Source organism: Notolepis coatsorum (genome assembly GCF_963971535.1).
Source record: "Notolepis coatsorum genome assembly, chromosome: 19".
Taxonomy (NCBI): Eukaryota; Metazoa; Chordata; class Actinopteri; order Aulopiformes; family Paralepididae; genus Notolepis; species Notolepis coatsorum.
In genome coordinates, this window is record NC_140183.1 from 60,013,121 (window position 1) to 60,085,209 (window position 72,089).

Genomic DNA, 72,089 nt, shown 5'->3' on the forward strand with positions numbered 1-72,089 from the left:
GGGGGGGGGGGGTTCAGAGGGGACATCCCGGTAAAGGTTATACGACAGAGGACTGCGTATGAAAGCCATTATGTCTTCCAGGAGGGTGTGAAATGATAATCAATGCGTTGTGATGCATGGGTGTGCATGAGCCCGACTGAGGTAAAAATCCAATCGATGGGTGAGATTCGATAATCAGTGTTCCGTCTAAACAAAATGTGTTTTAGCTAATTAATTTACAAACATAACGCTCCAGACTGAAACCTCAAGGTTTTAAAATGCATACTGTCGTTTGGGTATTGCCGATTTGGTATTGTGCGCACGTATAAATTAATCGAATCTCATCTATGAAAATGGAACTGCGGTCGAAATGTAAGATATGTTACCATGTAAATCGTGACTGGAAATGGACTGCATTTATAGAACAGCTTTTATTCAAAGCGCTTTACAACTTATGCCTGACATTCACACATTCACTCACACACCTGACGGCAGAGGCGAACATGAAGGGTGCCGACCTGCTCATTCGGAGCAGTTATGGGGGGGTTAAGCGTCTGGCTCAAGGAGGAGCTGGAATCGAACCGGGAACCTTCCGACTACCAGACGACGCTCCACCTCCTGAGCCGCTGTGTGTGACGCATCAGGTCTGGAGTCTAAGTCATGGCCGTTATTGAATGGTTACACCCCGTACGTCCTCCCGCCCACCACGGCCAGTGTCAGCTTGTAACTCTCAAAAGAGTGTGTTAGAATAACCTCAGCCAGACCCAGACAGGTGTGTTAAACAATGACACAAGTCAAGTTGCCCTCAACACACACACAGTGTGTTGCCTTTTCAATCACGCCGCTAACACATCTGTATTGTATCGTTTCATTTTATTTTAAACTAGAAAGGCAACTGAGGTTTCCCTCGTTTACAGTCACGTCGGGTGTACTATACAGAGACGAGATAGAAGAAAAAAGCGTATCAAATCACGCGGCATATAAAATCATATCAATAAGACAACAAGACAAGGCAAAGAGCAAGGATAACAAATCGATTAAGAGACGCACAGCTTGATTGGCGATGGTTGGTGATCGAGGTTTTAAACTCAACAGAGGGGAGAATCTCAAGCTGTTGGAGTTCATTCCATGAGCTAGAGCCTAGAGCATCATAGTAAAATGCAGATTGACCCTGTTCAGAGCAAACTCTGGGACCTTAAGCACCAGTCAGTCACTAGAACGGGTTCCATAGGTTCCAAAATTCCATTCCAGTAGTGATCAAGAGTCAAGAGTCACAGATGCAATATAAGGAGGTAGCTTATCAATAATGTTGTAGTATAAAGCGGTAGCTTACCAATAATGATGTGGTATAAAGAGGTAGCTTACCAATAATGATGTAGTATAAAGAGGTAGCTTACCAATAATGATGTAGTATAAAGAGGTAGCTTATCAATAATGATGTAGTATAAAGAGGTAGCTTATCAATAATGATGTACGGTATAAAGAGGTAGCTTACCAATAAGGGCCTTAGAAATGAACAAATGCCAGTGTTTGTTGCGCCTCTCCATCCGCGAGGACCAACCAACCTTGTCATAAAGGACACAGTGATGAGTGTCATATCTGTCATTAGTGATGAATCTGAGTGTATGAATTGTGTGCATTGCATCTGCATTGTGTTATTATCAACACGCCACTTTGTCTTCCTGTCTCGTTCATTCCGTCCTCTCATCGAATCACCGAAAAACGCCACCATGACCCGAGATACGATGGCATCTCTGCCACACAGCCAGTTATCTCTCACTCGTGAATAACAGCACCATGTCGACGCGCCTTGCGGTCCGCCTTCTCAAAGGATCCAGGGCGCTTAAGAGAGACCCATTGTTAAAGTAAAGCCTCGTCGTTCGCACAGGAACGCTGCTTTAGATACCGATCTATGCTTCATATCGAGTGCCGGTGAAAAGGAGGGAGGTGGAAATCAATGTTACTTAAACACGAAAGAGCAACCTAGCAGAATCTCCAAGTCAACGCATTAGACATAACATCCTCACACCTATCGACTGCCACCTCGGTTACCAGCCCAGGAGGACAACAACCATGCACACACACACACACACACACACACACACACACACACACACACACACACACACACACACACACACACACACACACACACACACACACACACACACACACACACACACACACACACACACACACACACACACACACACACACACACACACACACACACACACACACACACACACACACACACACACACACACACACACACACACACACACACACACACACACACACACACACACACACACACACACACACACACACACACACACAGTAAGTGGAGTAAGTTACCAGCCAGCGACTCATTTGGGAGCCAATTGACAGCGGCTGACCCCATAGGGACCTTGTGAGATGGGAACGGGGGGGGGACCATGAGACCCCCCCCCCCCCCCCCGACATGAATACATCATGGGTACGGAGGGTGGGTTCACACCCCGAAAAACTCCTCTTTTGCGATGCAGACCATCCCGTGGAAGACAAAAAGACGATTTAATGAATAGTTTTACACAGAAACACAATATGGGGACAGCGTGGTGGAATAATAGCCCCGGCATTGTGTGTCTGGGGGGGAAATAGGCCAGCGATTCCGCAGGCTCTCAGAGAGAGAGAGAGAGACTTCACTTGTTTTTCAACTTACCTCATCAAAGCCACTGTCCTCCTTCTTGAAAGCTGCGGGAGACAAGAGAGAGAGAGAGAGAGAGAGAGAGAGAGAGAGAGAGAGAGAGAGAGAGAGAGAGAGAGAGAGAGAGAGAGAGAGAGGGGAAAATGAGGCTCTTGACGTCTTTTGAACTACTAACCAAATGCAAAGCAGAAGCACGCGCGCCGGGAGAGAGGGAGAGACGGGGAGCGCGCGGGGAACAACCTTGTCATTGTGTCATAATTTATCAGGAATTCATTCCGCTTTCCTTCATTAAAACCGGCGGACGCGGGCCCTCGGTGGTCAATCACTATTGTCTGAGATTGGCAGCGAGACGGGGAGGGGAGGCCGCGGCGCTGATGGCCACTGACCTTTCATACCCGGGGAGCATCATTAGCCCCGCATTGCAGAGAGGACACAAACACTAGCCGTCCATTGTTCGGAGGACAGTACTTCTCTCCCTCCCAGTTGTAATTGTGAGGAGATGCGGTGATTATCATCTTCGACTGCGGTGTCCTTCTTTACTTGTGGATAGGAATGGTTAACAACGAGGTACTGTAAAGTGTGTCCGTCTCGGCCCTTATTTACACACCAAACACCACGTGATCTAGACGCTGGCTTTGATGTCAGAGACAAACTCGTTTCTTTTGAGCCTAAGAAGGTTCGAGAGACATATATATGATCTTTCAAACCTTCTTAGACTATACATTATCATTAGGCTACATATATATATATATATATATATATATATATATAAACCCTTAATTTCCTGCATTCTGGTGTACTTTTTATGCACCAATTTGTGCCTTTTCTGCAGTAGTAGGGCATTCTGTTTTGCTTTCAAATATTAATTCTCCTGTATTGTTTCTGCACATTCAACACATATGTATATATTGGTAATGATAATGATAATTAATTTAGCTACTTATTTCTCATAATCATTCAAGATGGTCATGACGAATATTGTTGAACAAAAAAATGTATCCCCAGATGGTTAAAAAGATGGAGTGCTTGGGGGGGGGGGGGCTTATTACTGGTGAAATGACTTATTCATGTAAAAGTGATTGTTCTGAAGCACAGTCATCCTATTCAGTGAGCCATTAAATTGCTGTTTTCTCATTCTGAGAGAGGAGAGAGTGCAAGTGAAACGCTCTGAACAATACCATCGTCAACATGTGGACTGAACAAACATTATTGTGTTTCCAGGCAGTTTGTATAGATACGTAACAAACAGTTGATTCAATTGCAATTGCATGGGGAAAACAAAACATAGACGGGTTTGGGCTGAAAATATTTGTATTTTTCAACTGTAATTAGATATTTCAAATGTATATTATGACAACATGGGAAATATTTATCAGTCATTTATTTCGATGGAACATCCGCCTGCATTTTCTTTTCTATGAATAATACCAATGTGCTTTGAGAATCAAATGTCAAGGGCCTCAAATATTTGGGAAATATCATAAGCATTTTGTAATTCCTATTGATAATAGTGGAGAAAACCATCGGATAGGCTATACAGTATGTTGAAACTAAGGCATTCAGCTACTTCAAAAACTCAACATTTGAGTCAAAATATTTTATCATGCGGTTGCTACATAAGAAAAACAATAATAGGAATTCTTGGAAGTCATCAAATTTTTGTAAAGTATACATTCCTAAAATGAAAAGTTTAAGCTATAAAATTAAGCAATTTGTTTTATGGATGTCTGAACTTGTAAAATACTATTCCCTTGATTTGCACTACCTCTCTAACTCGTTTTAGCAATTTTGTTCGTATATTTTGTATATAGTGTTTTTATTTTTGTATTCCTTTACTCTTTACTGTATGAAGCACAATCTCAGGAGGGTCATACAGAACCAAGCATTTCACTATATAGCCTAATGCACCTTATATGTGACAAATAAAACAAAACTTGAACTTGAATTCCAACAAAGTGTATAGTGAAAACGACACTTTGTAACATCCATCCCAGGTGGAAACCAACGCTTGTATCCTCGAGGAAAACGTCAAGTGGATGACATTGAAACACATGAGGACAAAGGGAACTGTCAATTTGAAAAAGTATCTCTCATACTTCTAAACCCATCCTATAGCTCGGAGCTACCTCCGTCATTCATTCATCACCCCCCCCCCCCCCCCCTCCCCGACCCGCACACCTCTCACTTGGGCTGAATTAGCATCCAGGTGACACTGCGGCGGTGGGCTCCTCGTAGAGGGGTAGGTTAGGAACACACACCCCCCTCTCCCACAAAGAAAAACAAGATGTTATCCATGTGGATGGTTTCCTAAATAATTTAACAGTTAACCAGCGAGTTCATTTTAACAAAGGACCACCTCTGCCTAGGCCTGTCCCGACCTATTAAAGTCAACGGAGGTGTAGTCCTTGCACCTTCACCTCCTCTACCACCACCACCACCATCATCATTGATGAAGTTGTGGCATTATATGTATCAAAAGTGTCTCCTACTGCTTGGTTGACGGGTCACAGTGTAGTGCTCTTTTGAGGGGGGGGGGGGGTTTGCAGGGGACAAATACCATGTTTGTTGCGCCTCTCCGTCAGAGAGGACCAAGCAACCTTCTCATAAAGGACACAGTGATGAGTGTTGTATCATGTCATTAGTGATGAATCTGAGTGTATTGTATCTGTATTGTGTTATTATTAACACGTCACTTTGTCACGTCCCCCTCAGTATTGAGAAGAGGTAAATGTGTCCCCCTCAAGAAATATAGCTAATATGAAAGACAACCCCCTCCCCAAAAGAGGTCATTTATATATCCTTCTTACCTGTAACTATACATATTAACCAACTATTTGATATGTACATGATTCTGAAAAAAAACAAAAAACAAAACTTGTGTCATGTGTTTTTAATGTGCAGAAACAATACAGGAGAATACTTTGAAAGCAATACAGAACGAGCCTGACTGCATTATATTCCACTATATTTGTGTCAGCAGGTACCTGAATGTTGTCTCTTCCTTTACATAAATAAAGACACATCCACCATAACTCATGGAGAAACGGCACAAATTGGTGCATAAAAGTACAACACAATGCACAAAACTAATGTTTGATGCTCAATTTCCTGGGGGACAACCACCAGACCCCCCACTTAACCCCCCCCCCCCCCCCTCCCCCCATTTGAAACCACAACTACGCCCTTGTTAGTATATGCCTGCATAGTGATGGCACCCCAATAAAATGTATCCATCATGATCAGCCCCTCTCACATGACTTGTGCTCACCGGTCCCACATGGCCCTTTAGAACAGGTTAATAAGAGAACATTTGAATGGCAAACTAAAAGTGCATCTCGTGCCCTATTCGTCTCCTAACGCGATGTGCTTTTGATATATCGCTCGCGGTGGACACAGACAGTGGTCGATCGATGCCCCCAGATACAGCGCCGTGCTGATCTAGAGATAGCTCTGCAGAGATGGACCAATATAGGCAAGGGCAATCAGCGCAGCAGAAAAGTCAATGCCAACCGTTTACTCTGCAGAATCGACCCGATGTTTCACTTAATTCCTCTCTTCTGTTCTTAAGTCGCATCGCGCACTAGTTATTATGTGTGGAATGCATGTGCTTGGTCCAAAGGCCACAACACAAGGCTTTGATGACCAATCACAAGCATCACCCCTTAGGAAAACAAGTACTTTTACGCGTGTTTTGTGTATCAGAGGGAGGGAGAGGGAGAGAGCATGCATCATGTATACAGTACATGCGCAATGTATATGACATGACTGCTAGTAGAATAGCGTTCACATTTCAAATGTTCTTTAGAAATTGCACTGACGGACCTTAAGAAGAAAGTACGCATTTGTCAGTCCATGTGTTGGATACTTCGCAGACTAGTCACAAAGCATGCAACATGCGACGCCCGGCCCACTTCAAATGCAGCTAATAACAGAGCGCAACACACAGCATTCCGCAATTCCTTTTTTTCATGTTTATTGTTGAGCTGCAAACGATGCCATTCCAAACAGAAGATGTGACGACGAGGCGCCTCAAGTGAATGTTTTTTTTTGTATGCATGTAAGTTCTTACCTATGCTTCTGAAACTCTCAGACAAAGTTCTTCTCAACTTTTTCATTTTGCCGATTTTTTCGGCAGGTTGCGAGACGGGCATCAGGTCACACATGTCGATGTAATTGCAAAAGGAGTAATTGCAGAAAGACCAGGGGTCCTCAGGGGAGCTTCAGACCAGGGGTCCTCAGGAGAGCTTCAGTCCAGGGGTCCTCAGGAGAGCTTCAGTCCAGGGGTCCTCAGGAGAGCTTCAGTCCAGGGGTCCTCAGGAGAGCTTCAGTCCAGGGGTCCTCAGGGGAGCTTCAGTCCAGGGGTCCTCAGGGGAGCTTCAGACCAGGGGTCCTCAGGAGAGCTTCAGTCCAGGGGTCCTCAGGAGAGCTTCAGTCCAGGGGTCCTCAGGGGAGCTTCAGACCAGGGGTCCTCAGGAGAGCTTCAGTCCAGGGGTCCTCAGGAGAGCTTCAGTCCAGGGGTCCTCAGGGGAGCTTCAGTCCAGGGGTCCTCAGGGGAGCTTCACTCCAGGGGTCCTCAGGAGAGCTTCAGTCCAGGGGTCCTCAGGAGAGCTTCAGTCCAGGGGTCCTCAGGAGAGCTTCAGTCCAGGGGTCCTCAGGAGAGCTTCAGTCCAGGGGTCCTCAGGGGAGCTTCAGTCCAGGGGTCCTCAGGAGAGCTTCAGACCAGGGGTCCTCAGGGGAGCTTCAGTCCAGGGGTCCTCAGGGGGGAGCTTCAGTCCAGGGGTCCTCAGGGGAGCTTCAGTCCAGGGGTCCTCAGGGGAGCTTCAGTCCAGGGGTCCTCAGGGGAGCTTCAGTCCAGGGGTCCTCAGGGGAGCTTCAGTCCAGGGGTCCTCAGAGCTTCAGTCCAGGGGTCCTCAGAGCTTCAGTCCAGGGGTCCTCAGGGGAGCTTCAGTCCAGGGGTCCTCAGAGCTTCAGTCCAGGGGTCCTCAGAGCTTCAGTCCAGGGGTCCTCAGGGGAGCTGGAGGGGTTCTTCTGACCAGGGGCTCTGCGCTACACTACACAGTCCGACACAAGAAACGAGCTCACTGTTCGCCTCGACTTTTTTTTAAATGTTCTTTTAAGAATGCAACTACATGTCTACGAAGGGAATAAAGTCCACGGTGTACCGAAGCGGGATAAAGGCATCCGAATAAAAACAACTATTTATTAAAAACACGCGTCTTTGGTCCGTCTTTTGTGTAGTTATCACAAACGGGATGGATGTTGAGTTCTTTCTTTGCCCCTCTCGCTTTACTCACTCCCCGTTCCACCGCAATCTGGATGTCATTTTTGGGATTCTCTCTCTCTCTCTCTCTCTCCCCCCCCCCCCCTCTGGTTTGCTTGAAGAGAGAGAAAAAATCAGCAACAAACCCCGCCCCCGAGACGCAGCGATTGGTCGAACGGGGCAGCGGAACGTTCCATTCGTTACCGAGAATGACAATCAAATCATAGCGCCGCCCTGATGTGTAAAGGAAAATTATTTTCCCGAGCGCAGCCTGAGAACCGGTGCGTCTACTCTCTGCCCGTGAATCGCGCACAGTTGTACAGGTCTATTTTTAATTATATTCTATTATATTGTGCTTCTATTTTATTCCACCTATTTATTTTATTCTACCGTAATTGTTTGTCGGTTAATGTCGCACCAAAAATGACCAAATCAAATTCCTTGTATGTGAAAACTACTTGGCAATAAAGACCTTTGTGATTGTGATGCTGAGTGCGGCACTCTCTCTCCCAGGACGTTCCCCTGTAGGGACGGTGATGCTCGTGTGTCCACCAGTCAATCACCGCCGCTCCGCTTCACCGTGGTCCGGCGTCCGGTCCTTGATCCAAACCATCAAAGCTGCATGTATTCATGGTATAATGGTTGTGTGTTGCATTATGCATTTCACTACCCGAGTCAGTCATATAAATCGGAGGAACGGGGCAGTTAAAACGTCTTTCTCTGGTCTGCATCCCCTTAACAATTGTGTGTATTGAGCCGTACTGTTTGTACCCATTCTGGAATCTTGTTAAATAAAGTTTTCATTCATTCAGTCATTCATTCATTCACGTTGACCTTAATGCGTCTTTACGCATTGGCAGCTCATGGACGGATATAAAACCCATCTACATTCATTGCACACATCCACATGAACACACTCACTTTTTAAACACTCACCTTAACATTCACTTTAGACACTACACCATATTTGTATTTATTACAAAACGATTTGCATGACATCCCTACCTCATTCTTGCATTTAAAAAAGCTTGCATTTGTACTTTATTGTTTGCACTTTGTAGGCTACTTTATAGTTTGTATATTTTGTATAGTGTTTGGCCGGCCTTCATTCTTTTATGAAGCACAATCTCAGGAGGCTCATACAGAACCATGCAAGCATTCCACTGTAATGTACATTATATGTGACAGACTAAACAAAACTTGAAACATGACTGCGCATAACAATGTTGACAAGGCATGGGGGGACACAGTGCAGAACATCAGTCATCATAGCAGCGGCATGACGAATGTTAAGCCCTTCAAGAACAACGTTGCCCAACAGTGTCCATCAACGCCCGTTTCAATATATCTCTATGTTCTCGACGCGGTGGTCAGAGACTATAGTCCTTCCCGAGTTGATCATCAGTCAAGGTTTAAAGCTGACCCAGACAACTGCTCTAAAGTCAACTCTCTCCGGAAACTATCCCAGGAATGCAGAGGGGGTTGATAAGGCCAAGCTGTGTCAGTCCTCCAGGAAAAGGATGTTCTCTAGCTCGCAGTGTGTAATTTCAGTGAGATTCTCGACTTTGATAAAAGCAAAGACACACAACCTCCCCCGTGAGCTGCAGCTGGTCCTTGAACAGAATGGGGGAGTGAGGGGCTCCTTTGCAGGTCATTACTCTGGAGCCTGTACAGTATAGCACGTGGAGTGGTGGCAGAAATACAGTTCCTTTACTTAATGTACAAGTAGAAATACCCAGATACAATACACTACTCTGGTAAAAGTAAAAATTCTACTAAGTAAAAGTTGAGAAGTATTTGATATTGTGTTTTACATGACGTTGTGTATTCCAGTGCTTGGGAGCATTCAAACCTTGATCCAGTGACCTCTAAAGGTCATGTTAAAGTGGTATGTGGTCCAGTTCTGCTGCTCCGATTAAAGGTTATGTTAAAGAGGTGTGGTCCAGTTCTGCTGCTCTGATTAAAGGTTATGTTAAAGTGGTGTGGTCCAGTTATGCAGCTCTGATTAAAGGTTATGTTAAAGTGGTATGTGGTCCAGTTCTGCTGCTCTGATTAAAGGTTATGTTAAAGTGGTGTGGTCCAGTTATGCTGCTCTGATTAAAGGTTATGTTAAAGTGGTATGTGGTCCAGTTCTGCTGCTCTGATTAAAGGTTGTGTTAAAGTGGTATGTGGTCCAGTTCTGCTGCTCTGATTAAAGGGTTATGTTAAAATGGTATGTGGTTCAGTTATGCTGCTCTGATTAAAGGTTATGTTAAAGTGGTGTGGTCCAGTTCTGCTGCTCTGATTAAAGGGTTATGTTAAAATGGTATGTGGTCCAGTTCTGCTGCTCTGATTAAAGGGTTATGTTAAAGTGGTATGTGGTCCAGTTCTGCTGCTCTGATTAAAGGGTTATGTTAAAATGGTATGTGGTTCAGTTATGCTGCTCTGATTAAAGGTTATGTTAAAGTGGTGTGGTCCAGTTCTGCTGCTCTGATTAAAGGGTTATGTTAAAATGGTATGTGGTTCAGTTCTGCTGCTCTGATTAAAGGTTATGTTAAAGTGGTGTGGTCCAGTTCTGTTGCTCTGATTAAAGGTTATGTTAAAGTGGTATGTGGTCCAGTTATGCAACTTTGATTACATCTTCTTGAAGTTGACAGGCTTCAAATGTGAAAGTACATAATATTCATACATTCTTGCCATATTTTCTATTATGCAAAATATTTTTCTTCAAAGTAACTAGTAACTGATGGGTTCAGATAAAAGTAGTGGAGTGAAAAGTACAATATTTCCTTTGCAATGTAGTGGAGTAAAAGTACAAAAACCCTAAAAATAGAAATACTCAAGTAAAGTAGAAATACCTCATACATGTACGTAAGTAAAAAAAAAAAAAAAAAAACGTAGTTACTTTCCACCACCGGGCACACGTCTTTAGCCTATTACGATACACGCATAGGGTCATATAACGAATGATACTGTGTACCTAACAAGGAGAAGCCATACTAAGCTTGCTGACTGTACTATCGGATAGTTCTTCCATCCTGCGGTCAACAAGTATCAGTTCCTTTCTTCCGAGACATCTTGGCCTCCTCTAAAAAGGCTGAGCTTGTCTCTGTGTGATCTGCATTGCAAATACCTCCAGATAAGCTGTCCGAGGGCATATTTGTGCATTTGCATGCCGGACATGCTGAGCTTGTAGCTTTGATGCCGTTCTACTGAGAGGCTTCAACGGGGGAAGTTTAAACAGGCGTTAGAATTCGGTTATCCCCCGCAGCTAAGCCCTCTTCATAACGGTCCTTCATAAACCTTTGACATATTTTACCAGAGGAACGTATCGGTTGCACTTCACTGCAATACCAAAAAGGCCTTCTTAATTTTTTTTTTTTTAGATTTTTTTTTTTAGATTAGATTAAAATGTATCGTCATTATGCAGCAGAAGTAGAGTACACCGAAAAGACGTTTGGCATCCAACCAGAGTGCAAATGTAACAGTAAAGTGCAATAGAAATATACAATGTACAGGTGATTAAACTGGGTATAAAATATACAAATTAGTACTACCGAGTAATAGTGCTAATCAGATGTACGTACAGAGTTGTAGTATTAATATGTACAGTAATACAGGTATAAAGACAATATGGTAATAAGTCATACTGGCCAGCAGCGTGCGTAACTATAAGATATGTACAGATATATAGTATATACAGATATATAAAAAGCGGTTAAGGCTCTGAACAGCCGAACATATCTGGACATGGGCTAACCGTGTCCTGGTCGTTAAGAAGACAGGTGAGTCCTCAGGGGGGGAACAGTAGGACCGAGGGGACACATTGATGAACTGTGTCCAGTCTCCTATGATGCCTCCTCTGGGCACAGATGTCATTAGGATCAAGATAAGATATTCCTTTATTGATCCCCTTGGGGGAAATTTGGGCGTCATAGCAGTATGGGGGGGGGGGGGGGGGGGGGGTACAGGTATGGGCAGGGTAATAGTAGAAAAACATAAATATAGGCAATAAAACGTGATCTGAATATAGAAATATGAGAAGAAAATAAACAGTGTAAACAATGTAATTAACTCTGAATATAAAATATGAGAAAAATAAACTGTACACAAAGGTGCAGATGAGGGTCTGAATTCCCTACCGGTTATATTATATGTTACAATAAATATATGAAATAAAGAATATTTGAATCGGAATATATACTAAGAGTAAAAATAAACAGTCCCCTTCGAAGGGACCAGTAGGACAGAGAGAGAACCAGTAGGACAGAGAGAGGACCAGTAGGACAGAGACCAGTAGGACAGAGAGAGAGGACCAGTAGGACAGAGAGAGGACCAGTAGGACAGAGAGAGGACCAGTAGGACAGAGAGAGAGGACCAGTAGGACAGAGAGAGAGGACCAGTAGGACAGAGAGAGAGGACCAGTAGGACAGATAGAGGACCAGTAGGACAGAGAGAGGACCAGTAGGACAGAGAGAGAGGACCAGTAGGACAGAGAGGACCAGTAGGACAGAGAGGACCAGTAGGACAGAGGACCAGTAGGACAGATAGAGGACCAGTAGGACAGAGAGAGGACCAGTAGGACAGAGAGAGAGGACCAGTAGGACAGAGAGAGGACCAGTAGGACAGAGATAGGACCAGTAGGACACAGAGAGGACCAGTAGGACAGAGAGGACCAGTAGGACAGAGAGAGAGGACCAGTAGGACAGAGAGAGGACAGAGGACCAGTAGGACAGAGAAAGGACCAGTAGGACAGAGAGAGGACCAGTAGGACAGAGAGAGGACCAGTAGGACAGAGAGAGGACCAGTAGGACAGAGAGAGGACCAGTAGGACAGAGAGAGAGGACCAGTAGGACAGAGAGAGGACCAGTAGGACAGAGAGAGAGGACCAGTAGGACAGAGAGAGGACCAGTAGGACAGAGAGAGGACCAGTAGGACAGAGAGAGAGGACCAGTAGGACAGAGAGAGGACCAGTAGGACAGAGAGAGGACCAGTAGGACAGAGAGAGAGGACCAGTAGGACACAGAGAGAGAGGACCAGTAGGACAGAGAGAGGACCAGTGGGACAGAGAGAGGACCAGTAGGACAGAGAGAGGACCAGTAGGACAGAGAGAGAGGACCAGTAGGACAGAGAGAGGACCAGTAGGACAGAGAGAGGACCAGTAGGACAGAGAGAGAGGACCAGTAGGACAGAGAGAGAGGACCAGTAGGACAGAGAGAGGACCAGTAGGACAGAGAGAGGACCAGTAGGACACAGAGAGGACCAGTAGGACAGAGAGGACCAGTAGGACACAGAGAGGACCAGTAGGACAGAGAGAGGACCAGTAGGACAGAGAGAGGACCAGTAGGACAGAGAGAGAGGACCAGTAGGACAGAGAGAGAGGACCAGTAGGACAGAGAGAGAGGACCAGTAGGACAGAGAAAGAGGACCAGTAGGACAGAGAGAGGACCAGTAGGACAGAGAGAGGACCAGTAGGACAGAGAGAGGACCAGTAGGACAGAGAGGACCAGTAGGACAGAGAGAGAGGACCAGTAGGACAGAGAGAGGACCAGTAGGACAGAGAGAGAGGACCAGTAGGACAGAGAGAGGACCAGTAGGACACAGAGGACCAGTAGGACACAGAGAGGACCAGTAAGACACAGAGAGAGAGGACCAGTAGGACAGAGAGGACCAGTAGGACAGAGAGGACCAGTAGGACAGAGAGAGGACCAGTAAGACACACAGAGAGAGGACCAGTAGGACACAGAGGACCAGTAGGACAGAGAGAGGACCAGTAAGACACAGAGAGAGAGGACCAGTAGGACAGAGAGAGGACCAGTAGGACACAGAGAGAGAGGACCAGTAGGACAGAGAGAGAGGACCAGTAGGACAGAGAGAGGACCAGTAGGACAGAGAGAGAGGACCAGTAGGACAGAGAGAGGACCAGTAGGACAGAGAGAGAGAGGACCAGTAGGACAGAGAGAGGACCAGTAGGACAGAGAGAGGACCAGTAGGACACAGAGGACCAGTAGGACAGAGAGAGAGAGGACCAGTAGGACAGAGAGAGGACCAGTAGGACAGAGAGAGAGGACCAGTAGGACAGAGAGAGAGAGGACCAGTAGGACAGAGAGAGGACCAGTGGGACAGAGAGAGGACCAGTAGGACAGAGAGAGGACCAGTAGGACAGAGAGGACCAGTAGGACAGAGAGAGGACCAGTAGGACACAGAGAGGACCAGTAGGACAGAGAGAGAGGACCAGTAGGACACAGAGAGGACCAGTAGGAAACAGAGAGGACCAGTAGGACAGAGAGAGAGGACCAGTAGGACAGAGAGAGGACCAGTAGGACACAGAGAGGACCAGTAGGACAGAGAGAGGACCAGTAGGACAGAGAGAGAGGACCAGTAGGACAGAGAGAGAGGACCAGTAGGACAGAGAGAGAGGACCAGTAGGACACAGAGAGAGAGGACCAGTAGGACAGAGAGAGGACCAGTAGGACAGAGAGAGGACCAGTAGGACAGAGAGAGAGGACCAGTAGGACAGAGAGAGGACCAGTAGGACAGAGAGAGGACCAGTAGGACAGAGAGAGGACCAGTAGGACAGAGAGAGGACCAGTAGGACAGAGAGAGGACCAGTAGGACAGAGAGAGGACCAGTAGGACACAGAGGACCAGTAGGACACAGAGGACCAGTAGGACACAGAGGACCAGTGGACCAGTAGGACACAGAGGACCAGTAGGACACAGAGAGAGAGGACCAGTAGGACACAGAGAGAGGACCAGTAGGACACAGAGAGAGAGGACCAGTAGGACAGAGAGAGGACCAGTAGGACAGAGACCAGTAGGACAGAGAGAGAGGACCAGTAGGACAGAGAGAGAGGACCAGTAGGACAGAGAGAGAGGACCAGTAGGACAGAGAGAGAGGACCAGTAGGACAGAGAGAGGACCAGTAGGACAGAGAGAGGACCAGTAGGACAGAGAGAGAGGACCAGTAGGACAGAGAGAGGACCAGTAGGACAGAGAGAGGACCAGTAGGACAGAGAGAGAGGACCAGTAGGACAGAGAGAGGACCAGTAGGACAGAGAGGGGACCAGTAGGACAGAGAGGACCAGTAGGACAGAGAGAGGACCAGTAGGACAGAGGACCAGTAGGACAGAGAGGACCAGTAGGACAGAGAGAGAGGACCAGTAGCACAGAGAGAGAGGACCAGTAGGACAGAGAGAGGACCAGTAGGACAGAGAGAGGACCAGTAGGACAGAGAGAGAGGACCAGTAGGACAGAGAGAGGACCAGTAGGACACAGAGAGAGAGGACCAGTAGGACAGAGAGAGAGGACCAGTAGGACACAGAGAGGACCAGTAGCACAGAGAGAGAGGACCAGTAGGACAGAGAGAGAGGACCAGTAGGACACAGAGAGAGAGGACCAGTAGGACAGAGAGAGAGGACCAGTAGGACACAGAGAGGACCAGTAGCACAGAGAGAGGACACAGTGATGAATCGAGTCCAGCCTCCTCGGGCCCCAGGTGTCATCAGGGGACATGGAGATGGCGCTGCACCAACTAATGCCTCTCTGGTTGCAATTTCCACTTAATGATTCCTCCCCTCGCTGATCATTCAAGGATCGAGCAGGTTCCAAGAACACTTTCATCCACGGCGCTCTTCAGACGCCCCTCTTCTACATGACGGGGCAGGAGTACATGTTTAATATGCAACAAACGAGTGTCAATTTGTACACAATCGTGCATTAAAAAATATACGAATGGAGCGCCGGTCTTAAAAGATGGAACATATTTATTAGGAAAAAGTGTCAGGACACACACACACACGGGTAACGATGGTGATCTTGGCTTAAGAAAAAGCCTACAATATGTACATTGTGCAAATATAGTTATGGAAGGCTAGTCATAAAAAAATCTTCAAATCAAGATTTCACAACACACGAAGAAATGTGCAGATAAGGCTAAAAAGCATGGATCAGTGTCAAACCTCAGACAAAAAACATAAACAAACTAAGAAACCACACCCAGGCTCCCTCAAAGTCAAATCATGAGGAAACATCCTCTTCAAAGATGTCTTAACACTTTGGCTGCCTAAGGTTAAATTCATGATATACCATAGATTGCCAGCGCTATTTGTCTATGGAGAAAGTCCCCTTCTTTGCAGGGCTATAACTTTTTAAATTCTATTGCTACATTGCCATTATTAGGGCCCATTCAAAGTCCTATATGTATTGTTCATTGTGTAGCAACGTTAAACTTTTTCATTCACATATTCATAGTAAAGTATGGTCTAATGTATAAGTATGTTTTCATCTCTTTCTGCAGCTTTCTCCAGAACGTGATATATAGCCCCAAATGCATTATATTGATGATGAAATACAGTTTGATGGCAATCAGCGCGATATAAAAAATTCCAACTAGACGTACTTCTAGAAGTTACTACACGTCATCTGATGTTGACCGGATGGGCGAGGGGGCGTTTATAATTCCGTGGGCAGCGTTATACCAATCATCTAATGTGGGTCAAATGTTGATAATAGCAGTTAGTATCGAAGACGGTAACGTTACACGCTGAAACTCACCCCAGTCTCCGCGCGCCGTTGGGCGATCATCGTCGAGTAGAAATCTTATCATTATGGGATATATTTTTACCCGGTCCATCTCCAGCTTGTATAATGGTATATACGTCCAAATCATGTTGTTTATCGAGTTATTGCCAATCGATCACCGTGTAGCGTGACGAGCCAGAGTCCCATGACCTATAGCGAGCGCCCGGAAGTACTACGGTCGTCTAGGTCTAGGACAACCTCTATTCAACATCCTGTTTGGCGATTGCGCCGATCGGCCACCAGATGGCGCTCCTGAACCGCCAGAGAGCTCAGTGGGTCCTGCTGGTGGATCTCAGGCCAGCGGAGGGGACATATGAATCCGATCGCAGATTTTTGAAATATTGATATAAGGACGACGTAACGCGTCCTCCGGCAACTTTAGCATGGCCAGCAAAGACGTCTAAAGACGGGTCCCGGCAGTCAAAGTGTTAAAGATGCTGTAAGTGGTTTTTCTTCATTCAAATAAGTGTTGAATAGCTCTACATTCTGACAGCCATCACTGATTTATAGAGTATTTGGTCAGTAACGTGGGCGTGTCTCTCTCCTGATTGAATAAAAGTGGGAAACAGGATACCAGAAAATGTATTTAGTGTTTACCGCAGAAAAATGTCAAGTTATCATTTTAACCCATAGACCCGCTCACTTTCACCCCCTAAAAAATACCACGTACAGCACCTTTAAATCGGTTAACAGTCTGCAGTGTGGTAGTGAAAGGGTTACCTTTCCGCAGTGTGGTAGTGAAAGGGTTAACCCTTTGTAGTACGGTAGTGAAAGGGTTAAAGAGAATCAAAACAAAAATCTTGTGAATTTGATAGTTCCGGAACAAAAATACGCCGCATTCTCTTGATTCCACGTCCTGGTGATTACCAGATGTGGTGGTGGTGGCGGTGGTCCGGTGAGAGGTGAGAGGTCACGGCAGGAAACGTACAGCCCAGCAATGGAGCGCGGCGCCCGGGGACCTCCTCCTCCTCCTCCTCCTCCTCGCTTATGCTCTACTCGTTCTCAAACTTGCTGTACGGGTGGTCAGAGTCTGTGACCAGCCCTATAGAGAGAGAGAGAGAGAGAGAGAGAGAAAGAGAGAGAGAGCATGAGATAGAGAGAGAGAGAGATAGAGAGAGAGAGAGAGAGAGAGAGAGAGAGGGGGGAACAGGGGGGGGGGGCGAATCAGAGAATGTGTAGAGAGGAGACAGAGAGAGAGAGATGAAAGAAGCCCCAGTTAAAAACCGACGTGTAATAAGATGAGATAAGATGAGATATTCCTTTATTGATCCCCCTTGGGGAAATTCAGGCATCATAGCAGCATATGGGGGAGGGTAGCTACAGGTATGGGCATGGTAATGGTGGAAAGACGTAAACGTAAATCTGAATATAAAAATATGAGAAGAATAAACAGTGTGAACAATGTAATTAACTCTGAATATAAAGATATGAGAAGAATAAACAGTGTAAACAATGTAATTAACTCTGAAAATAAAATTATGAGAAAGATAAACAGTGTAAACAAAGGTGCAAATGAGGGTCTGTATGCCCTATCGGTTATATTATACGTTACAATTAGGGGTGCACAATATTGATTTTTTGACCCCGATACCGATAACTTTATGCTCCTCAAGGCCGATACCGATACCCGATATTTATTGTATTATACAATTTTTTTTTAAATGTATATTCCTGTAGTTTTGACCTAACCAGATTTATCATGACATGAGCGTTACTACTATGAACAAAACAAAGCCAAGTTTTGCTTGTACAGTTGTACAGTGTCCCCCACCCACCCCTCCTACCCAACCTCTCCCCCCCCCACCCACCCAACCACCTCCAATGTACAGTCGCCCCCACCCCCCCCCACCTACCCAACCTCCTCCAATGTACAGTTTCTACATCAAATGTATATACTCTCTTTTCTGGACTCTTTTCGTATCACAAACAGTACTGTATTTGCAAATCTAGTATGTCATAAATGTATAGATGTAGCAGTACTGTCTATCTGTATGTCATGTATGTCATATATGTCATGATGAATTGAAAATTGGGGACCCTGATGTAAACAAGACGAAAGTCTTTCTCTGGTCTGCATCCCCTTAACAATTGTATGTATTGAGCTGTACTGTACTGTACCCATTCTGCAATCTGTTAATACACTTTTCAATCAATCAATCAATCAATCAATCAACCATATTTATTTTTTCAAATAAATATAATTTGAATCAGAAAATTCACAATCCACCTATTGACGAGGCGTTTGCTAAATTAAAGAAGTTTGACAGAAATGACCCAAGGGCTCAAGCCGCTAGCTTTTAAGCAGTGCAAATTAACCTGACTACTACGGAGCAATAAGTGACTGCGTATTAAACCAAGGGTTGCATCACAGTCATGAAAGGGGCTAGATTTGCAGCAGCTTTAGCTGCTCGCGCGTCGTCGTAGGCTTTTAACACAATAACACACCATCGTAGCGGTGGTGATGTTGCAGGTGACTTGTTAGGTTGGATGTATTATAAGTTGTTGCCCTTTTCCCTCCTCGTGGAACCTCTGCATTGCATTTGTTACAAATAGCAAGCAAACTTTTTTCCTCTGAAACTATTCCCAGACTACTGATGCCAACTTTGTTTACATCCGCGCTGCTTCGAAACTTACATGGCTACGTCACAGCCAAGAAAGGGAGCGCTGGATTTGTGTAAAATGCCCTCTTCCTAAACCACACGCTATCAGTCGTACCACAGTACTGGCAAAACGGGAGGAGCCTACAGTAAAAACAAACGCCCTTCATCCCAATTCACCCACACCGCATTTTTTTTTACCAAAAAATATATTATATTATCGGAGCTATCAATAACGTTATCGGGTTTATCGGGATGACGTCATAATTGGTGATATCGGCCCAATAATTATCGTGCATCCCTAGTTACAATAAATATAGGCAATAAAGAATTTTAATATACTACGAGTAAGAGCAAAAGTAAACAGTATACACAAGGTGCAGTAAACACAAGGTAAACTAACTATACGTCATACACTGTGGTCCGTGCATGTTTCGGTAGTCAAGAGTCAGACACACTTAGTGGTCAGACGTTCCTAATAGTGAATATTAATCTCGACGAAACTGTGGACATCCAATCACACTAAAAGTCAAAACGCATCGCTTTGACGTCAGGAGCACAAAAGGCGGTACGGGCGGGAATGCAGCGTACTGTAGGTCACAGGGTTTTCGTGTGATCTCTGGTGCAATAGCCCAGATGGGGGAGGTGGGTGGAGGGAGAGAGAGAGAGAGAGAGGGAGAGAGGCAGAATGCGGGCCCAGCCTGAATAGCCCGTCTATCGCAGGCCGGTCCCTGAGGATGAATAGACCGCTGAGAGCGGGAGGCCATCATCCATCACTCTGTCATGTTGTCCATACTGTAAAAACCACATAACTTGACATCTTACTCTTCCAATACTACGGGGGGGACGTCATGCTACTGCTGCCCACACCCACCCCCCCCACACACACACGTGTGTGAAAGCAATGTATGGGAAATGACTCCTCCTGCACAAAATCCAGAGGGGTGTTATTGAAATGCACTCCACATCAAAACAAGTATTTTATGTCTCTTTCTTTCATCCCCTCAAGCAAAATAACGAATGTTTTTCATGAGTCTCTCCCCGCAGTCGCCTACTATAGCCATGTAAAGTTATGCAGCCCCTCTGTACACCTCAGCAGGAGCAGATTCTTCCTTCCTTCCCTCCCTCCCTCCCTCCCTCCCTCCCAGCCCCCTCTCCTGTCAGACGGCCACCCGGGGGCCCTGTGGAGGTCACAGTGTCGCTCCCCAGGGACACTCGGTCCGGCAGAGGGCTGGAGAGCATGCAGCGTTCCCATTCACCTCCAGGATAATGCTCTCTACCCTCTCACACACACACTGGTCCGATACACTCAATTAGCCATGAAACTATTTATTATTTGGAGACCCTAATGGTACTACAGGACATACTAATGGTACCACAGGAGATCCTAATGGTACCACAGGAGATCCTAATGGTACTACAGGAGATCCTAATGGTACTACAGAGCCTACTAAGAGTTGGACTTGATGACTCAATAGCCATTAGCCTTGTTATTTCCTTGGACTTAAGCCTGATGACACCAACCAACACCACCTACTAGACACCTGCTCATGTAGCCAGCTAGACACCAACACCACCTACTAGACACCTGCTCCTGTAGCCAGCTAGACACCAACACCACCTACTAGACACCTGCTCCTGTAGCCAGCTAGACACCAACACCATCTACTAGTCACCTGCTCCTGGAGCCAGCTAGACACCAACACCACCTACTAGACACCTGCTCCTGTAGCCAGCTAGACACCAACACCACCTACTAGACACCTGCTCCTGTAGCCAGCTAGACACCAACACCACCTACTAGACACCTGCTCCTGTAGCCAGCTAGACACCAACACAACCTACTAGACACTAGGGCTGGGCGATATGGCCTAAATATGATATCACGATATTTTCTGACCTTTCGGCGATACACGATACGCATCACAATGTTTTTCTTTTTTCCCCCAAACAATTCATTATGAGGCTTACCAAGACAGTATTTGAGTTTGCAAGCTAACATTAAAGACAAAATAAAATACCCATGCATTTAGCATTTTTATATTATATATTAGATTTAGATTATTGGATTATTAGATTATATATTGCATATATTTAGCAATGAGATATTATATGATTTAGATATGAAATATGATGAATTGAAAATGGGGGACCCTGATGTAAACAAGACGAAAGTCTTTCTCTGGTCTGCATCCTCCAGTCCACTGTTGACTGTTGTTGTATTGAGCTGTACTGTATTGTACCCATGCTGCAATCTGTTAATAACGTTCATTCATTCAGTCGGCAAACAGAATCATTTTGATTGACAGTCGCGTCTGCCAATTACGTCACATCGCTTGCACCCGCCCTGCTGTTCTTAGCACCAATCGGCAAGCGCGTATTCATTTTTTTACTTCCGCCATTGGAGAGCTCAATGACAACAACAATGGCAGCGGTAGCTCGCCGCGGCCGACGTTTAGCTTTTAGCTCCACAGAATGACTAAACGACTGGAGGCATAATGATTTTACTGCAACGGATGTTATAATAAAAGCCTTTCCATACATCTGTCTGATTGAAAACGTTATTAACAGACCGCAGAATGGGCACAACTGAGTCAGCACGGGCTGAGATATGAATGACTAATGCTTGCTATATCTAGGTCGACCTCGGTCGTTGCTATGTAAATACGCTGATGTTATTGAAAGTGTAGCTATATAACGTTAATGCCACAAAACGAATGCCTTTGTTATCATAAGTAGTAACTTTTGATGCAGTAGTGTGTGTGTGGGGCGGCGCTGTTCAAAAGTGTCAACATGTGGACCAGATTGACGCGACACAAGCCTCTTGGGCAAAACATCACGATATCAACGATACGTTTAAAAAGTGTATCGTTAATGAACTGTACCCGATATTTATATAATATCGTCATATCGCCCAGCCCTACTAGACACCTGCTCCCGTAGCCAGCTAGACACCAACACCACCTACTAGACACCTGCTCCTGGAGCCAGCTAGACACCAACACCACCTACTAGACACCTGCTCCTGGAGCCAGCTAGACACCAACACCACCTACTAGACACCTGCTCCTGTAGCCAGCTAGACACCAACACCACCTACTAGACACCTGCTCCTGTAGCCAGCTAGACACCAACACCACCTACTAGACACCTGCTCCTGGAGCCAGCTAGACACCAACACCACCTACTAGACACCTGCTCCTGGAGCCAGCTAGACACCAACACCACCTACTAGACATCAGCTCCTGACCTGAAAAGACTACATTGCTTGCGATTATCTGGCCTATATTCGACAAAGGCTATGATGAATCATGCTTAACACACTTAAGACCAGCGATAGCATAAGCCGTAAGTGGGCTGAATCGCCTCGCTTTAGGACGAGGCTCCCCGCCAGATAATGCATTACCGTGACCAGTAATGGAAATTATATTCAATAGAGAAACGTCGCAGAGGGAAATGTAAATTGATGCTGAAACTGGGGACAGCGTGGCTGCCGTTACACCGGGGCCTGCGTGAAGGTAGGAGAAGAGGGGGACGGAGGGAGGGTGTACATCTTGTTTCGGGTGCGTTTACATTAGACTTTCATATCAGGTGAGCTGGGAGCGGGTCCTCGCTGTCGCACCAAGAGACGTGCGCCGTGCCTCTCGGCTTGGCCGTCCTTCGGGGGGTAAAACAGAGTCTGTATGATAATAATAAAACAAAAAGGAGGTAGGATGAAGTTCAGTGACGTACCATACTTCTGGCGATAGTCCTTGTGCTTCGCCAGCCTCTCCGCCTTGCTGTAAAGGAGAGACGAAGGAGAGATGAAACGTTTCACATCTTGCCAAAAAGCTTTCAGACACAATTTCAATGAAGTCTTCAGTCGCAGTCTGTGGCAGCAATGTTGTTTCAGGTGAATATCCCAACATTTAATAGTGAAAGGAATCGGCTGGTGCTATCTATTGCAGGGGGTGACAATCTTAACACTTTAATCGCCATGGTTAAATTCATAATTTACCATCCCTCGCCATCTCTATTTGTCTATGGAGAAGTTCCCCTTCTTTGCAGGGCTATAACTTTTTAAATTGTATTGCTAAATTGACATTATTATGGCCCATTCAATGTCCTATATCTATTGTTCAGGGTGTAGCAACGTTATACTTTTTCATTCACATATTCATACTAAAATATGGTCTAAAGTATAAGTATGTTTTTATCGTTTTCTGCAGCTTTCTTCAGAACTTGATTTATAGCCCCAAATGCATTATATTGATGATCAAATACAGTTTGGTAGCGATCGGTGCCAGATAAAAAATGTCAACTGGAGGTACTTCTAGAAGTTACTACGTATCATCTGATGTTGACCGGATGGGCGGGGGGTCGTTTATAATTCCGTGGGCAACGTTATATCATTCACCTAGTGTGGGTCGTATGATCATCAGAGCAGTTTATATGGAACACGTTAGAAAATAACACTGAAACTCACCGTGGCTTCCTCGCGCCGTTGGGGGATGAGCGTGGAACAGAATTTTTTCTATTATGGGATGGAGAAATACCGGATCCATTTCCAGGTTGTATAATAGTATATGTCCAAATCATGTTGTTTATTGAGTTAGGGTGAGCGATCGATTATCCAGTGTGTCAAGATGGAGTCCCGGGAGCTATAGCGAGTGGTCGGACCGAATTTGGATGAGCACCAGTTTCCTGTTTCCGGTTTGCTGTTTGGGCGATCTGCCGATCGGCCACCAGATGGCGCTCTTGAACCGTTAGATAGTTGAGTGGAGCTCAGCAGTATATCTCAGGTCCCCGGAGGAGAAATATGATTTCGATCACAGATTTTTGAAATATTGATAAAGACGAGTTACGGCGTCTTCGGCAGAATGAGCATGGCGGGGAAAGACGAGTTCCAGCGTTTTCGGCGATTAAAGTGTTAAGATACAGTTCCAATTATGTTATGAATTAATATATTTGTATTTATTTTAACCTTTATTTAACCAGGCAGGTCAATTAAAAATTAATTCTTATTTGCAATGATGGCCTGGCGAGAGGACAGTTACTTGAAGGGTAACAGGGAAAAGGGACAGAAAATAAATATATAAATAGAAAAGAGACAGACTATACATACATTACAGAGGTAAGGGAAATAATTTAAACACACATCAAACAAACAACCAAATTAAATTACAAGGTATGTAATACATGAAGAAGAACAGACAAATTACAGTTAAAAGGCTGGGTGACAGTTGCAGGTGTGTGTAAACAACAACGATAAGAGTCCTTAACTCATTAATGGCCAAACCCAAGATATTTCGGGTTGTGTATCATTGTTGTTACTGTATTATGTTGCGTTTTGTTTAACCCTTTAACACTTTGGTCGCCAAAAACGCCTTACCACGTCATTCCCCGCCATGCTCATTCTGCCAAAGACGCTGTACCACGTCTTTGATATCAATATTTCAAAAATCTGTGATCGCAATCATATTTCTCTCCCGGAGACTTGAGATCTACTGTTGATCCCCTCTCAACTCTCCAACGGTTCAAGAGCGCCATCTGGTGGCCGATCGGCGGATCACCCAAACCGGAAACAGGAAACGGAAGCTGGTGCTCATTCCAATTCGGTCCGATCACTCGCTAATAGTCCCAGGACTCGAGCTAGACACAATGGATAGCAATCCGTTACCAATAACTCGATAAACAACATGATTTGGAGGTATATACTATTATACAACCTGGAGATGGATCGCATATTTCTACATCCCATAATAGGAATATTTCTGCTCCACGCTCATCGCCCAACGCTACGAGGGTACGTTTCAGCGTTATTTTTTAACGTGTTCGATACAAACTGCTCTAATGATCATATCACCCACACTAGATGAATCATCTAACGTTGGCCACGGAATTATAAACGACCCCCCCCCCCCATCCGGTCAACATCAGATGATAAGTAGTAACTTCTTGAAGCACGTCCATTTGACATTTTTTATCTCGTGCAGATTGCTATCAAACTGTATTTGATCATCAATATAATGCATTTAGGGCTATAAATCACGTTCTGGAGAATGCTGCAGAAAACGATAAAAACATACTTATACTTTAGACCGTATTTTAGTATGAATATGTGAATGAAAAAGTATAACGTTGCTACACCCTGAACAATAGATACTTGACGTTGAATGGGCCATAGTAATGTCAATTTAGCAATACAATTTAAAAAGTTATAGCCCTGCAAAGAAGGGGAACATCTCCATAGACTTTCAACAGTGGCAGAGAGGGGTATATGATCAGAATAATCCCTGGCAGATAAAGGGTTAATTGAAAATAGAAAATAAAAAAATTTGATAAAGAAAACAAGCTCAAACATTTAAGAACATTTCTTTTCGGCGTACACTTGGGAGTAAAAAAAAAGGTTAAAGAAATACGCCTGAAGGAAATTGCACACTATATTGTTAACAGTTGGTTTGTACCATTCAGTAACTTGCAAAATAGTGAAATTTGTGAAAATGTGTAGACATATCGCCCACACAGATTGGCAAGTAGCAACAGTCTACTGTAGATTGTTCCTTCCAAAAAGGTACAAACTTCCTATTAGTATATAGGGTATTGATTTTCTAATAGTCGTTAAATTATAGAAAATCGAATAGTTTATGGGAATATAATTTTCCCTAAAAATAATTTTTTCCTCTTGTTTTTACCGGCACACTGTGTAGTGCAGGGGTGGCCAAGGGTGGCCAACCTGCGTCTCGCAAGCTCTTTGCCCGTCAATGTGCGGCTCTTACATAAAAAAAAAAAAAAAAAAATTATTATTATTATTTTTTTTAACCTTTTTTTATTTACGTCACTCATTCCATAAGGACGTAGAATAAACATTTAAAAAAAAATGAAATGGTACATTTGCATGTTCTTGGTATCTGAATCTAGGGACATATATGGATCAGTGTCAGAAATAGTGTGTCTGTTACTAGGCTTGAGTAAATTGTAATGAACCAAAGGAGAATATCAATTATATATATATATATAAAAAAAAAAAAACTAAAATAACTGCGTTCTGTTTTATGGCAATAACATTCAGGTTTGTGGGAGATAATCCCAAAAAATAAGAGAAATAAAAAAGTTAATCCAGAAGTCAGATGATTGACAGGGGCTGGTGTGAGCTGGGTAGGGTAGTTTTTCGAAATTCGAAAGCCTACACTACACTCACTTTTGGCTGTGCCACTTCCTCCTGTCAATATGCGCCGGTTTCCGACTCAATACCCTGAGATTTCTATAATCTTATATTTCACTAATAACAGTTAAAATAATTGGTAAACAAACGTAATGCTGAAAATATACACTTGTACTGTATATCTCAGGCTTAAGAGGTTAACCCTGTGAGGCCCAAATTAAAAAGACATTAGCAACTTCAGAGGCCAGAGGGTGGGACATAAACACATTTACTATCAAATAGCATTGCGAGGCTGAACAATAGGACCAATTACATGTGCTTAAATTCTTTTAAATAAACATTATTTTTTTAAATGGCTAAAAGTGATTTTGTAATTTTGCAACCGTGGGTCTCACAGGGTACTTTTAACCCTGTGAGGCCCAAATAAAAAATACATTAGCAACTTCAGAGGCCAGAGGGTGAGACCTACAGTATAAACACATGAAGGGTGCCGTGACTGAAAAAAAAGTTGAGAAACGCTATGGTGTGGTTCTTTGTGGTACCACAGTAATTTGTGTGGCTCTTAGTCTCTGACTGGTTGGCCACCCCTGGTGTAGTGTATTGAGAGGGGACCCTATTAACTGTTACACTGCTGAATGGCATGCTGGCATACCTACAAGATACACTATACGACCGGGGTGCCCATGTACATGACAAAATACTTCCCAAAGGTCAGTGAATACCACAACCACTACACCAGAGGAAGCTCAACAAATCATGTTAAACCCAGATTCGGCTCAAACAAGGGATTCGCAATTATGCCACAACAATGTGGAACGCCCTACCCAAAGCTGTAAAGGAATGTGAATCCCTGCCCACATTCAAAACCGCTCTTAAAGAGCACCTACGGGAGGCTGCAATTCGAAACTGGCCACCGTAAATGCCCAAAACCCCCACCACCTCCTAATAGACAGTCTCCTCCCCACCGCATGTATATATTCCCTCCCCGCCGTATGTATATTTCTCTCCCACCCACCCACCCCCTCCTAATGTACAGTCCCCTCCCCATCATATGTATATACTCTGTCAGGATCTAGGGGTAACAGTACTGTATATTTGAATACCGTTTATGTCACAAATGTATCAGTACTAAATACCTATATGTCCCTATGCCATAAATGTCATGTATGTTGTGTATGTCATAAATGTCTATATGAATTGAAAATGGGGGACCCTGATGGAAACAAGACAAACGTCTTTCTCAGGTCTGCATCCCCTTAACAATTGTATGTATTGAGCCGTACTGTATTGTACCCATTCTGCAATCTGTTAAATAAAGTTTTCATTCATTCATTCATTCTGGGTACAGGTAGCTAGCTAGCCAGGTAGTATAACGGTCTGTTAACAGCTGGGAGAACAGAAAATAAAGTTGAAGAAAGAGAGCCTGGATATATTACATGGTAGCAACCTTTTGTATGTTTGCCATGTTGTTTCACTAAATCAATTCCATCAAGCATCAGTGATGTAACTTTCAGGATGAATGCTATACATTCGCCTCGTCCACTAGCGTTAGCTGTTAGCAATGACAGCAGCCAGCTAGCTCACTTGTTGTATGATCTCACATTCACTATTAAGTAAAAACTAGGGATGCTCGATATTGGCTTTTTTTACCGATACCGATATACCGATATTGTCCAACTCTTAATTTCCGATACCGATATATGCAGGGTTCCCCCCCACAAAAAACTGAATAATTTCAGGTAATTAACATTACATATCTCTTGTCGTGTAATTAACACAACATTATGCATATTTTGACAATAAATAAAATAATAATTTGTTCTTACTTGCTTGCCTGGGTAAATAAAGGTTAAATGTAAAACAAATATTTTCTTTTTCTTTTTTGAAAACAGATAGCGATATTTTCAGATATCACATTTTTATGCCAATATCGGTAGGCCGATAATATCGGACATCCCTAGTCAACGTGGAAGCTCAGACACTTCATGACCCACCAGTTGGGTGGAAGTGGCAGTGGAACCGTTCAACTTGTTAAATTGAAGACTTTTTAAGACCATTTTAGACCACTTAGAGCTACATCTAATACCAATTTCACAACCATACTAGCAAAAACAAAACAAAACACACTGAACTGGCGGCTGCACTTTTTCGTTTTAAATTCCCATGCGTTCCACACAAGCTCTCGCCAGACGCTCCAAGCTCCCGGTAGCCCCGCAAGAAACAACTTGAATACAAAAACATTTCACATATTTTATATTATATCATCTCCCGACAGCCGGGCTGCCCCTCCATACATGAAATGTAATACCTGTGCAAAATGAAATGTAAAACTTTTGAATACCTTTTAAGGCCTTGCATTGAGAATTGAATACTTTTTGAGACCTTCTTCTAATACCCCGCAGACACCCTGTATTTGGTTTCACGCACAGTGCTCGTTGCACCGCAGCTCACTCACCAGGGAACGCATCCGTTCCCTCGCCGCTAACGGCTGCTGCGTCTCAACTAACCAACAAGTGATCCGTCCTCGCCGCTTCGCCGATTCTAAAAACAACTCAAAGACAGAGCGACAGGAACGCCGCGAATACATCCCCCCTGTGACACTAAGTGCGGCGATGTAAAAGTTGACGACGCACTCTCGAGTCGTTTCCCAGGTAGTTTCCTTGAAGCTCGGCGTGGGGCTCGGGGGACATCGTGCATCGCCCGTTATTCAGGGGGCTGGCTTTTTAGTGCCATTGTTTACCTCCCCGCAGCCATTGATGGTCGCTCGTAAACGACACAGGCGGCGGCGGCCGTGTGTTCCGGCCCGGCTGGTGAAATACGAGCGGTGGGGAGCTGCAGCAATCGGGGGCCTCCATCGCGGCACAAACGCTGCACACAAAGGGCCCCGCAAGGCTGTTTTTGTTGCACCTCCCCCGAGGGACGTAAATCCACTTCATCGCGGCACAAAGAGGGCCGTGTAAATCAGCCTCGGCGCTTTATTGCCAGGTAGTGATCTGTGAGCAATCAGGGCGGCTGGAGACACGGGGAGCCGCCTGCCATCTGTCCTCCCCACACACCAGTGCCTCTCACTGGGCTGACTGACGCAGGCGCTCACCCCCCCTCGCACATAGCCATGCACGCATGCAACACGTGTGGTGGGGGGCGGGGGGGGGATGAGGACATTACAGGCGATAAAGCTAGCTTAACGTAGAGTGACAGGGCCGGGATCTAGTCGTTTACTCGCCAGTCTCGGGGAAGAAAACAGAGTGCCGTCTCTTATTAAACAAACACCTCTGAATCTCCAGCACCGTCCTGAATCAAGCCGGGGACACAAACCTGCAGTCCGGGGGCCGTTTCTCAGGGACGTTATCCCCCCCCCCCCCCCCCCCCCCCCCCCCGATGTAGGGATGTGGAGCTAGCTCGCTTTGAGAGGAGCGAGCGGGGGGCTGTGGCTGGAGAGGAGCAGGGGTGTGTGGGGTAACTGTTGATGTTTCCTACCCAGCTGGGGCTCAGATGATGATGATGATGACGGGAGGCTTCAGCAGGGCCCCAAGCGAGGCCTCTGGAGAGGCAGGCGGCCAGGGGGCCTCCAGAGGCCGGAGCGTTTTCTGTGCTGGGATCCTGGATCCTGTTCTGGCTCTCTGGATGTCCCGCTCAAGACACAACCTTACATCTATGTAGGTCACCGCACTGACACTGAGTGAGACTACGGGGTGGGGTTTTGTGACGGGAAGACTGGAAGAGGTCGGTTAAGATCAACACACACACACACACACACACACACACACACACACACACAATGAGTCTCTCACCGATACACACAAAAACCACACACACACAGTGAGCCACACACATAGTGAGTCTCACCAACACACGCACACAGTGAGTCTCTCAGAGACACACACACAGTGAGTCTCTCACACGCACACACAGAGTGAGTAATTCAGCGCAGCGCGAGAGAGATGATAAGCCACAGTTACTGACTATCTTTCTGCACGAGTGGCCGTGTTTAACAACACATCAGCAGACCTCCCTCTGAGGGGGCGAGGCCGGGAAAAACAGGCAGCGGAGAGAAGGACGAGGCTGAAACATTCATCAGGGTATCTGCAGGTTTCAACCAGTTCAATTTAAGACCTTTTAAATACCACTTGACCAATTTCACGACCATTCTAGCAAAAGAAAACAAAAAACGCATAGCAACACTGAACTAGTGGCTGCACTTGCACAATTTAAATGAGGTAGAAGAGGTAGTGCATTGTTTAAAAAGTGTTTAAAGTCAGTGTGTGCATGTGGATGTTGCGTGATTAGGCCTTAAAATTGAGAATTTAACACTTTTTAATACCCCGCGGATTCCCTGTCTATGTGCTTGGAGGCAGAGGGAAGGGGTTTTCGGGCCAGTTACAATAGCCTACACACACTGCTGTATAATTCACTCAGTGGGGGGGGGGGGGGGGGGGACTCTGGTCTGCGTTTTTTCTTTTGGACAGTAACAAGTGTTCTACAGGATGTAGCCTCCTTCTATTTACGACTGCATGACCGCGGCGCAGCTGCTCTGCTTTGGCTGGGGACTCTGGAGCGTCTGGGGAGACGAGTTGGAGAGACGCGCGCTTCCTCCTCCTGCGGGAGAGACGTCTGCTTCTGAGCTGTAGAGGCGCAGCGGAGCAACTGCTCAGAAACCTTGTTGCGGCTGAAACGTCAACAAAGGGCCCCGTTTGTCGCGTCGCTAAGAACCGCTTCCTACCGGGAGCCCTGGTCGGGCCAGGCTGGTTCCGGTACGCTGTGGCGGTTGAGTGTGTGTAGTAGTGATGTTTTAGCGACTTTTCTAGGAGTTTTTCATGACACTTCTCACAAACGGTCATAACTTACCTGTAGGCCCTAGTATCGACACATTTAACATTAGTGTAGTGGTTAACACTGTCGCCTCACAGCAAGAAGGTCCTAGGTTCGATTCCCGCTTGGGGGACCGGGTTGCCAGGTACCCAGGTGGGGGCCTTTCTGTGTGGAGTTTGCATGTTTTCCCCCCGTGCTCGCAATGGTTTCCCCTATCAAAAGATAGATAAACCCAATAGAAAAACATCGCACTTGGATGGGTCCCAGGGCGCGGCCCCCCGCCGCAGCCCATGTCTGCTCCCGGCTGCGCTTGGGGAGGACGGACGGTGGGATGGGTCAAGCGCAGAGAGGAAGTGTCATCGGCGACCCAAAGAAAAATGTGTGTCGCCCATCCTGCATGCGTGTGTCGCTGCATGACTAGTTTGCAATGTGTGCTATGAATAAAGACTTCTTCAAAGTCCAGTTTAACCTTTTAATCTTAATTCCTTGTTTTTTTAATGATGCAGGGTTCCTGATAGGGTTGGGTAGGGAACGGAAACCAGTACTTTTAAGGGTACCGACTGAATTACATCGGTAGTATAATGTTGTGTTATTACAGAGAGAGTTAAGTACTGAAAAAAGGTACCGCTGGGTACTAGGGGTGTAATGGTACACAAAAACCACGGTACGTACCTCGGTTTTGAAGTCAAGGTTCGGTACGGTTTTCGGTACAGTGGGGGAAAGTTTGGCTTTCCATGTTCCACTCAGGGGTAATGTAGTGTGCAGTAACTAATTGTACTTGTAGGGCTGTCAACGAATATTCTATATTGAAATTAATAATCGACTTGTAGAAAAAAATTCAATAATAATTATATTAGATTGTGAAAAAAACAGCCCCCGGTGGGTGGTCATTAATGGTTAACATACCGTTGTATTTGTTCGGTACACTACACAGCCGCTCTGTACGGTACGGTACGGTACACACTGAAACTTGTTCAGTTCGGTACGGAATACGGATACGTGTACCTTTACACCCCTACTGGGTACCGATACCGAATTCCACTGGAATAGTACTGGTACCGGTTCAAACGTGAACGGTACCCAACCCTAGATAACAATGAAGTGTCTCAGGTTCATTACAGGCGACTGCTGCATCCATCACTGCTAACTGTAGCAGGTCATCCAGCCTCCTCTTGTTGTTACACGTGACCAGCACTGCCATGTCTTTGCTGTCTTTTTTTTATTTACAAGCATGGGCGCCAAATTGAGCAGCGCTGCGATAATCCTACCTAACAGTCGAGTTTCAAACAAAATACACGCCTAGGTTTACATAGGGGATCTGAGTGAGGGGCGAAAATAAATTTCCAGGACATCATAAGGATGATTTTCTTCCAGGATATTAATGGTCATTTTAGTAAATTCTCCAGGTTTTCCATGACTGGAAATCTAGTCTCCAAATGTCCAGGTTTTCCAGGACGAGTGGGAACCCTAATGAGGAGGCAGCGTTTGCGTCCCCCAGTGAATTATGGGTAATGTGAAGACCTACCCTTTTCTAACCCGCTCCGAGCTGTCCTCCAGGCGCTGACTGGACGTGGAGAACCTCTCCCCATCTGGCCTGGAGAGAGACACACACACAGTCAGAATAACAAAGTATTATACCGTAATTCCTCTAATAGTAACCCCGGCTTGTATTTGTTTCAACTGTAGCGGGTACCAGGCTTGTATTAGGAGGAGGCCTGTATAAGAGGGAGGCCTATATTTCAAATTTTCAAACGGATCATAATGAATAAATCAACATTTTGTGTCAGTTTGAACCCAGTAAAATGTACTGGGTTCATTTATTGAAACCAAGTACTGTATGAAATAGTAAACAGTGCAATTACAGGTGGTCACTGGTCATTTCAACGTTTTCAAAGTGAAATCAAGTAACTAGCTCAGTATGCAGCTCAGTATATTAGTAACCCGGCTTGTATTAGGAGGCCGGCTTATAATTGCTTAGCTCAAGAGCGCACCCGGCCATTAATAGAGACCCGGCTTGTATTTGAGACCCGGTTACTATTAGAGGAATTACGGTAAGTATATATAGCGCGTATTTACATTTATGTTTACCACATATATATATATATATATATATATATATACACACACACATACACAGGGCTGTACGCTAAGCTTTTTCACTAGGGGCACACTTGCCCCTAAATGAGAAATTTAGGGGCACAATATTTTTTATGGGAACATTTTTAAATAACAATTTTACCATTATAGTGCAAAAAAAATATGTTCCTCCTGCCTCATTACTGTGGTCCTTTTATTTAACATTTAAGTGTGTTTGTTTTCAGGTTTGTATCTTTTATAATGAACCAACTGAGAAAGTGTGTAAATCACTAATAGAACAAAAACAACAAACTGTGTGTGTGTGCGCGTGCGCTTGTGTAGTGCTCCTTGAATGAGATCACCACAACACACACACACCATTGCATTAATCAGGAGGACAAGAAACTCTGCATACCTTTGTTTCACAATGAAAAGTGCTTTATAAATCAAATTAAATTATTATTGTAAATAACCCCATGAAAGGTTTATTATTTGTATGGGTAATTACACGCTTCATATTTGTGATGTTACTGGTTTCAGGGTGTGCCTAAAGTGATCAATGTGTTGGGCCGTTTATAGAGATCTATGCCAATTAATGTATATCCGGGACTTTTTTTTATAAGAATTGAGAGGCCTACTACGGTATTTGTATATGTGACCTTTATTTTGAAAACCGTGTTGCGACGCAACCTTGTTTAAGTTTGCGCTTTTGACAGTGAAATGTTCAGTTCAACTTAGTTCGAAGGAAAGACTCTAATCAAAAAGGTTTAATGGACCTGTATGAGGCCATAGCTCTTACGGTGGGACTTTATAGAAGAGGAATGTAATACTAGAACGAGAAATAAACAGTGATTTTACCAGCAGTAAGTTGCAAGCCACTTTCATACGGGGAACCATGACAATTATTAGTATTATCTTATTTGCATATTGTCTCATTATTAGATAGATAGGTTGATACTTTATTTATCCCCGGAGGGAAATTTAAGTAGACAGTATTTAAGTATTGAAAAACTTCCTAATAGTGGGTGACTCACCTAATGCATGGCTGAACGTTAGAAGTGTGTCCCCGTCAATCATCACTGCCAGATCCGACTTAATTTCACCGGCTATAGTCTCTTATCATCTCTCCACATTGGACGTGGTTGTCATAAGATGGACTGATATCCGCTCCGTTCTTCTTGCAGAGCAAAATTAGCGGCTTAAACGTATTGAAATGAAGTTCTTCTTTGGCGATGCAACATTCAGTTTCGATTCGATGGTTCGCTAGGAATTATGGGATTTGGTGTTGGCCGTATGGACTCTACGCAGACGGGGACATGGTATTTAATCGCACGATAGACTACAACTACCAAGTATATAGCGTGGCCCAGATTCACTTCACACGCAAATCTTTTTTTCCCACACAGGCTATCGCAGTAAGTTCATTCATTGCCGACAGATTTGTTCATAGCACCGCGACATTATGTCGCACTGTACAGCCCTGGTTGTAGGCTAATGTTTTACTATTTTTTTGTATCCAATTTGTATGGATTAATTTAGGAGTGAAATGCGAATGAAGGGTTGAAATCACTACTCGCAAGGTTGCCCCCAAATATTATTGTCCACTCGCACGGGCCAAATTAAAGGGCAATTTGCGATAATCTCGTCGCAGTGTACAGCCCTGATACACATATTTGTCTGTATACCGGCATTTAACCCCTCTATATACACCTGCATATAACCCATAGCTCTGTATGATAGCATGTACAATAATGCTGTATATACCGTATATATATATTTATTCTCACTGTATATCTATCCACACCTGCACATAATCCTTTTACATATCTGTAGATACTAGATCTATATCTGTACATATCCTTCTCTACTAGTTACGCTGTTGGCCAGTATGACTACTACCATAGTGTCTTTATACATGTATCGCTGTACATATTAATATACTACAACTATGTACATATATCTGATTAGCACTACACCAGTGGCGTCGTTAGGCCTGGGCTTCCGGGGCTTTAGCCCTGGATGTTTTTCTCCTAGCACCGGAGCTTAAAAAAAAGAAAAAAAAAGAAAAGTGTTTACATTTTTTTTTTGTTAAACACTTTGGTCGCCAGGCTTATATTCACAATAAACCATCCCACGCCAGCTCTATTTGTCTATGGAGAAGTTCCCCTTCTTTGCAGGGCTATAACTTTTTAAATTGTATTGCTAAATTGACATTACTATGGCCCATTCAACGTCAAGTATCTATTGTTCAGGGTGTAGCAACGTTATACTTTTTCATTCACATATTCATACTAAAATACGGTCTAAAGTATGTTTTTATCGTTTTCTGCAGCATTCTCCAGAACGTGATTTATAGTCCTAAATGCATTATATTGATGATCAAATACAGTTTGATAGCAATCTGCGTGAGATAAAAAATTTCAAATGGACGCGCTTCTAGAAGTTACTACTTATCATCCGATGTTGACCGGATGGGGGGGGGGGGTCGTTTATAATTCCGTGGCCAACGTTAGATGATTCATCTAGTGTGGGTGATATGATCATTAGAGCAGTTTGTATCGAACACGTTAAAAAATTACGCTGAAACTTAGCGTAGCTTCCTCGTAGCGTTGGGCGATGAGCGTGGATCAGAAATATTCCTATTATGGGATGTAGAAATATGCGATCCATCTCCAGGTTGTATACGGTAATAGTATACGTCCAAATCATGTTGTTTATCGAGTTATTGGTAACGGATTGCTATCCATTGTGTCTAGCTCGAGTCCTGGGACTATTAGCGAGTGATCGGACGGAATGAGCACCAGCTTCCGTTTCCTGTTTCCGGTTTGGGCAATCCGCCGATCGGCCACCAGATGGCGCTCTTGAACCGTTGGAGAGTTGAGATGGGATCAACAGTAGATCTCAAGTCTCCGGGGGAGAAATATGATTGCGAGCACATATTTTTGAAATATTGATATCAAAGACGTGCTACGGCGTCTTTGGCAGAATGAGCATGTCGGGGAATGACGTGGTAAGGCGTTTTTGGCGACCATAGTGTTAAGATGTCAGCATCCCCATTGTCTGTGCTGAATGTTTGTTAGTGTTTGGTATTTTTTGTTGGTTTAGTACTTTTAAACATCCATTTTTAGTAAGTAGTTTTCATTTGATTCTAAAAAAAACCCGATTTTGTGTCCTGAAAGGCGCCTTATAAATCAAATGCATTATTATTATTATTAGTTATTATTATTATTATTATTATTATTATTATTATTATTATTATTATTATTATTATTATTATCATCCAGGAGGGAAAAGACACTTTGGATAGTAAATCAAATCAAATCAAATTTATTTATAGGGCCCGACAACACACGTTAATGTCCCCATGGGCCGTACAGGTCTTCTTTAAACAAGTCAAGAAGACAACATAACAATAAGTCAAGAACAGAACAAGAAACTGGTCTGAGGCTGGATAACATGCCTGTATGCCTCTCATAAGTTGTGATCCAACTCATGAGAACCTGGTCTCAAGCTCTTGCAGCATTCTGTCGACGACTGGATAGAACAGTCTCTGTCTCAGCTGATCTCCTGAGCTGAGGTCTGAGCTCAAGATGACTCAACTACATACTCGTCCATCCTTTTCTGCTTCCTCCTTTGGCTGGTAGTATGTTCCTCAATCCAAAGGCCATTACATATGGCCTTTGTCCTGTCATACATGTCCACTGCCATCTCTGAGGTGCGATAACCTTCGAGTGTGTCCTGCACTGTGCTTTTAAATAGTACAGATAGGTATTGAAGATATGCACTTTAACGCAGCAGCACCTGGAGCCATCCATACCCATGTCCAGTGTCCACATGCTCATGATACTGTGATAAACTATAATAAGCTTTAATCGAACCCTGGTTCATTTCCTCTGATAGTCCGGTTGGTTTGGGGTGGTGTGAAAGCTCATTCACTCTTGCAAGTGAACCCTGCTGCGGTTCATTTGAGATGTGAATGCAAAGCGGACCAAAGGCAGAAAAAGACCCAACAATCTAATATTTTTTTATGAGAAGACTGAAACATTATGTATATAATGAAACGCACAATACAGTTTTTTTTCGATTGCTTAAGCATGATTTTTAAAACGGGGCCCGGTGTTTCAAAACACACAATTAGCACAACCACACACACAATTATCAGAACACCTCAGATCCTTTGCTAAATTAAACACTTGTGAAACCATACACTAATTTATAAAAACTACATTTTGTTACCATATGAAACACACGTTTCATATGACTTAATTCTGTTTGAACCAGTTACACACACTGCTGTGCTTAACCTAAAACACATTTAGCAATTCTACTTCTCAGTGATTAGAGTACTGTAAGTGAAGTACGCAGAGAATATGCAAATATACAATCAATTCACCAAACACTACACAAGACCAATGCTGTAGACTGATGAAAATATAATTAATTTATCTACATATACCCAAATCAATGATGCAGACTGATGAAAATTTTTATATTTTCTCTCCATATACCCAAATCAATGATGCAGACTGATGAAAATATAAATTTTCTCTCCATATAACCAAATCAGTCAACATTTCAACATAGAGAATCACAACAAAACATGTCCCAGTTTTCATGCTACTATGTGCATAACACTGTAAGCTCAGCAAATATCAGACAAACATAAAATACTGTATCCAGTACAGGTTACAATTACAGTAAAACAAAAACAAAATTAAATAGAGTACAGAAAATACTAGACATTATCTCTTTGCCTAGCTGGATCTGGCAAGAGAATTTTTTGTTGTGATTCTCCATGTTGACATGTTGACTGATTTGGGAAAATGGGAGAAAATGTATATTTTCATCAGTCTGCATCATTGGTTGTCTTGTGTAGTGTTTGGTGAATGTATTGTATATTTTCACGTTCTCTGTGTACAGTACTTCACTCTGCTTCCATTTTGGTTGAAGACAGGTGAACTCACCTGCTGCATTTTTATAGTGCTTAAACCTGATTGGTGTATCTACAATTAAGCAATGGTGTGTTTGTGCATCTGATGGCTGTGTTTAACCAATTGGCTCATATGTGTGGTAATTTGACATTCTGTGTCTAATGTAATGCAAGTGTGTTTAGTGTTTTGCAAATCACTGTGTGTATTGTTTTGCAAAAAGTGTGAGGCTGACATTGTGCTTATAGGGGTGCAAATCAGGGCCTATGTTTTGCTCCTTGAGTGTAAGGTTTTGATAATTGTGTAATATTTTTGATTTGAGTGTTTATGCAATTGAAGAAAACTGTAAAGACTAGAGATGAACTGTTTATTTCTTTTGTACATAGGCTGTGCATATGTTTGTTTGTTTGTTTATTTGCTTATGTGTATGATTCTTAACTGTGTTTTTATTTTGTTATTGGTGTATATGTGTGTATGTATGTACAGTATATGTATATATATTATATATATGTATATATATGTGTATATATGTATATTTGTACTCCTGTTGGGGCCTCTTGGACCAGATAAATGTTTTATCTGGCTAAATAAAGGTTAAATAAATAAATAAAAAACTGATGATTTGGTCCCGTTAACTTTGAATTTTCTATGGGGACTGCCCAGATCCCTCTCATGGACATGGACCTCACTTTGAGAACCTCTAATGATTCTTGTTCTTCAGTATTCATCTCTAATTACTCTAAAATTGCGTATTTCTGTGTTTTAAAAAAAAAACTAAAAATGCCCCTGCACTACACTCAGTAGTACTACTTTGTATATTGTGTACCCAGTTTAATCACCTGTACAGTGTATATTGCTGTTGCACTTTACTGTTACATGTGCACTCTGGTTGGATGCCAAACTTATTTTCATTAGGGGTGCACGATATTGATTTTTTGACCCCGATACCTTTCTGCTCCTCAAGGCCGATACCGATAACCGATATTTATTGTATTATACATTTTTTTTAATGTATATTCCTGTAGTTTTTACCTAACCAGATTTATCATGACATGAGCGTTACTACTATGAACAAAACAAAGCCAAGACAACAGTTTTGACTGATAAAGGGACCATATTTATTTTTCCAAATAAATATAATTTGAATCAGAAAATTCACAATCCGTCAATAACTTATAATACATCCAACCTAACAAGTCACCTGCAACATCACCACCGCTACGATGGTGTGTTAAAAGCCTACGATGACGCGCGAGCAGCTAAAGCTGCTGTGAATCCAAAGCCAGCTACAAAGGAACCCGCAGCGCTTATACCTATTGACGAGGCGTTTGCTAAATTAAAGACGTTTGACAGAAATGACCCAAGGGCTCAAGCCGCTAGCTTTTAAGCAGTGCTTGGTGGTGCAAATTAACCTGGATACTACGGAGCAATAAGTGACTGCGTATTCAACCAAGGGTTGCATCACAGTCATGAAAGGGGCTAGATTCACAGCAGCTTTAGCTGCTCGCGCGTTAACACACCATCGTAGCGGTGGTGATGTTGCAGGTGACTTGTTAGGTTGGCTGTATTATAAGTTGTTGCCCTTTTCCCTCCTCGTGGAACTTCTGCATTGCATTTGTTACAAATAGCAAGCGAACTTTTTTCCTCTGAAACTATTCCCACTACTGACGCCATCTTTGTTTACATCCGCGCTGCTTCAGAAACTTACGTGGCTACGTCACAGCCAAGAAAGGGAGCCCTCTTCCTAAACCACACGCTATCAGTCGTACCACAGTACTGGCAAAACGGGAGGAGCCTACAGTAAAAACAAACGCCCTTCATCCCAATTCACCCACACCGCATTTTTTTTTACCAAAAAATATATTATATTATCGGAGCTATCAATAACGTTATCGGGTTTATCGGGATGACGTCATAATTGCTGATATCGGCCCAATAAATATCGGCCCGATAATTATCGTGCATCCCTAATTTTCATTGTACTGTACTTGTGCTGCATGATGACACTACATTTTAATCTAATCTAATGTAATCTAACGTGTTGTTAGATTCTGATCAATCTGGCCAGTATCACGTCTTCTTGTGTTATCCTCTCTCCATCCACTCCTCTGCGTTGTGTACTTTTAATGGTCCTGACGTCTCATATACTGGCTGATACAATCCTTATCTCTCCCCGTTAGTGCGATCCGCAAACCATAATAATTCTCCACCTTCGTAAGAATTCGACACAGCGTAATACCTTTCTTGGAAGAGCGTTGTTTATTCAATAAACAGAACCTCATAATCAGATGTTATCAAATTGTATCGTCCTTCTGCTATTCAGTCCAATGGTGGTCAGGCCTGGTCGTTAGCCAAGACCATCCTCGTGGTAGCCGAAGCTAATAATGATGTGGCATTCCTCCCCCCCCCCCCCCCGCCTCTCCGTGATGAGAGGAGAGAGTCTCTCAGTCCTAGTCAGATTGTAGTCTGCCCTTAGCCGCTCTTGGTCTGGCTTACACCCGGAACCACTGTCCGCTTTATAGGATCTTCGTCATAGCAACGATAGCCCGCCCCTCTTCTGGTTGTCATGCGACGTGCTGTCATGACAACTGCTAATAACCTCACACATTTTAAACGTTTCATTACTGTCAAAACCTCCATCGCGCTCTGCCTCTGTGTCTCCTGTGCTGCTCCGTTATCTTTGTGTCCTGGATCGGAATTCAAAACATTCTGCTCTGCTAACGCGGCCTGTGCCTGTGAAACCGCTGGTTCACCACGTCTATATCATCCCGTGATGATAATGGTATTACCCTCTTAAAGCGTCTCTTTATATCAGTTTATAAACCAAATATACATTGAAAAAAACACCGTTTTCTCTCAGTGTGTAACGTCTGCCACAATGATCCAGCAAAAGTAAACAAGCGTCAACCACGTAACCAGTGAAACGACGTCACGTCCGAGCAACGGGTCCCGGCCGCGTAAAGATTTTCCCTAACACACTTACAGTTCCGCGTTCGGGTTCCGCGATCTGATTGGCCACTGACGTTTCTCTCAGCGCCAATCGCGTTATGCCTAGTTCTATCACTGGTTAAGCTTGGCGACTCTTTCGAAGTTGGTTAAGGTTAGAGTTTGGTTTAGAGCAGGGCGATAGACCACCAGCCCTGATTCCAAACGGCCTTGTATGAAACCCTCCATCTAGACTCAGTCTGGAGGAGGGATATACCAGACCTGGAGACAGACTTTGACTGGCAAGAGGCCTGGGTAAATGTACGACTTGCATCAAGGAACCCGGACCATCAACAAATCAATCTTAACTATATTCACAGGACATACTTAACTCCTATAAGACTGAACAAAATGGGTCTTAAACAAGACTCCAAATGCTCCCTATGTACAAATGGGGACGAAGGGACATTTATGCACATGTACTGGGACTGCCCACCAGTTAAGATATTTTGGAAAGAAGTGACCCAGCAATTATCAAATCTCTTGGATCTGGATATACCTGTACACCCCTCTGTATTACTGCTGAATGATGTCTTTGAACATGCAGTACCTCCACAGCTAAAGAGATTGGTTTTATCCGGTATCACAGTGGCTAAAAAGCTGATAGCATCACGATGGTTTCAACCGGAAAAAATGTGCCGGAAGGTCTGGACTCTTACATATCTCGATGTGATTCATCAAGAAATATCTACAGCAAGAATTTTGGGTCTCAATGAATCCAAAATGACTATGTGGTTAGAAGTGGTGGAGAGAATAAAAGCTAGCATATAATGGTAATGTCTGGTTAGGAACAAGTTATGATGGTTGGATTATCCAATGGGGGGTCCGGGAGGGGGGGGTACGAGCTAGAGCATATGTGTGTAGGTTTTTAGATAACAGGTATTAGGGGTATATCCTGTATAAGACATTTGACTAAATGGTAATTTCATTGGATATGCACTGTAATTAATGCTTGTATATCTTATCGTGTGTTGTCATGTTTGTTTATATGTTTGTTTAAAAAAAAAGAAAAAAAAAAAGTCGCCAAACTTAATGATAGAACTAGGCGCTAGCTAGCTAGCAGGCTGTTAGAGGCAGAACTAGGCGTAATGCGATTGGCGCTGAGAGAAACGTCAGTGGCCAATCAGATCGCAGAACCGGAACGCGGAACTGAAAGTGCGTTAGGGAAAATCTTTATGCGTCCCGGCCGTGTCTGTCCTTCGATTTTCTCGGAGAACCGTTCATCCGATCAACTTCACACTTGGGAGGTGCATTGCTGAGGACCCGATGGAGTGCAGGGTTGAGTGTGAAGTTGGTTGGATGAGCAGTTCTCGAGAAAGCCGCAAGCAGCGCCCCCCCAGGGGGGAGCGGGCGCTCTAAGCGGGTGTTCCAAGCGGGTACGTTTTGAACGGGCACTGCACTAGTTGATCAAATGCCACACTTGCCTAGATATTCTCATTGATGCAACAATAGATTGGTTACATAAATAAATAAATATTACAATTTAGTAATTTAGCTGACGCTTTTATCCAAAGCGACTTACAGATTGTGAACAACAAGTCAACAGGAGGCATACACCTCTGGCAGCTAAGGGTCAGTGGCGTTGTTCATCGAATAATATCGAGCTTGAGTGTTACACGTGCATAGTAGTATAGACATATTAGCTAGATGAGTAGTAGTATAAGTATAGTAGCATAGTATTAGGGACCAGGGTACATAATAGTAAAAAGACAGTAAGCAAGAGTGTTATTTATTATTATTCTACTGATATTGAACTCCAGTTTCACCAAACAGGATTAAAACTTTGCGTTCTCTCAGACGCAGCCTGAATCTGAGCCCAGGAATGTCTCTGAAGGGTGTAGCCCGAGCTGTGAATGTGGAAACTCTTGCTCTAACGTGAGAAGTGTCATCCTCATTAATTGGCTTATATTAAGACGGAGGTTGCAGCTCCCCTAATACATGCAGTGGCAGTTCCATAATTGCACTCGTGAAAAGGTGAGAAAACATTACCTGGAGGCAAATGAGAAACAGAGATGTAGCTGCAGGGTCAAGCTCATTTACAATGGTGTGTGTGTCTGTGTGTGTGTGTGTAGCTACAGGATCAAGTTAATTTCAAATAGGTTGCGCGAGTGTGTGTGTGTGTGTGTACATGTGCGTGTGAGAGAGAGAGGGTTTGTGTAGAATTTGTATTGGACTTTCCGTCTCCCATGTCCAGTTTGGACAGATGTCCGATGATTGACATGTAAAAACACGGTAAGAAGGTTATCTTTCTTCATTCTTGGAATACGCTTGAGGTCCCCAGAGTTTGCACTGAATTAGGAAAATCTGCTTTTAGCTTCTGCGCCCCCCCGGCACGTGGAATGTTTCGCAAAGCACCTTAAAACTCAATACTTTAGTGTCCATTGGTCAGTTTAAATGTATTTCACCTCGGTCTTGTTTTTTTCTTTAATATTGTTTTTGTATTATGTATGGTTCCCCTCTACATCATTGTAAATTATCTTTCGAGATTAAAAGGTGCTGTAAATGGTATTTATTTTGTTGAAATAAGTGGTCTACATGTTAAAATAATAGCTGTACATTCCGACAGCAATCACTGATACAGAGTGTCTGGTCAGTAACATGGGTCTCCCAGTCCCTCCTGCTCTGCAGTGAACAGAAAATAAATTTTCTGGTATCCTATTCCCACTTTATCCAATGATGGTCTGACAAAAATAAGAAATAAAAACGAATATGTGCTTGAAACAAGTAAAATAACCTGCCAGTGGCAGCAAATTTGGCTTGGCAAGATCCCTTGAAATAAGTTCAAATATCTAGGGTTCTCTCCCCTGATTGGATAAAGTGGGAACGGGAAATGTATTTTGTGTTTGCTGCAGAGCAGGAGAGACAGGGAGATCCACGTTACCCATACTGCACCTCACAGGACTATGAATCTGTGGCAGGCCAGCAAGCAGCCAACACGACTTGATTTTCATTATTAAAACACATCACTGGGATAGCTATATATTTGAACATGTATAATAACAAGGCCACGACTCCGTGGACAAGGGTTCCGAAATGAATAGGCTAAAGCGGCGAGGCTTGCATTATAGCAACTGTATTACAGCGGTGGAAACTTCTTCCACCTCGTTAAAGAAAAAAGCCTACCCTGATTGACTGCTCTTGCAGCAGCAGCAGCAGCAGTAGCAGCAGCAGACGGTGATGCTGATGAGGATGGTCCCACCCACCACTGCCATGGCGATGAGCAGCGCTTCGAAGTTCACTGGAACGGACAAAGAGGACAAACGTAACGTGTTTATTATGAGCGTGTATGTATGATCGTCATTATTAGGCAGAATCAGTCACTGGAAAAACATCTCACAGCACTTGTTACCGGTACATCGTGGGTTGATATCCTAAGGTCAAACCTAGTGGTTTCAATAGGCTGAACCTGGTGGTTTCAATAGGCTGAACCTGGTGGTTTCAATAGGCTGAACCTGGTGGTTTCAACTGTTCAAACCTGGTGGTTTCAATAGGCTGAACTTGATGGCAGACCTGGTGGCTTCAATAGGTCAGACCTGGTGGTTTCAATAGGTCAGACCTGGTGGTTTCAATAGGTCAGACCTGGTGGCTTCAATAGGTCAGACCTGGTGGTTTCAATAGGTCAGACCTGGTGGCTTCAATAGGTCAGACCTGGTGGTTTCAATAGGCTGAACTTGATGGCTTCAATAGGTCAGACCTGATGGTTTCAATAGGTCAGACCTGGTGGTTTCAATAGGTCAGACCTGGTGGTTTCAATAGGTCAGACCTGGTGGTTTCAATAGGTCAGACCTGGTGGCTTCAATAGGTCAGACCTGGTGGCTTCAATAGGCTGAACTTGATGGCTTCAATAGGTCAGACCTGGTGGCTTCAATAGGTCAGACCTGGTGGTTTCAATAGGCCGCCAGACCTGGTGGTTTCAATAGGCTGAACTTGATGGCTTCAATAGGTCAGACCTGGTGGCTTCAATAGGTCATATTGACTTTGGCACAACATGTCTAGACTTGGGAAGTCACATGAATGTTTTTATACACACACACATCAGGATACAAAATCGTTTGGCAATGGTGCCACCTGCTGGCACTTGAACCAAACTACAAGTCCACTGCATAATGAGAGTAAACAGAATCCACTTCCAACTGAAACATAAACCGACGAGGCAAAGACTGCATCAGGCTTCACGGCTGCCAAGAGAAACACCCCAGAATCTAAACCTGAAACGGCTCCAACAGAAGCAGACCGGAGTGGTGTTTTATTTACGTGACTGAAGTCACTGAACCCGTCTGCGTTGGCTTGGAGCGAGGGCGGGATCAGACCCCCCGCTGCTGTCATCTGTGGCCCACAGAGCCGTGATGATCAGAGGCCCCAGAAACCCCTGCCAGTGGGGAGCCACTCTCTAATTGGCAGCCAATGGGGGCCATCTGGCAGCAATCAGACGCAGGGCAGAGCGCTCCTCTCTGCTTCCTTGTTTTCACCCGGCTATACTTTCGAGCACACTTCAGTTTAATTTCAGCGGAGTGCCGGCAGAGAGTTTGGGGGGGGGGGGGGGGGGTTGTTGTGCAGGTCGCAGTAGTGGGTGGAAGACTGTTTCCGTGTCTGTATGAAGCCATTATTGGTGATCTTCCACCCTGCATCACTTCATTACTGGACTGGAACTCTGGACCTCATCATACTCGCTCTGGTGATTGGCTTATTCTCCTCAATTCAGAAGACATTTTCATTGGTTGCTTTTTGTTTACAAATGCATTTACTTTAATTATCCCCCCTATCTAAAGCAGTTCCTAATTCCATATAGTTCAACTTATAATTTAAGACACATGGATCATCCTTTCTTTATCATAACTCGAACCACCAAAGTTATTGGTCGACTTGCCTTTAAATATAAAGCCCCAGCTGATTGGAACAAACTGCCTAGTTCACTCAGATCTCTCACTTCTTACCGGTTATTTAAGATAACTTTGTTTACTCATCTACAGACTACTTGCACTTGTTACTGATTTACTGTGTTAGGGTTTACATGTTTACAGATCAAATAAATGTATGTACATTTATATGGGAACATATATATATATATATTGACGATCCTCTTGGGAGGAATCAGTGTGGACTGTGGGACCCCCTCGAAAACGAGATAGCATATCTCAAGGGGTTTATCCTTCAAATAAATTCAAAATATTATACACATAAGGTTCCTAGAGTTTGCACTGAATTAGGAAAATCAGCTTTTAGCTTCTGTGCCTCCCGACGTGGAATGTTTTGCAAACTTTTTGTACTATTTTACTGTATGAAGCATGTTCTCAGGGGGCTCATACAGAACCAAGCATTTCACTGTAATGTACATGCACTTTACTGTATGTGACAAATAAAAGCAAACTTGAAACGTGAACAAAGCACCTTACAACTCAATACTTTAGTATCCATTGGTCAGTTTAAATGTATAATGGCCAACCATTTCACCTCAGTCTGTAATTGTTTTGATTGACTTTTTCTGTTTTTATATTGTTTTTGTATTATGTATGGTTCCCCTCGACATCACTGTAAATGAGAGCCTGGTCTCAATGATCTTTTGAGATTAAAAAAGGTGCTGTAAGTGGTATTTATTTTGTTAAAATAAGTAGTCTTCATGGTAAAAAATAATAGCTCTACATTCCGACAGTCATCACTGATACAGAGTGTGTGGTCACTGGTCAGTAACATGGGTCTCCCAATACCTCCGCTCTGCAGTGAACAGAAAATACATTTTCTGGTATCCCGTTCCCACTTTATCCAATAATGGTCTGACAGAAATAAAAATACATATGTGCTTGAAACAAGTAAAATAAAGTGCCAGCCAATGTGGCTTGGCAAGATCCCTTTAAATAAGAAAAATTATCTAGGGTTCTCTCTCCTGATTGGATAAAGTGGAAACAGGATACCAGAACATTTATTTTCTGTTTACTGCAGAATGGAGGGACTGAGAGACCCATGTTACTGATCAAACACTCTATATCAGTGATGTCTGTCAGAATGTAGATTCAGATTATTTTATTGTCACAGCTTTTTAAAATGTACATACATTCAGAAAAACATGATGCTTGTTTTTACCGGCTCCTCAACCAGAGTAGATTTGTAAACATAATACACAACATATATTCCATCTATACAAAATATAACTATAAACTAAATAAGCTATAAAGAAAATGATAAACTATAGACTAAACACAATACACAATGTATATTCTATCTATACAATACAAGGTATATGTTGTGTGTGCATGTAATACGTGTGCTTGTGTGGTGTGCAAGTCACTTAAGGTGCTTTTTGTGTGTATGCTCATGTGATAATTCAGAGCTATTTAACACTTTCTCTTATAGAAAAATACCACTTACTTTAAATAAACATTGAATGAATGAAAGGAAGTCTACAAGCTAGAAATGGCAATAAAACATGTTTTAACAGCACAAAACCACATCATCCCATCAGACAGAATGAACCCTTCTTGCTTCCAAAGATGACTGGACTTTTACAAACAATGCAGCATTTTATAAGCTTGCTTTACAGAAATGTCAATAAGAGATATTTCCATATTAACTCAGAAAGACAATAAACATATTAGATGTTTAATTCTTTCTTTGATACGCCCTTTTCTGTCTGCTCCTCAGCTCGCCATGCGTCTTAACGGCAGGCCCCAGTAACAGTGATGTTTACTTTTGCTTGCGACTCACCAAAACTGTATTGCAATTATAGTAGCGCCACACAATTAATCTAATCGAAATTGCAATCGCAATGTCAGCCTGTGCAATTATATAACCGCAAAAAAGGATTTGCAATTTAATTAAATAAATGTGTGTGCTGAATGCATGAGTGAAAGCTGGTGATCTGCTTTTTAATACCACTTAGAGCAAGATTTTATACCAATTTCATGACCATGCTAGCAAATTTTTCTTTTTTTTAGGCACCAATTTAATTCCTTGCACGTTCCATACAAGCTCCCGGTAGCTCCGCAAAAAAACAACGACGTGAATACAAAAACATTTCATGTATTTAATATTATTTAATCTCCCGACAGGCGAGCTGCCCCCTCACAAATGTACTACCTGTGCAAATGAAGACTTTTGAGAGGCCTTAAATTGAGAATTATGAATTTAATACTTTTTTAAAGTTAGACTTACGTAGTACGTACTTACTAGTCACAGGAGTCTTCAATAACGTTTGAATGGTAATCCATCTTGTGAATACATTTGTTGAAACAACATCTGTGTTGGCATCTTCTTATGAACACTGCTATCTAACATTAGCAAGCTAAGCGTGCGCAGCTCGACCTGTGTAACACTAAGTAACTTGGGTGTTTTGCTGGGAAAGACTGTTCATCACTGCATACAACTTGGTTTAACCCATTTATATGAACCTTTATGATATACCATCGCTCATTTAAATTAACCTTTATGATACCATCGCTCATTGAAATGAACCTTTATGATACCATCGCTCATTTATATGGACCTTTATGATACCATCGCTCATTTAAATGAACCTTTATGATATACCATCGCTCATTTAAATTAACCTTTATGATACCATCGCTCATTGAAATGAACCTTTATGATACCATCGCTCATTGAAATTAACCTTTATGATACCATCACTCATTTAAATTAACCTTTATGATATACCATTACCATCACTCATTTAAATGAACCTTTATGATACAATCGCTGATTTATATGAACCTTTGATACCATCGCTCATTTATATGAACCTTTATGATACCATCGCTCATTTAAATTAACCTTTATGATACCATCGCTCATTTATATGAACCTTTATGATACCATCGCTCATCTAAATTAACCTTTATGATATACCATTGCTCATTTAAATGAACCTTTATGATATACCATCGCTCATTTAAATGAACCTTTATGATACCATCGCTCAATTATATGAACCTTTATGATACCATCACCCATTTATATGAACCTTTATGATATATCCGACAAAATATTATTTAGGGTATTCTTGAACATGATAAGTGATGGTAAAAACCACACATCCCTACAGAAGAAGAAGAAATCCCCACAGAAGGAGAGCGTGCCATCTGTCAAGAAATGTCGTGCCCATCTGGACCGATTTACCGGTAGTATTTTAGAGCAGCGTACCCAGCACAGTCCACGGTTTGCCACATTGTGTGCATGTTGCCACATTAGGAGTCAATGTCAAACACTTCTTTTCACCTGAGAATGAGAAAAATCACCTGATCTGTCTGGGCAGTACAAATCAATAGAATTGACTGAATCCTTCCAGACAGTACAAATCAGTATAATTTACTGAATCATTCTGGACAGTGCAAATCAGTAGAATTTACTGAATCCTTCTGGACAGTACAAATCAGTATAATTTACTGAATCATTCTGGACAGTGCAAATCAGTAGAATTTACTGAATCCTTCTGGACAGTACAAATCAGTACATTTACTGAATCCTTCTGCACAGTACAAATCAGTACATTTACTAAATCCTTCTGGACAGTACAAATCAGTAGAATTTACTGAATCCTTCTGGACAGTACAAATCAGTAGAATTTACTGAATCCTTCTGGACAGTACAAATCAGTATAATTGACTGAATCCTTCCAGACAGTACAAATCAGTATAATTTCCTGAATCATTCTGGACAGTGCAAATCAGTATAATTTACTGAATCCTTCTGGACAGTACAAATCAGTACATTTACTGAATCCTTCTGGACAGTACAAATCAGTATAATTTACTGAACCCTTCTGGACAGTACAAATCAGTATAATTTACTGAATCCTTCTGGACAGTACAATCAGTAACATTTACTGAATCCTTCTGGACAGTACAAATCAGTATAATTTACTGAATCCTTCTGGACAGTACAATCAGTAACATTTACTGAATCCTTCTGGGAAGTACAAATCAGTCAAATGTACTGAATCTGTGTGGGAAGAAAACGTGTGGCTGTGAAGATAACACACAGGCGTGTTTTGATTCATCATGTTTCACAACTTACCCCAACACACTCCCCAGCGTGCCTCTGACAGCTTGCATATTGATGTTGGAGGCAGTATATAGCTCATGGGATAGTCTGTGCATGTGTTGTTGGTAAAACACCAAAGACACTGCAGGGGGGTGCACAAACACAAAATCAGACCTCTTGTTATGACGGATAACCATTGATTGATTGATTGATTGAAAATTGTATTAACAGATTGCAGAATGGGTACAATACAGTACAGCTCAATACACACAATTGTTAAGGGGATGCAGACCAGAGAAAAACATTCGTCTTGTTTACATCAGGGTCCCCCATTTTCAATTCATCATAAGCCACTGGGGTCCATTATGCAGTCAAAACTCTTCAACTGAACATACTAAACTCTCGAGCAGATAGACGTGTTTAGATAGTTACACTAGTCATAAAAACACACACAAACATCAAGAAGAAGAGGTCTTTATGACAAGTCTAGTCTAGTGGGGGGGGGGGACTGTACATTGGAGTTGGTTGGGTGGGTTGGATAGGGGACACTGTACAAGCAAAACTGTACATTGGAATATTGACAAAGCCATACTTGGGTCATTTACTGTACATCTGCCTGCTTAGTTCAGTATGTATGAGTTTAGTATATCAACGTCAAAAATATGTCAAGATTGTTAAAATTGAGCCCTAAATGTGTATTTAAATCTCACCTCGGGGCTCTGGACACACACACCGCACTCTGTACGACCGGTGCAGGCTGAAAGGAGAGGCGATCAGACATGTTAGTGGCATGTTGTGACGCACTTTACAATACACACACTTTACCTGCTACATTAACGTTAGCTAGCTTTAGCGCTAACCTCAAGCTACTCGGTTGCACCTCCTATCCCGTTTAAATAGCTGCTAACGCTAAGTCGTAAAGTTCTGTTCGTGTACTTATTTTGAACATGATTCTTACGCGTCGTCGGCAAAGATGAGTTTTGACAGTCAGTCGGGATAATCATGAAGCCACATACGACGATAAACACCAAAAATATCATTTTTGGTCTTCCTGTTTCAACGTTATCCATTGTCAAAAGACATAAAACAACGTTAATAGTTGGTACAATAAGCCTGTCTTGTACTAAATATAAGTAAACGTTAGTGTACACGTCTGCAACTATCTAGCATTACTGATTAGTTATCGTCTCTCTGTTGTTACTTTCGTTCTCTAGCATAACTTCCGGGGTAACACCGTTAATTAGTTCTTCGCAAACCGAGCGGGGGGAGTTTTTATTTCACCGTGGAATGGCAGGGAAACCGCTCGCCCGGTTTATCTCTTATTATAAAACGTATACACCCATTGCCCTGGTTGCCAGGTTCACAGCATCCCCCTATTATGTATAACATTTGGCAAAGGAAGTAATCTAATTATCTGGCTAGCTAAATGCTGTTTATATTAAATAGTTGAAGTTTGCATATGAGATAACATTTGCAACTAAAATGAAGTGGGGGAACTGAGCATGATCCGAGTAGCTTAACACAGTATGTAAGTTTTATTTCAGTCTTGGTCTTCAATATGTAAATCTCTGCTAAAGATCACTGCTACTATTATTAAATAATTGTCTGAGAATAATGATGAGTGTGGTTTGATGAAATGATTACTTGGAGAAAAAAAAACAATTGTGAGTAGTGTGAGAAGACTCGATTCGATTCAAATGTATTGTCATCATTATACAGCACAAGTACAGTACAACAAAAATAAGTTTGGCATCCAACCAGAGTGTTATATAAAAGAAGCAGTGAAGCCAGACCAGCACTCTCAGGTTCAAAATTTAATGGCAGCCTGAAACAAACATGTTTCGGAAATATGTATTCCTTCTTCAGTGTTATAGCTTGCCATTATAAGCTTGCAAGCTATAACACTGAAGAAGGAATACATATTTCCGAAACATGTTTGTTTCAGGCTGCCATTAAATTTTGAACCTGAGAGTGCTGGTCTGGCTTCACTGCTTCTTTTATATAATACTAAAATGGGATTTCAGCACCCAGTGTCGTATCTTGAGAGCGCGGTCTAACTTGACATTTGATCCAACCAGAGTGCAAATGCAACAGTAAAGTACAATAGTAATATACAATGTACAGGTGATTAAACTGGGTATAAAATATATAAATGAGTACTACTGAGTAATAGTGCTAATCAGATGTATAGTTGTAGTATTAATATGTACAGTGATACAGGTATAAAGACACTATGAAAATAGGTAAGGGATGAATGAATGAATGAATGAATGAATGAATGAATGAATGAATGAATGAATGAATGAATGAATGAATGAATGAATGAATGAATGAATGAATGAAAACTTTATTTACCAGATTGCAGAATGGGTACAATACAGTACGGCTCAATACACACAATTGTTAAGGGGATGCAGACCAGAGAAAGACGTTTGTCTTGTTTACATCAGGGTCCCCCATTTTCAATTCATAGTGACATTTATGACATACACAACATACATGACATCATGACATTTATGGCATAGTGACATACATGACATACAGGTATATAGTACTGTTACATTTGTGACATGATATGCAAATATACAGTACTATTACCCATAGATCCTGACAGAGAGTATATGGGGAGGAGAGACTGTACATTAGGAGGGGGTGGGTGGCCACTGCCACTAAGCCTCTTCAACTCATTCAGAACGCAGCGGCCCGCCTGATCTCAAACCTACCGAAGTCGGCCCATGTCACCCCACTTCTTAGGGACCTGCACTGGCTCCCCATTGCTGCACGAATCCGCTTCAAGGCCCTCGACCTAGCATACCGTGCGGCAAAGGGAACCGCTCCCGCCTACCTCCGGTCAATGGTCTCTAACTACACACCCTCAAGACCCCTACGCTCTGCATCTTCTGGCCGCCTCAGACCTACTCCTATCCAAGCTCCGGGAGGGTCATCAAAGAGAAGTCGCCTATTCTCAGTCCTTGCCCCACAATGGTGGAATGAACTACCCACCCCAGTTAGGACAGCCGAATCACGTCCAATCTTTCGCCGTCGACTAAAGACGCACTTCTTCAACCATTATCTGAATTAAAAAAAAAAAAAAAAAAAAAAAAAAAAAATCTAACCCTAACTAACCGTACTGTCATGCACTTGTCCTAATAAACTAACCTACACTGTAGCACTCAACACTTTGATGAACATTGTTGCTCAGCTGATAGAGTTGTGCCCTTCCTGATGGCTTGTCGTACAGAACTTGTAAGTCGCTTTGGATAAAAGCGTCAGCTAAATGACTAAATGTAAATGTAAATGTAAATGGGTGGGTGGGAGAGAAATATACATACGGTGGGGAGGACCCGGAGGAGACAGTACATTAGGAGGGGGTGGGTGGGTGGGAGAGAAATATACATACGGTGGGGAGAGAATATATACATACGGTGGGGAGGGGACTGTCTATTATGAGGGGGTGGGGGGTTTTGGACATTTACGGTGGCCAGTTTCGAATAGCAGCCTCGCCTCCCGTTTTAGAGTGGTTTTGAATGTGGGTAGGGTTTCACATTCCTTTACAGCTTTGGGTAGGGCGTTCCACATTGATGTGGCATAATTGCGAAACGTGTTTAGTCCCTTGTTTGCTCGACCGAATCTGGGTTTAACATGATTTGTTGAGCTTCCTCTGGTGTTGTGGTCGTGGTATTCACTGACCGTTGGGAAGTATTTTGACATACATGGGTACCTTAGTCGTATATTGTATCTTGTAGACCAGGCCCATATATATTATATTGTGTATGTCATAAATGTTATGAATTGAATTGGGACCCTGATGTAAACAAGACGAAAGTATTTTTCTGGTCTGCATCCCCTTAACAATTGTGTGTATTACTATTGAGCTGTACTGTACTGTGTCTGTACCCATTCTGCAATCTGTTAATTAAAGTTTTCAATCAATTCAATCAATCAATCAATCAATCACGCGGAAGTGCAGTGGTCTTCTGCTATCGCTCTCCCTCTCTCTTTGAACGCTGTGGAGTCTAAACAATGGTGCGGTCTCAACGAACCTGGCAACCTTAAAGGGAACGTCATGCACCGTGATGTACTGCCACTCGGTGCACAAGAAGACACACTGCAACTGACAGGGCACTGCAGGGATTATGACGGACTACAGAATTCAGGCGATCAAGTGTGTGATTCTGTTCGAAATGTGAGCATTTATCATACACTTATGATTGTGCGACTGCAATTAACAGTACTTGACAAGACAAAGCGTGTGCTGCTCTGTACAGTATAGTCACTTTCCATTTCAGACTAAATGTTTAGGGTATGACTTGCATCCGCCACAAGGTGGAGTAAGGAGTCTATGCAAATTGTCATGTCTTCAACAACTAGTTTTGGGTGAGGCCGAGGGAGACATACACCTGCAAAGAAAATGTGGTGATCATGTATCGGGGAATCTATCTTTGGCAAGCTTGTGATGGATGTAAACATGGAGGACACCGAAGTCACAGTTTATGGTTTTATTCATAAGTTGAATACAGCGGAGGCCAACTAATTCAAACAAATCAGACCTGTATCTGATTGAGGACCACATTATGAAAAAGTGTTCCAAATCAGAATTGAAAACATCAGATTCCATGTCATACGTGCTGTTTACACAGTTGTACACAAAGAAAACAGATCTGAGTCACAAAAAAAAAGAATCAGATTTGGACTACTGTTGCCTGCAGTGTGAATGAACGTAGTCTGAACAATGAACAGTGGTTCACAGTTCAACATTTATGACGCACGTTTCGCTGCGGAGAAAGAGATCCCAGCCGGCCACCTGCAGGAAGGTCCCCTCGGCCTCGCGTCGGCGAGGGAACAAAGCCAACACCTGCTGCATTCACCAAACCTGTGCCGAGAAGGCCGTTTGGCAACAAAAGCCCGGCTTGTCTTGATAATTGTGGAGTTAGGATAATTGATGCGTTTAGCCGTAAGCTGCTTCGAAACGGCACGTTTCAGATGAGCTGATCATGATCATCCTGTAACCCTCTGATTATGAGAGGCTCAATACCCGGAGCTTCACAAAAAATAAAATAAAAAAAAATAAACTCAAAGTAAAGTGATGCACTATGTAATATATTTATTCATTAACTCTTTCAGGGCCAACAGCGCCCTCTGCTGATACCCTTCTGGGCCAACGCTGTATCCAATGGCGGAAAGGACTTATTTGCGAGTGCATAAAACATATAAAATATAATAGCAATAGGGGCGACTGATTGGGGCAGTGGGCAAGGCGCTCGCTGGGTTCGAGCCCAGCTCTCGGCGTTGCTACCGGCTGGCCGGTCGTTCATACTAACACAATTGGCAAGTGTTAGAGGGTGGGAAAGCCGGTGGGTGGGGATTGGACGTTGTGGACAGCGACTCCTACAGGTCGGTTTGGTGACGCCGGTGCGGCGGAAGCAGCGGGGGCAGCGTGAGCCTCCCATGCAGACCCTCGCCGCTGAGAGCTCGAGCTGCTGCGGTGAAAAGATGAGACAGGCTGCCTCCTCGTGTACTGGAGGGGACACGTGATGCAAGGCTTCTGTCCTCACTACAGCCGACCAGTGGGAGGTATAGTCTAGCAACGTTCAAGACAGGGGAGGGTAGAATTGGATAATACGAAATTGGGATGGGAGAAAAATAGAAAAAATGGGGAGAAAAAGTGGATAAAAAATATATATATAATAGCAATAGATCTAAATAACATGTGTGTTCGGATCTTCCGAAAGGGGCTGACAGGCACCACACAATGGATGACTCAATAGTCATTAGAGTTAGTTTATTTTAAACAAACTAGTTGAAATGTTTTTCCACAATACAACTTCTTATAATTCCCACAGTTGACCATAGCTTGTATATACTGTAGTTTCTTTCTTTAGATAACCATAGCTTGTATATAGTTTCTTTCTTTAGATAACCATAGCTTGACTGTCCATAGGTTATAATTTACACAGCTTTACCATAGGTCAAAAACCTGTGAAACAGAACAAAATGCACAGTAGCATACACATTAATTAAGCATAATATTAATAGTTATATTGTAGATATATTAATATACTATCAATACTACTATTGAATATACATACACTATACATTTCATACAACCTGCATGTCATGTCCCCTTTAACAGTGGGTGAACGAGGGAGAACAACAATAACTGCATTTACCAGAATGCCTGGCAATGTTTACTTCCTCCTCCGCAACACACAAGCCACTCAAGCTGTCGTCTCAGACACAAACCCACACAACGGGACAAGACAGCAGTTCTCATTCATCGGAGCACACACACACCAAAGTTCCGCCACATGAATCTCACAGTGACAAATCGGCAGAGCCACAGAGGCACTAGATCAGTGTGCACCATCGGCAAAATACACTAGCCTAGCCACAAGCTAGCGCCAAACATTTAAGCACAACGTTCATTCATTTAGCCAGCATTCCCCAACAACCCTGTGTACATGCATATATTATCGGCAGGCTGCATTAGCAGCCAGCAGCCAACGTGATACATTACATTGTGTTTATAGGTGACATAGCCAAGTTAATTTACTAATTAAGGTTACTTTACCAACGGGCGATGTGATCCTGTCAGAGCTCTGGTTAGAATGACAATCAGCCACCATTTAAAAAGGCAGCTGGGCCAACTGCGCATGCTCACAAGCAGAACACCTGTTAAATTATTTAGACTAATTTACATGGATCTGATCCTTACATTAAATAAACCAAAAGTCTTGACAGTCGTCAATGAGTTGCTTCCAGTCAACATGCACGAAACAGATACATTTTTTATACATACATTTCCATTTTATACCGTGATGAATATCAATATATTTCTAGAGCGTTCTGTCTCATCTAAATAAACCCCAGCAAAGCAAGCTTGAATGTATTTCCTTAGAAATCGTGCCATTTGTCGCTTGATTTATGAATATAAAACCTGGACCGGACTGATTTTTTTGCTGCACAGTCCCAACCAATCTCATCCAATGATGTGCAATACCATCCGGGAGACGATAGGGGGCGGTATTTGCCCTTTGCGAGCTCAGACCCAGTCCCAATGATAACGTCAGGCTGGATGGATGAAAAATGAATGGATATCGCTAATAAAAGAAATATGGATTAAAACCCGGATTTTCTCGGGTTTGGTGCCCAGAGCATGGCGAGTTAACACGGACTATCTTGGGTTTGGCCTCCAGTGAGTTAATATTCCACTGAAGGATTACAGATCCTTACATCCAGCTCCTCTGGTGAGAGCATAATCTCCCCCACTCTGGAATGTGCATCTGTGACCAAGCTCAGGCCATGCACCCAGAAATACTTTGACCTGATGACCTGTGTGATCTGATGACAAAGTGCATGCATGGCTGTATCGGGCCTCCGGCCACAGGCCATTGAGAAGGAGCAAACCTGAACATAGTATATCCCTAAACCAGTACTTGTCGGATCATCCATTATTAACCAGTGGCTCCCTAAATTTGGAATTCCCACATAGTATAAAAGCCATGGTTGTTTGTCATTTAGGAGGCTCTCAGCCCCATGGAGGGCTGGTCTCCAGGACTGTTTCTCTTCTCCGTGTGTTCCAGACAATAAAAACCACAGATTGAATTCACCTTTGTCTCCTGAATCTCTGTTCAGCCGGCTCATACATATCAATCAAAATAATATAGACCATATAGACCTGTTTGCTGTGTACGTCAGACTCTGTGTGCGTGAGCATCAAGTGGGCAAAATAAACGGAATCCTGGTCAGAACAACGGGGCAGACTACAATATATTTGCATTTGTTAGTGTGGTAACATTGACTGTGGATTTCATAATCCATATGTCTATAATTAGAGAAACCATATGCAAAACACTGGGGTGCTCTAAGGCAGGGGTTCCCAAACTTTTCAGGCCAGGGCCCAGAAAATAAGGCGTCAGAGAGCCGCGGCCCAATGCACATCGTCAGGCTTTTTTTTTTTTTTTTTTTTGCCAGGCGACCGATTTTTTAAGCCAAATATCACTTCAATCCTATTAAGTTAGTTCAAGTTAGTTATTCATTTATATGTGCTATTTATGAGAGGGCTAACTTGTTGCAAAATAATAATGATAATAATCATAGCCTCATTAAAATACTATTGTTGCTTCGGTTGTTTTCAGCGTTTTATGTGCATAATCTGTTATTTAGTTTGAAATGTTCGTTGAAATAAGTAGATTTTTCATTTTAGTTTATTTATTAAGTTAATATAAAACCATATAGTCACATTTTAGAATACAATAGAATAGAATTTTAGAATACAACTAGAAACACTGTCCTGGCCTGATTCTAAGTTCAGTGACCTGACAAAAAAATTATAATAATTTTTTATTTTTTATTTTTTTTAATCAGTTCGCGGCCCACCCGTGGCTGCTCGCGGCCCACCTTTGAGTCGCGACCCCGACTTTGGGAACCACTGCTCTAAGGAACTGTTTTGAGCCCAGGTGAAACCCCCACTGTTGTTGAAACTGTATTTAGACAGCCATTCCCAACCCCCACTCAAACAGATGTACTCAACTAGAACAAAAGGAACTGGAAAGTCACACCCACAGAAGGAAACAGTCACTCACCCCACTCTAAACAAGATGTATTCTTGTTAGTAGATTTCAGCAGAGACCAGCCTAGACTGGTTAACCAGAAGAATGTGCTTACAGAAGGTTAAGACTGTATGTAAATATAAGTCACACCCAGCGCCTAACAGATTACAGGCAGAGAAACAGACCTAACTTGCTTTTGCTAAGAGTTCATGGAAACTAATTCACAAACAAGTTATCTATTAATCAACTGTTTAGTATCAAAATGCACGCAAAAGAGTAGAAACTGTGATAATACTGGAAGAGTGTAATTCATAATCCACTAGAGATATTTGGGTAAAATTTTTAAATAGGAGATGCCTCTGTGGAAGAAAGCCACAGACCCCCTGGACTGAGGAAGACCTGAGCAGCAAAGGAGGGGGGCCAAAAGCAGACCCCTCTGTTTACTAAAGGACAACACCCGATGAGCAGCAAAGGAGGGGGAGGCAGCTAGCCCCCACAAAGGAAATCAGGGGGGGCGGACCGCCTCCCAGAAGACCAACCTGATTGGACCAAAACGTACTACTAGACTTATTATTGGTGGAAATTAGAGTATTTAACAGAGAGCGCGGTGTTAGAGAGACAGGCCAGCCCCCCCTGGGACTGCGTCCTCTCTCAACCGCTCCCACCAGAGACTGCTGATTTTCATGTGAGTAAACTGTATGGAGTAATCACTGTTTGTGATATATAGATTTAGATGCCTATCTGAAACCAGGTTTACTCATGTGTAAATGCTCAGTAAAGATTCTCTATTTTATTTATGTTAACATGACTGTTTTAGGGGCATATTGGGTTTGATGTGCAAACCTTATTAATCCTTTGTACAACATTTGTTAATGTACTCTGAAATAATCCTTGTATGTGAAAAGCAACCTTCTAATTCACTCTGAGCCCAGAGGCAAAATAAATAAGGAGTTTTTTAACCATAGTTTCCTTCTTTGCCTGGCCTGCACAGTTTATTTCTCTATCAGTAGAGAAAGACCATTTGTATCATTATGACCTTCTTCCTTTTCCAGATAGCAATCTCATTGTACTGCAAATCACCTTAGATATTGATTAGAATATACCACAGAATTGGTGTTGTTTTAAGACCCGTTCTGCATTGTTCACATATTGAGAGCAAGCAGTAAAAAAGGACCGGGGGTTGGGTTTGCAGTGCAGGGTTGTTGCTGTCTGGAAGGGGAGGACGGAGCCAGTAGCCACCAGTTGGGGCCCAGGCGTGGGTGTTGTTTTTGCGTACAGGGGGGTGGGACGGTAAAGCAGGGATGAGTTCTATTACGTTAAAGAAAAAAGCAGCGCTCCCAGATTGTTTAAGTCTGTATCGGCCAAGGTTAGGAAGTCAAAATCACAACATTGACTCTTATTTGGCGGTGAGGACGGGAATCTAAGAGGAGCGCAGATGTTTAAGTTAAGCTCAACCGCAATCCTAGACAGAAGCACAGAAGTTAAGCTCAGCCATGCTGCTAAATAGGGGCACAGAAATTTAAGAGACCAGGACCGTGTCTGACACAGAAGTTTAAGAGACCAGGAACGTGCTTCTAGATGGGAGAGTAGATATTGAAATGACCAGGAACGTGCTTTCAAGAAGAGGTTGTTAAGCACTGATGTAAGAGAGGAAAGAAAGGGACTTGATTAGTAAATACAACCCAATATTGTGTGGAAATGCTACAGTATGGATTAGGGAATAGCGTGGGATTATAGTACTGTCTGATAATTGCGGCCGTTGAACGTGTCGTAAATCAATACGGGGCTATGAAGAGTACATTTAGATGTAAATGGGTTCGAAATCAGGCTTGCGTTTGGACAAGAATTATGGCGAAAACAAATAGATGAGTATGGCTGTCCGAACTCCTGGAGAAGGAGGTGGACGGGCTCGCACCTAGTGATGGTTGTATTAATGGAAGGAACTTAATTTGACCATGTCCCGCTAATTCTCTCTCCTGGCGGGCTGAGAGAGGTGGGGGAAATGGTGCAATAGTATGTTGTTACATGCCTCCTGTTGGACAATGGTTAGTAGAGTCGAGACGAAATAGGTTGGTGCAGAGGGAATTACGATATTGGTTTTAATCAAGTAGCCGCCGGGCCATGGATGACGTAGTGAAAGGCGTAATCGTTATGAAGTTGGATAAACATGCTTAAAATATTGAGACCGACACCAAAAGTAGCCTGTGTGATACAATATAGCTTTTGACTTTAGCTTGCGATTTTGTTCAAGCTTTGGGTAAGGGATGGGCATTTTTTGGTTGCCTAAGAGCAATAGGGGACCTACAAAAATGATAACCAAATAGTATCCTGCTGAAAGGGGTGTTTATCTGGACGATTATCACGTCGTGCGTGGGCTTGTAGATGTGTGTGGAGTTAAGGCCGGCCGGCTGAGAGGATAAAAAAGGAGGGAATGTTGTTGTTGCTGTTGAACGATTGGATGAAAGAAGTGAGCACTTATGAATGAGAGTTTGTGTGTAAGCAGGGGGTAAATGGGTTTAGTACTTATGAATGAATGCGTGTATGTATGATTTTTCAAAAGTACTGTTATATAGTTCTCGTGTGGGGATGCGCGTGTAATTTGTATCCGTCTGGGTAGCGTTGAACTGGATGGATGCGCGGATCTTGAACATCACATAACGCGCGGTTCCCGGGAGCGCATAGAACCTCACATCAGGCTGGCTAGCTACTTAGCTGGTATGAGCGTTTGGGGGATAACGCCGTGATAAGGGCTTGTGCAATGTTATGATTAGAAGCGGTGTGGTAATGGGATATTGTTGAGTGGAGCGATTGTTTAATAATGACGTTGATTGAGAGTTGTTTGCAAAAGTAGGACGCTTCGGTTGTGATGTTGTATGACTCTGGGCGAGGGCACCGCGGTGCACCCTTGGGAAACGGAGAGCTGGCTATCAGAGCTAAGCTAAGCTACCTATGCTAAGCTAAGCTAACGGGGCTATTGAGCTAAACTGTGCTAACAATGCTGATGTGTAGGGTACGGATGATTCTTTTCATGTTGTATGAACGTACGTTATTATGTTTTGTACTACGTGTGACGTAGGGTTGCGTTATACTGGAGACAGTTGACATTGTTTTGTGTAGAGTCTGTAGCATTATGCAACTTGTGACCGCCAGCGGCGGGATAGCAGAGAACGACTTCCGTATTTGACAGGGAGCGTCGTAGCGGCCATTTTGGACTTCTCAGTTTGACAGGAAGTGCCGTAGCTGCCATTTTTGGACACGTGACCGGATTTTTGACAGGAAGCCCCGTAGCGGCCATTTTAGTTGTAGTTTTTTATCGTCTTGTTCCGTTGTCTAATGGCGGAGGGAGAGAAATGTGTGCAGCTCTGGTTAATGAGATTGGTAAGTGGTTTGTATTTTTGCTTTGTGTTGTAAACAATGATCTGGGAGTGGTTTTGGTTGTGTTACTACAAGTTTTGTGTAGCAAGAAGGGGGAGTTGTACATGTGGGGTGATTACAATAGGGGACACAGTTGAGAGTTGTAGGCTGCAGACAATGCAGTGAGTCTATTAAGGTGAAATGATTCAATGGATACATTGTTTGGATCTAGTTAAAACTCACAACTTAGCTACTCTGGGTAAATGTATCATTAATAATAGGAACATATATATACATTGGACCTGTAAACTAGGCAATGTTAGTTCACACAAGTGTATATTCTTGACCAAGTGGGGTCTGAGAGGAGCTGTAGGAAAGCGCTCTACACTGAAAAGGACATATTGCTTGCATTATGTTTAATTAATACATCTGCATTAAAATCATATATCACATGGGTACAGAGGTAACATTCCCAGGGAATCTGGTTTACAACTCTTTGAGTCTTAGCATGTTGGAACTAACCACTGATAATGTTTTATTTCTAACGAGTGACGTTTGATAAAATGCTTATATTTGTAATGTGCATGAATATTGTTGTGTTATATTGCAAATTTTAAAACTGTTTAGAGTGCAATTGTTTTGAGATAAATGATGTTGTGTTTATGCTTGTATAGAAAATGTTGGAGTGAGATTGTAATTTTTAATACATTGTTGATGTGGTTAGGATCATGTTTACATTTAATGCTTGATACAAGCCTCTGAATCATGGGGGATGATAATTTATTGATGGAGGCTTGCTGTGTTGGAATACGATTTTATTGCTGCAATGACACATTTTTGATAATGATTAACTGACTCTGTTTACAATTATTGGATGTATGTTTTGATAGCTGTGGGATTGCTTTCATTCCATAGTTTCACTGTGGTTAAGATAAGTGTTATTGTCTGTAGGTTTGACTGAAACAGGCAACTGTATGTTAATTTTACCTCTGAGGAGGGGAGATTAGCCTTCTCCCTAGAAGTGCAGGAATGTGTGTATAACCCTTTGTTGATTACAGGAAATGATAGGGCTTTGTATGCCCAAGGGCCAACAGGGCCTCAGGGGAGACTGTATTATAGGTCACAAGGGGGGATGGTAAACAGATGCGGTTTATGACGATGCAGAGAAGCAGAGAGTAGAATAGGTTTTAAACCAGGGGGGATGGTAAACCTGTTGTTTATGGTCGCTGTTACACTCACAGAAGGGACCTAGTCTATCTTTACAACAGGAAGACAGGTCGGAGGTGAAGATTGCAGAGCACAGTTGGAGAAGAGATAACGGTGGATGTATTTTTACACCAGGGCCGTGAACCATGATCAAAGGCAGTATGAGGGTGATAGTATTACAGAACAGGAAGATGAGACAAAGTGCTAATTCAGGACAGCTGAGTGAGTGAGTGAGAAGATCAATAAGATGGCCAGTTCAGACGCAGTTATGACGTTGAATGACTAACTATTTGATTAGTAGGAATAGCGTTAGGCTCTCAGGACACTGGGTATGTTTTGAGGTTCTATCGTTGAGGGGGTTCCCAGACTTCCTCTGGATGTTAGGTGTAAAAAATACAGTGAGAACTGTATGGTATAAGAAAGGAAAGTGTGCACTGAATTGGCAGTGAAGTTGAGAGCAGGAGAGTTAGAAGTAGAAGAGGGAGAAACAACTAACCATTGTTTGTCTGTCTGTTGGTTGATTAACGAGTGTATGAGAGAGAGTTTGAAAGTATTTGTTTATGATATGTGTAATATATGTTGAAAGCGATGGTGTTTGCAGAAGAAAATGTTAAATGATCAGTGACTGTGGAAGATTGAGATGTTGTCTGTTTTTGTCTATGTCCTTTTGATTTCAGTGAATGATTGAGGCTGTTGATGACGTCGTAAACCGATTCTGTTATCTAGTTAAGGCCTAACAATAGACAGGATGTTAGATCTTGTGTCGGGATCAGATGTCAGCTGGGTGAGCCAGCAGACCACTTTTAGTATAATAATAATAATAATAATTTAGGACCTGCTCCGAGGTCACCATTTGGCACACATGCGAACCATGCATACAATGCGTATCTGCGATTAACCCATCCCGTCGTCCTTCCCCCCCAAGGGCAGCCGGGAGCAGACAGGCGCCACGTGAGCCGCGCCAGGGGACCAATCCAAGTGCTCCTGTCCGTCTTCGTCAAGGACGCCACAGCGTTAGCGATCTTGTTGTTGTGCATGTTTTTCCATTGGGTTTATCTTATCGGGGGGGGAAACCCTTGCGAGCACGGGGAGAACATGCAAACTCCACACAGAAAGGCCTGGGAGATACCCCACCTGGGTAACTGGCATCATGGAAACCTGGTCCCCAAGCGGGATTCGAACCCTGGACCTTCTTGCTGTGAGGCGACAGTGTTAACCACTACACCACCGTGCCAATAGTATAAGTCATATCTAGGTAAAATAAAACAATAACGACGTTAATGAGTAGTAAGGCTGTTATCTTGTCTATCAGAATAAGAAGGATATCAAACCACTTGGGTTATACCACAAATAGACCTGGGAATTATTGTCGCTTATCATTTGTTTCATATCATTTGTTTTACTGAAGGAGTTTATTTTATTACTTTCATTTGATTTGATTTCTTTTGAATGTTTTGTATGGATGAGGTATTGAATTTCAATTTTTAGATTTCTTTTCTATTTTAATCTTTGATTGAGTGGACTGAAATGCGTTTGAATGGAGCCTGTAGACTGCAGTAGAATAGAGACTACTGGAATCAGAGGTGTCAGATTAGGGCATGACTGATTGTTCCATTTGAGTGAGGTGTGGAGTGTGTGTGTGTGTGTGTGAGAATTGCAGCAGGAGGGATAAGGATGAGTGCATGTGATGTTTGGAGCTTGTTATATTTATTCCGTTAATGTTTTTAAATATGCGTGGATATTTCACAAATGGGGACGCCGCAACAGGGTGGTGTGTGTTTATTGGAGTGTATGACTTTGTTTGATTTTCTTTTTCTTTTGTGTTTTAATCTATTTTTTCATGATCTGGTGGGGGAGAACTGGTGAAGGCTGAAATACATTTACATTTTACATTTAGTCATTTAGCTGACGCTTTTATCCAAAGCGACTTACAAGTTCTGTACGACAAGCCATCAGGAAGGGCACAACTCTATCAGCTGAGTAACAATGTTCATCAAAGTGTTGAGTGCTACAGTGTAGGTTAGTTTATTAGGACAAGTGCATGACAGTATGGTTAGTTAGGGTTAGATATTTTTTTTCTTTTCTTTTTTTAATTCAGATAATGGTTGAAGAAGTGCGTCTTTAGTCGACGGCGAAAGATTGGACGTGTTTCGGCTGTCCTAACTGGGGTGGGTAGTTCATTCCACCATTGTGGGGCAAGGATTGAGAATAGGCGACTTCTCTTTGATGACCCTCCCGGAGCTTGGATAGGAGTAGGTCTGAGGCGGCCAGAAGATGCAGAGCGTAGGGGTCTTGAGGGTGTGTAGTTAGAGACCATTGACCGGAGGTAGGCGGGAGCAGTTCCCTTTGCCGTACGGTAAGCTAGGTCGAGGGCCTTGAAGCGGATTCGTGCAGCAATGGGGAGCCAGTGCAGGTCCCTAAGAAGTGGGGTGACATGGGCCGACTTCGGTAGGTTTGCGATCAGGCGGGCCGCTGCGTTCTGAATGAGTTGAAGAGGCTTAGTGGCAGTGGCCGGGAGGCCAGCGAGCAGTGCGTTGCAGTAGTCGAGGCGGGAGATGACTGTTGATTGGACGAGGAGTTGGGTGGCTTATTTTGTCAGGAAGGGGCGGATCCTTCTGACGTTGCTCAGGAGGAATCGGCAGGTTCTGGTTGTCGCTGCGATGTGAGCAGAGAAGTTCAACTGGTCGTCGAGGACAACACCAAGGTTCTTGGCGGTCGGGGACGCGGTCACAGCTGCATTCTCGACTGTGATGGAAAGGTCGGTCAGGGGGGAGGATTTGGCCGGCAGGTGGAGCAATTCTGTTTTGCTTAGGTTCAGTTTGAGGTGGTTGGTCGTCATCCAGGCGGAGATGTCGGACAGATAGGCCGAGATCCGCTCAGAGACGTGGATATCTGAGGGAGGGAAGGAGAGGAAGAGTTGAGTATCGTCGGCATAACAGTGGTAGGAGAAGCCATGAGACATGATAATGTTACCCAGTGATTTAGTGTAGAGGGAGAAGAGAAGGGGTCCTAAAACCGAGCCCTGGGGGACACCCGTCCGCAGGGGGCGGGTGGCCGACAGGGTCCCTCTCCATGACACTTGGTAGGAGCGGTCATTGAGGTATGATGACAACCATGTCAGCGCAGAGCCAGCCACTCCCATTCCTGCGAGGGCCGCGAGGAGGATCTGGTGGTTGACTGTGTCGAAGGCTGCAGATAGATCTAGGAGAATCTAGGAGAATCAAATACGTCAGAACAGGATGTCAAATGAGCTAAGTAGTTCATTTTCACATTTGTATGGATTATCAAAATGGCTTCTCTTACAAGTATGTTGAATTGTTGTGTAAAAGGATTTGCATTGTGCTTTGTCTCTTCACAGCTCAGTGTGGGAGGGAATGCAGGACGACCCAGGGGAGACAAGATCAATACATTACATTAGAATATACGACGCGGTAACGTAGAACTTCATCTTCCCTGTTTCTTTTCAGTCCGGTGGTGGTTGATTACCAAATTGTCCAAAGAGGATTCTTGTATACAGGAACCCCCGCCCGCTACAGAACCCCTGAGGGGGGGCCAGGTTGAATTTATGTGGTGAACAGATGTGGTACGAGTTTTGGAAAAATTTCCAGGCTAATGAGAACCGTCTGCGACAGGTGGTCATGGGATAAAAGATGACTGGACCTGAGGAATGTGACCTGGCCTGAGACATGGCTGCGGCTGTTAGCTGCCAAGCAAAGGGGGGGGGCGGAGCCGGTCTGAGGGCTGAGCAGAAAATGGGTGGACGAGATCCTCTGAGGTATTATGATGTTTGGTTGGACTGTAGGGAACAGGGAAATGACTGAACAGATACTGATGGTCTTTGTTTTGTGCACATGTGATTTGATAGGAAGCACAGACAGAGGGCGGATAGATTAACACAACGCAGGGTAAGAACATACACATCGATTAGGGTCAAAGTGAGGAGAGATAGTGAAAAAAGAAATTTTCTCATTTGGGTGTCTGCTTTCCCCGCCCGAACTGAAGCTGTGGAGACCAAGGTGGTAAGGTTATGACCGTTATGTGGTCATAAAGGGGGGAGGATAGATAGGAGAGCCAATTGATGAATTATGCAAGATGTGATTGAACTATTGTTTAAGAAAGAATTAGCAGGAAGAAAATATGAATGAAAAGTAAATATTGTGATGCTAATGTGTGTTGTCTCTCAACCAGATCATCTAAAGAGTGTGGGAACAAACTTTCCTGTAGATTAAGAATACTGGGTATTAAATGGGTGATTTTTAGATTAAATGTGTAATTAAATGTGTGATTTTTAGATTAAAACTATTTTAATTGTGTTTAGCATATTCAAAGTTTTTGATTAAAAAGAAAAAAGTAGGCCTTTGGCTATGAGCCTTGAGGAGCAAAAGCTCATTGATGATATGTACCAAAGAAAAATGAAAATTGAGAAAAATTGGAAAAATTTATGATTTTAAATTTAAAAATGAAAAATATTGTATGGTTAGTATGTATAGAAGTGTACTGGTTATGACAATATTAATTGTCAAAGTGAGGAATGTGGTAACATTGACCATATGTCTATAATTAGAGAAACCATATGCAAAACACTGGGGTGTTCTAAGGAACTGTTTTGAGCCCAGATGAAACCCCTGCTGTTGTTGAAACTGTATTTAGACAGCCATTCCCAACCCCCACTCAAACAGATGTACTCAACTAGAACAAAATGAACTGGAAAGTCACACCCACAGAAGGAAACAGTCACTCACCCCACTCTAAACAAGATGTATTCTTGTTAGTAGATTTCAGCAGAGACCAGCCTAGACTGGCTAACAAGAAGAATGTGCTTACAGAAGGTTAAGACTGTATGTAAATATAAGTCACACCCAGCGCCTAACAGATTACAGGCAGAGAAACACAGACCTAACTTGCTTTTGCTAAGAGTTCATGGAAACTAATTCACAAACAAGTTATCTATTAATCAACTGTTTAGTATCAAAATGCACGCAAAAGAGTAGAAACTGTGATAATACTGGAAGAGTGTAATTCATAATCCACTAGAGATATTTGGGTAAAATGTTTAAATAGGAGATGCCTCTGTGGAAGAAAGCCACAGACCCCCTGGACTGAGGAAGACCTGAGCAGCAAAGGAGGGGGGCCAAAAGCAGACCCCTCTGTTTACTAAAGGACAACACCCGACGAGCAGCAAAGGAGGGGGGGGCAGCCAGCCCCCACAAAGGAAATCAGGGGGGGCAGACCGCCTCCCAGAAGACCAACCTGATTGGACCAAAACGTACTACTAGACTTATTATTGGTGGAAATTAGAGTATTTAACAGAGAGTGCGGTGTTAGAGAGACAGGCCAGCCCCCCCTGGGACTGTGTCCTCTCTCAACCGCTCCCACCAGAGACTGCTGATTTTCATGTGAGTAAACTGTATGGAGTAATCACTGTTTGTGATATATAGATTTAGATGCCTATCTGAAACCAGGTTTACTCATGTGTAAATGCTCAGTAAAGATTCTCTATTTTATTTATGTTAACATGACTGTTTTAGGGGCATATTGTGTTTGATGTGCAAACCTTATTAATCCTTTGTACAACATGTGTTAATGTACTCTGAAATAATCCTTGTATGTGAAAAGCAACCTTCTAATTCACTCTGAGCCCAGAGGCAAAATAAATAAGGAGTTTTTGAACCATAGTTTCCTTCTTTGCCTGGCCTGCACAATTTATTTATCTATCAGTAGAGAAAGACCATTTGTATCATTATGACCTTCTTCCTCTTCCAGATAGCAATCTCATTGTACTGCAAATCACCTTAGATATTGATTAGAATATACCACATTAGCCATGCTAGGGATCTAAACAATCAATCCATGCCAACGCTAGATATGTAAAAGGTGAAAGACTCACACTCACAGCCATGCTGATTTGGCTAAATGACATCCAGCCGTTTACGTATAAGATAAGATATTCCTTCATCGATCCCCTTGGGGGAAATTCAGGCATCATAGCAGCATGGGGGGGGGGGTTACAGGTAGTAAAAACAACACAAGCAGTGTAAACAAATAAGTCAATAATTTACTATCTAACTAACTGAAATATACAGTATTCACAGTATCACATAAGGTGCAGTATGCATACGGTAGTGTTATAATTTACTATCTAACTAACTGAAATGAAATATACAGTATTCACAGTATCACAGTATTCACATAAGGTGCAGTATGCATACGGTAGTGTTATTGTCCTTTTTAGCTTCCTATTAGTTCTAGTTGGATGTCTGGCAGCAGTCCCTGCCCACTGTTGTGGAGCCTGATGGCCGCTGGTATGAAGGACTGACCGAGGCGGTTAGTTGAGTGTCAGGGGGGTATGAGTCTGTGGCTGAACGTGCTTCTCATCTTGGCTAGCTCCTCGTAGAGGGGGTGGGAGGGATTCTCCAGGATAGTAGCCAGCTTCCTTCTCATCCCCCTCTCTGCCATCACCTCTAGTCCGACCAGCTCGACTCCCACCACGGAGCTAGCCTTCCTCACCAGCTTGTTGGTGTCCCTCGAGTTGGTGTGGCCCCCCCCAGCATGCCACAGCATAGAAGCGGACGCTGGCCACTACCGACTGGTAGAATGACTGCAGAAGTCTATTGCAAACATCGAAGGACCTGACTCTCCTCAGGAAGAACAGCCTGCTCTGTCCCTTCCTGTAGAGGGCCTCTGTGTTGTCCGACCAGTCCAGTTTATTGTTCAGGTGTACCCCAAGGAACTTATATGAAACTACTTTTAGTCAGGCGAGTGTCATGGTTTCTCCATAGAGGCCCGTTGTACTTTTTTAGTGCAGCGGCTATCGCAGGGAGTGGGCAACTTAGTCACGTGACTCAGTTGGTATTGCTGATTGGCTCGAACACGGTATATGTTTGTAGCAGTGAACAGGAACAGCGAACAGGTCTATAGACATAGACGCATGCGTAGTTCGGGAGTAGGTGCGAAAAAGTGACTATAGATCGACTTGGGATTGGTCTCTCCGTGTTCAGGAGACTTGTTACAAAGGATCAGATTAAACCGAATATATATATTTATTTATTGATATATATTGCATAGTATTTGTATATCGTTTGATATCCCTTGTATATTCCTTGTACATATACACGGAATATCCCTTTAGCCCAGACCATAATAGTTCATTCTCCTATTGGACAGCGGTCCACCGGCGCCAGGGACCGGCCTCCGGAGCCAGGTTCAAAGTCACCGTCAAGATGTGTCTGGACATGCCCGCCCTTGCCCAGGGATACGCGACAGAAATGAGATTGGAACTAGTTTGTTCACCGTGCGTATAAATACGGCGCAGGTGAATGTAGAAGCCCCTTAGCCCCTTACCTCCGTACCCTTCGTCCTTAGTATGTTACCGATAAGTTGAAGCCTCACCCACGATACAACGTGCGGTGAAGTATGGCCTGTTTGGCCCCAGAATAGAGTATTGAGACCGCGTGCGAATTAATAACTGAATTGTCAGAGTTTGGCGCTATACCGTCGAGTGCGACATATTTCTATTAAGTCTTTAATAGTCTATTTGTGTATAGTGTATCGTGCGGTTAGAATTCTACAGTGACCAGCATCTCCAACGCTTTCTCGTATTAGCTAGAGTTCTTATCCAGGCTGGGCCGACCGCATGGCGCTTTCACCCGAGGAGACCTAGGCGATAACCGTATGGACATGTACACTGGATTAATCTACCCGACGACTACATAGCCCTTTGCGGCTGGAATATATTTGCTTTGGTCCTGTGATTTATGGAGCGGATAATCGCAGACGCCTGCACGTGTTGGATTTACCCCGAGAGGAGTCAAGTCGAGTCGGCGCCCAGAGAGCCTGAGGCCGACTAGCTTTCTTCACTGTGGAGCTACAGCCTACAAGAGAACCAAGCTGTATTCGTCTGTGGATCAAGAGGCTACTGCACCGGCTTCTGTACCTGAAGTCTCCCTAGTCATCGTTGACCAGACGTCCTACTACCGACAGATCTTCTACCCCCCCTGCTGGCTTACAACCAGTGGGAACTCCTTCCAGTATCTTCCGCTATATTACTAGTGTACCATAGATATAATTCCCTAAGATTCAGGTTGTATAATTACCTCCTGCGTAACCAGAGAATGGACATTCGTTATTGATTTGCCTACGCATACTCCTTTGCCTTACAAGTGCATTCAAAGAATAATGTAAAGTATCCTATGTACCTTTTGCTCCATTAAATACTTGATTAATACCTTTGACTGGAACCGATTTCATTGTGGGAAGTGTTCATCATATTCATATATCGTGTACTGTATGGCCAGTAATTAAAGTACATAAAGCGGTAGTGGTTTAATGATACCATACTTATCAATACAGTCAGGGAATTGTACCCCTCAGTTACAAGACTCATGCGTATAAAAGTCTTATTGGATCATGTCTCCAGCACCCCCACACAGCCGTAGCTACAACCACTTAATGTCAAGGCTCTCATCCACATTCATTCACCCCCCCCCCCCCCCCCCCCCGCTCTCTCCTCCATGAGCTCAATGTAACGCGGAAGTGCAGTGGTCTATCGGCTAACTCTGTTTTTAAGTTGTCAGAGGAACAATGGTTTCAGACGTTATTCACTCTCCCAAGTGATTGGGATTTCCTTTACAGCTGCTGTGCATGGGCTGTCAACACAATGTCATAATGGAGTTACTGTATCTGGTTATTCAGTAGATAAGGGTTCAATTTATACTGGAGAAAGCAAGTCAGGGAGTTAGCTAATGTAGGTAGATTATATTAGATTAAAATGTATTCTCATCATACAGCACAAGTACAGTACAACAGAGTTTGGCATCCAACCAGACTGCAAATGTAACAGTAAAGTGCAACAGCAATATACAATGTACAGGTGATTAAATTGGGTATAAGCTATATAAATGAGTACTACTGAGTAATAGTGCTAATCAGATGTATGTACAGAGTTGTAGTATTAATATGTACAGTGATAAAGACACT

The 72,089-nt window shown here is 43.3% G+C and overlaps 2 protein-coding genes across 3 annotated transcripts in view; both read right to left on the minus strand.

The window, feature by feature from the left end:
• Positions 1–7,168, minus strand: part of LOC311246516 (cyclin-dependent kinase 14-like) — a gene marked incomplete at its 3' end in the record, with an annotated part of 332,639 nt that extends 325,471 nt beyond the window's left edge. Inside the window, exons 1-2 of the mRNA XM_084336667.1 lie at positions 6,738–7,168; positions 2,684–2,715 (exon numbers count right to left, since the gene is read on the minus strand). Coding sequence (XP_084192793.1) covers positions 2,684–2,715; positions 6,738–6,831 — 126 coding nt within the window. The 5' untranslated portion in view covers positions 6,832–7,168. The remainder of the gene's footprint in view (positions 1–2,683; positions 2,716–6,737) is intronic.
• An 8,491-nt stretch (positions 7,169–15,659) lies between these two features.
• Positions 15,660–51,215, minus strand: LOC311246257 (pituitary tumor-transforming gene 1 protein-interacting protein). Of its 2 annotated transcripts, XM_084336387.1 has the most exons (7): positions 50,960–51,215; positions 50,712–50,758; positions 50,035–50,143; positions 44,152–44,266; positions 32,565–32,633; positions 22,819–22,865; positions 15,660–17,531 (listed from the first exon to the last, which is right to left on the minus strand). In XM_084336387.1, the coding sequence occupies exons 1-7, from the start codon at positions 51,069–51,071 to the stop codon at positions 17,482–17,484; spliced, it is 549 nt and encodes a 182-aa protein (XP_084192513.1). In that variant the 5' UTR covers positions 51,072–51,215; the 3' UTR covers positions 15,660–17,481. The 2 variants fall into 2 exon arrangements, with proteins under 2 accessions (XP_084192513.1, XP_084192514.1); XM_084336388.1 differs by lacking the exon at positions 32,565–32,633.
• Between the last annotated feature and the right edge of the window lie 20,874 nt (positions 51,216–72,089).

What these genes read in the sequence shown, in the direction of transcription:
- LOC311246257 (XM_084336387.1), bottom strand. Translation starts at nt 51,071, where the DNA reads ATGGATAACGTTGAAACAGGAAGACCAAAAATGATATTTTTGGTGTTT. An exon ending in CTCATCTTTGCCGACGACGC is followed by an intron (nt 50,759 to 50,959) that starts GTAAGAATCATG and finishes CTCTCCTTTCAG; the next exon opens with CCTGCACCGGTCGTACAGAG. An exon ending in ACGCTGGGGAGTGTGTTGGG is followed by an intron (nt 44,267 to 50,034) that starts GTAAGTTGTGAA and finishes TGTCCGTTCCAG; the next exon opens with TGAACTTCGAAGCGCTGCTC.